Source organism: Stenella coeruleoalba (assembly GCF_951394435.1).
Source record: "Stenella coeruleoalba genome assembly, contig: scaffold_367, whole genome shotgun sequence".
Lineage (NCBI taxonomy): Eukaryota > Metazoa > Chordata > Mammalia > Artiodactyla > Delphinidae > Stenella > Stenella coeruleoalba.
The window spans coordinates 146,587-218,675 of NW_027646434.1; the positions used below are offsets into that span (position 1 = coordinate 146,587).

Consider the following 72,089-nt stretch of genomic DNA (forward strand, 5'->3'; position numbering starts at 1 on the left):
AATCCAGAAAGGCAGGACAGGCCATGGAGAACTGGGAGCCTTGTTATGCTGATGGGCGGGATGTAAATTGCCAACAGACACTCGGGAGAAGTGTATGGTGTTTCCTGAAACATCTAAAAAACAAAGCAACAGAGCCTAGGGCACTTCCACTTATGGTCCTATAGCTTAGGGAAATTAAAATCAAAAAGACACAGCCACCCCAAAATTTGGGACGCCTCTGTTTACAAGAACCTCGTTTACCGTACAAGATCAACATCACAAAAAGTGAAAAATGGATAAAGAACTTGTGGTACTTACGTACAATGCAGTATCACTCAGCAATGAAATCTATGTCATCAGGCCCGTAGCAGCATAATGAGTGGATTCAGGTATGATGATTCTAACTGAAATAAGTCACACAGAAAAAGAAACATCATAAGATATCAGTAATACACGGAATGTAAACTTGGCTACACAGGAACTGAATTACAGAACAGAACAGGGTCTCAAATTTAGAAAAGCAACTTATGCTTGCTTAAGGGGAAAGGTGAGTTGGGGTGCTGCATAAAACCAGAGATTGAAATGAGCACAGATAAAGTTCCTTAAGACAAATATGGAATAGACAAGAGCTACTCCTTGCTCAACGAAATGGACTCAACACACCATATTAAACGCCTAAGAATGTACCCGACTAGTAAGTATCTTAAAACCTATGGATTGCTATGTCTCCGAAAGAGAATCAAGCATGTGTACAGGGGCATAAACACAGCAGTGATAGGATTGGAGAGGTTCGGTGAGCAAATGAAGACCCTTTGAAGTCATATTGCATGGTACCCATTCCACGGGTTTCAACTACCCAGGTTTAAGGTATTCTTCCTTCAGCTAAAACATGCATGTGGAACCTAGAGTATGATCAACCATGTGATCGGGAGACGTGTTCAAATATGTCTCAGTTTTCGTACCCTGGTACTCGGGTGCAACATTCCAGACGCTTTACTAACACTCTCCCGACTTGGAGAGTCAGTCCCTTTAACCTCCTGTTTGGCCCAGTTTGCAATTTCTGCGGAAGATGAACAGGAATAGGGAGAACCAATGAGAGACTAGCTGGAGGTGTCTGGACGGGCAAATTTAACTCTCATTTCCCACCAGGAAGAGGAATTAACCAAAGGCTCAGCGTGCCGTGCCGGAACCAGATTAGGGCCTGAAGACATACTGCGGTGTTGTGGCCAGGTCACAAGAAAGCGAGGTGAAGAAAGGAGCTCAGGGGCACTGTAATTCACAAACCTGCAGAGTTATAAATGACAGCTATCGTCCAAAAATAGACTGAAGTAAGGCTGCCAAGAGGACTTGAAAGCGGGGCAGAATTGCAGGAAACCGATTTCAGGAGGTAGACTGGAATTGCATTGAAAGCATAGGAAAAGAGGCAGAACGTCCACAATGATGCACTTGGCCAAAAAGGGCGTATGCGTTTTTTCCTGAATATATTCAGGAAAAAACGCATACGCCCTTTTTGGCCAACCAAGCAAGCTTGCAAAGGAAATCTGCACTACAATGAAGTCTCACTTCTCCCCGGTCAAAAGGGCCATCTGAAAAAAGTGTAAACTCCAGAAAGGCAGGACAGGCCATGGAGAACTGGGAGCCTTGTTATGCTGATGGGTGGGATGTAAATTGCAAACAGACACTCAGAAGAAGTGTGTGGTGTTTCCTGAAACATCTAAAAAACAAAGCAACAGAGCCTAGGGCACTTCCACTTATGGTCCTATAGCTTAGGGAAATTAAAATCAAAAAGACACAGCCACCCCAATGTTTAGGACGGCTCTGTTTACAAGAACCTCGTTTACGGTACAAGTTCAATATCGCAGAAAGTGAAATATGGATAAAGTAGTTGTGGTACTTATGTACAATGCAATATCACTCAGCAATGAAATCTATGTCATCAGGCCTGTAGCAGCATAATGAGTGGATTCAGATATGATGATTCTAACTTAAATAAGTCACACAGAAAAAGAAACATCATAAGATATCACTAATACACAGAATGTAAACTTGGCTACACAGGAACTGAATTACAAAACAGAACGGTGTCTCAAATTTAGAAAACCAACTTATGCTTGCTTAAGGGGAAAGGTGAGTTGGGGTGCTGCATAAAACCAGAGATTGAAATGAGCACAGATAAAGTTCCTTAAGCCAAATATGGAATAGTCAAGAGCTACTCCTTGCTCAACGAAATGGACTCAACACCCCATATTAAACGTGTAAGAATGTATCTGACTAGTAAGTATCTGAAAACCTATGGATTGCTATGTCTCCGAAAGAGAATCAAGCGTGTGTACAGGGGCATAAACGCAGCAGTGATAGGATTGGAGAGGTTCGGTGAGCAAATGAAGACCCTTTGAAGTCATATTGCATGGTACCCATTCCACGGGTCTCTACTCTCCAGGTTTAAGGGATTCTTCCTTCAGCTAAAACATGCATGTGGAGCCTAGAGTATGATCAACCATGTGATCGGGAGATGTGTTCAAATATGTCTCAGTTTTCATCCCCTGGTACTCGGGTGCAACATTCCAGACGCTTTACTAACACTCTCCCCACTTGGAGAGTCAGTGCCTTTAACCTCCTGGTGGCCCAGTTTCCAATTTCTGCGGAAGATGAACAGGAATAGGGAGAACCAATGAGAGACTAGCTGGAGGTGTCTGGACGGGCAGATTGAACTCTCATTTCCCACCCGGAAGAGGAATTAACCAAAGGCTCAGCATGCCGTGCCAGTACCAGATTAGGGCCTGAAGCAATCCTGCGGTGTTGCGGCCAGCTCACAAGAAAGCGAGTTGAAGAAAGGAGCTCAGGGGCACTGTAATTCACAAACCTGCAGAGTTATAAATGACAGCTATCGTCCAAAAATATACTGAAGTAAGGCTGCCAAGGGGACTTGAAAGCGGGGCAGAATTGCAGGAAACCGATTTCAGGAGGTAGACTGGAATTGCATTTAAAGCATAGGAAAAGAGGCAGAATGTCCACAATGATGCACTTGGCCAAAAAGGGCGTATGCGTTTTTTCCTGAATATATTCAGGAAAAAACGCATACGCCCTTTTTGGCCAACCAAGCAAGCTTGCAAAGGAAATCTGCACTACAATGAAGTCTCACTTCCCCCCGGTCAAAAGGGCCATCTGAAAAAAGTGTAAAATCCAGAAAGGCAGGACAGGCCATGGAGAACTGGGAGCCTTGTTATGCTGATGGGCGGTATGTAAATTGCCAACAGCCACTGGGGAGAAGTGTATGGTGTTTCCTGAAACATCTAAAAAACAAACCAACAGAGCCTAGGGCACTTCCACTTATGGTCCATAGCTTAGGGAAATTAAAATCAAAAAGACACAGCCACCCCAAAGTTTGGGACGGCTCTGTTTACAAGAACCTCGTTTACGGTACAAGTTCAATATCGCAGAAAGTGAAAAATGGATAAAGTAGTTGTGGTACTTACGTACAATGCAATATACCTCAGTAATGAAATCTATGTCATGAGGCCCGCAGCAGCATAATGAGTGGATTCAGGTATGATGATTCTAACTGAAATAAGTCACACAGAAAAAGAAACATCATAAGATAACACTAGTACACGGAATGTAAACTTGGCTACACAGGAACTGGATTACAAAACAGAACAGGGTCTCAAATGTAGAAAACCAACTTATGCTTGCTTAAGGGGAAAGGTGAGTTGGGGTGCTGCATAAAACCAGAGATTGAAATGAGCACAGATAAAGTTCCTTAAGCCAAATATGGAATAGACAAGAGCTACTCCTTGCTCAACGAAATGGACTCAACACCCCATATTAAACGTGTAAGAATGTATCTGACTAGTAAGTATCTTAAAACCTATGGATTGCTATGTCTCTGAAAGAGAATCAAGCGTGTGTACAGGGGCAAAAACGCAGCAGTGATAGGATTGGAGAGGTTCGGTGAGCAAATGAAGACCCTTTGAAGTCGTATTGCATGGTACCCATTCCACGGATCTCAACTCTCCAGGTTTAAGGGATTCTTCCTTCAGCTAAAACATGCATGTGGAACCCAGAGTATGATCAACCGTGTGATCAGGAGACGTGTCAAATATGTCTCAGTTTTTGTTCCCTGGTACTCGGGTGCAACATTCCAGACGCTTTGCTAACACTCTCCCGTCTTGGAGAGTCAGTGCCTTTAACCTCCTGTTTGGCCCAGTTTGCAATTTCTGCGGAAGATGAACAGGAATAGTGAGGACCAATGAGAGACTAGCTGGAGGTGTCTGGATGGGCAAATTTAACTCTCATTTCCCACCAGGAAGAGGAATTAACCAAAGGCTCAACTTGCCATGCCGGAACCACACTAGGGCCTGAAGCAATCCTGCGGTGTTGCGGCCAGCTCACAAGAAAGCGTGTTGAAGAAAGGAGCTCAGGGGCACTGTCATTCACAAACCTGCAGAGTTATAAATGACAGCTATCGTCCAAAAATACATTGAAGTAAGGCTGCCAAGAGGACTTGAAAGCGGGGCAGAATAGCAGGCAACCGATTTCAGGAGGTAGACTGGAATTGCATGTAAAGCATAGGAAAAGAGGCAGAACGTCCACAATGATGCACTTGGCCAAAAAGGGCGTATGCGTTTTTTCCTGAATATATTCAGGAAAAAACGCATACGCCCTTTTTGGCCAACCAAGCAAGCTTGCAAAGGAAATCTGCACTACAATGAAGTCTCACTTCCCCCCGGTCAAAAGGGCCATCTGAAAAAAGTGTAAAATCCAGAAAGGCAGGACAGGCTATGGAGAACTGGGAGCCTTGTTATGCTGATGGGCGGGATGTAAATTGCCAACAGACACTGGGGAGAAGTGTATGGTGTTTCCTGAAACATCTAAGAAACAAAGCAACAGAGCCTAGGGCACTTCCACTTATGGTCCTATAGCTTAGGGAAATTAAAATCAAAAAGACACAGCCACCCCAAAGTTTGGGACGCCTCTGTTTACAAGAACCTCGTTTACCGTACATGTTCAATATCACAGAAAGTGAAAAATGGATAAAGAACTTGTGGTTCTTACGTACAATGCAGTATCACTCAGCAATGAAATCTATGTCATCAGGCCCATAGCAGAATAATGAGTGGATTCAGGTACGGTGATTCTAACTGAAATAAGTCACACAGAAAGAGAAACATCATAAGATATCAGTAATACACGGAATGTAAACTTGGCTACACAGGAACTGAATTCCAAAACAGAACAGGGTCTCAAATTTAGAAAACCAACTTATGCTTGCTTAAGGGGAAAGGTGAGTTGGGGTGCTGCATAAAACCAGAGATTGAAATGAGCACAGATAAACTTCCTTAAGCCAAATATGGAATAGACAAGAGCTACTCCTTGCTCAACGAAATGGACTCAAAACCCCATATTAAACGCCTAAGAATGTACCTGACTAGTAAGTATCTTAAAACCTATGGATTGCTATGTCTCCAAAAGAGAATCAAGCGTGTGTACAGGGGCATAAACGCAGCAGTGATAGGATTGGAGAGGTTCGGTGAGCAAATGAAGACCCTTTGAAGTCATATTGCATGGTACCCATTCCATGGGTTTCAACTACCGAGGTTTAAGGTATTCTTCCTTCAGCTAAAATATGCATGTGGAACCTAGAGTATGATCAACCATGTGATTGGGAGACGTGTTCAAATATGTCTCAGTTTTCCTCCCTTGGTACACGGGTGCAACATTCCAGATGCTTTACGAACACTCTCCCCACTTGGAGAGTCAGTCCCTTTAACCTCCTGTTTGGCCCAGTTTGCAATTTCTGCGGAAGATGAACAGGAATAGCGAGAACCAATGAGAGACTAGCTGGAGGTGTCTGGACGGGCAAATTTAACTCTCATTTCCCACCAGGAAGAGGAATTAACCAAAGGCTCAGCGTGCCGTGCCAGTACCAGATTAGGGCCTGAAGCAATCCTGCGGTGTTGCGGCCAGCTCACAAGAAAGCGAGTTGAAGAAAGGAGCTCAGGGGCACTGTAATTCACAAACCTGAAGAGTTATAAATGACAGCTATCGTCCAAAAATATACTGAAGTAAGGCTGCCAAGAGGACTTGAAAGCGGGGCAGAATTGCAGGAAACCGATTTCAGGAGGTAGACTGGAATTGCATTGAAAGCATAGGAAAAGAGGCAGAACGTCCACAATGATGCACTTGGCCAAAAAGGGCGTATGCGTTTTTTCCTGAATATATTCAGGAAAAAACGCATACGCCCTTTTTGGCCAACCAAGCAAGCTTGCAAAGGAAATCTGCACTACAATGAAGTCTCACTTCCCCCCGGTCAAAAGGGCCATCTGAAAAAAGTGTAAAATCTAGAAAGGCAGGACAGGCCATGGAGAACTGGGAGCCTTGTTATGCTGATGGGCGGGATGTAAATTGCAAACAGACTCTCGGGAGAAGTGTATGGTGTTTCCTGACACATCTAAAAAACAAAGCAACAGAGCCTAGGGCACTTCCACTTATGGTCCTATAGCTTAGGGAAATTAAAATCAAAAAGACACAGCCACCCCAAAGTTTGGGACGCCTCTGTTTACAAGAACCTCGTTTACCGTACAAGTTCAATATCACAAAAAGTGAAAAATGAATAAAGAACTTGTGGTACTTACGTACAATACACTATCACTCAGCAATGAAATCTATGTCATCAGGCCTGTAGCAGCATGATGAGTGGATTCAGCTACGATGATTCAAACTGAAATAAGTCACACAGAAAAAGAAACATCATAAGATATCACTAATACATGGAATGTAAACTTGTCTACACAGGATCTGAATTCCAAAACAGAACAGGGTCTCAAATTTAGAAAACCAACTTATGCTTGCTTAAGGGGAAAGGTGAGTTGGGGTGCTGCATAAAACCAGAGATTGAAATGAGCACAGATAAAGTTCCTTAACCCAAATATGGAATAGACAAGAGCTACTCCTTGCTCAACGAAATGGACTCAACACCCCATATTAAACGCCTAAGAATGTACCTGACTAGTAAGTATCTTAAAACCTATGGATAGCTATGTCTCCGAAAGAGAATCAAGCATGTGTACAGGGGCATAAACGCAGCAGTGATAGGTTTGGAGAGGTTCGGTGAGCAAATGAAGACCCTTTGAAGTCATATTGCATGGTACCCATTCCACGGGTTTCAACTACCCAGGTTTAAGGTATTCTTCCTTCAGCTAAAACATGCATGTGGAACCTAGAGTATGATCAACCATGTGATCGGGAGACGTCTTCAAATATGTCTCAGTTTTCATACCCTGTTACTCGGGTGCAACATTCCAGACGCTTTACTAACACTCTCCCGACTTGGAGAGTCAGTCCCTTTAACCTCCTGTTTGGCCCAGTTTGCAATTTCTGCGGAAGATGAACAGGAATAGCGAGAACCAATGAGAGACTAGCTGGAGGTGTCTGGACGGGCAAATTTAACTCTCATTTCCCACCAGGAAGAGGAATTAACCAAAGGCTCAGCGTGCCGTGCCAGAACCAGATTAGGGCCTGAAGCCATCCTGCGGTGTTGTGGCCACGTCACAAGAAAGCGAGTTGAAGAAAGGAGCTCAGGGGCACTGTAATGCACAAACCTGCAGAGTTATAAATGACAGCTATCGTCCAAAAATATACTGAAGTAAGGCTGCCAAAAGGACTTGAAAGCGGGGCAGAATTGCAGGAAACCGATTTCAGGAGGTAGACTGGAATTGCATTGAAAGCATAGGAAAAGAGGCAGAACGTCCACAATGATGCACTTGGCCAAAAAGGGCGTATGCGTTTTATCTTGAATATATTCAGGAAAAAAGGCATACGCCCTTTTTGGCCAACCAAGCAAGCTTGCAAAGGAAATCTGCACTAAAATGAAGTCTCACTTCCCCCCAGTCAAAAGGGCCATCTGCAAAAAGTGTAAAATCCAGAAAGGCAGGACAGGCCATGGAGAACTGGGAGCCTTGTTATGCTGATGGGCGGGATGTAAATTGCCAACAGACACTCGGGAGAAGTGTATGGTGCTTCATGAAACATCTAAAAAACAAAGCAACAGAGCCTAGGGCACTTCCACTTATGGTCCTATAGCTTAGGGAAATTAAAATCAAAAAGACACAGCCACCCCAAAGTTTGGGACGCCTCTGTTTACAAGAACCTCGTTTACGGTACAAGTTCAATATCACAGAAAGTGAAAAATGGATAAAGAACATGTGGTACTTTCATACAATGCAGTATCACTCAACAATGAAATCTATGTCATCAGGCCCGTAGCAGCATAATGAGTGGATTCAGGTACGATGATTCTAACTGAAATAAGTCACACGGAAAACGAAACATCATAAGATATCAGTAATACACGGAATGTAAACTTGGCTACACAGGAACTGAATTACAGAACAGAACAGGGTCTCAAATTTAGAAAACCAACTTATGCTTGCTTAAGGGGAAAGGTGAGTTGGGGTGCTGCATAAAACCAGAGATTGAAATGAGCACAGATAAAGTTCCTTAAGCCAAATACGGAATAGACAAGAGCTACTCCTTGCTCAACGAAATGGACTCAACACCCCATATTAAACGCCTAAGAATGTACCTGACTAGTAAGTATCTTAAAACCTATGGATTGCTATGTCTCCAAAAGAGAATCAAGCGTGTGTACAGGGGCATAAACGCAGCAGTGATAGGATTGGAGAGGTTCGGTGAGCAAATGAAGACCCTTTGAAGTCATATTGCATGGTACCCATTCCACGGGTTTCAACTACCCAGGTTTAAGGTATTCTTCCTTCAGCTAAAACATGCATGTGGAACCTAGAGTATGATCAACCATGTGATCGGGAGACGTGTTCAAATATGTCTCAGTTTTCGTACCCTGGTACTCGGATGCAACATTCCAGACGCTTTACTAACACTCTCCCGACTTGGAGAGTCAGTCCCTTTAACCTCCTGTTTGGCCCAGTTTGCAATTTCTGCGGAAGATGAACAGGAATAGCGAGAACCAATGAGAGACTAGCTGGAGGTGTCTGGACGGGCAAATTTAACTCTCATTTCCCACCAGGAAAAGGAATTAACCAAAGGCTCAGCGTGCCGTGCCGGAACCAGATTAGGGCCTGAAGCCATCCTGCGGTGTTGCGGCAAGGTCACATGAAAGCGAGTTGAAGAAAGGAGCTCAGGGGCACTGTAATTCACAAACCTGCAGAGTTATAAATGACAGCTATCGTCCAAAAATAGACTGAAGTAAGGCTGCCAAGAGGACTTCAAAGCGGGGCAGAATTGCATGAAACCGATTTCAGGAGGTAGACTGGAATTGCATTGAAAGCATAGGAAAAGAGGCAGAACGTCCACAATGATGCACTTGGCCAAAAAGGGCGTATGCGTTTTTTCCTGAATATATTCAGGAAACAACGCATACGCCCTTTTTGGCCAACCAAGCAAACTTGCAAAGGAAATCTGCACTACAATGAAGTCTCACTTCCCCCAGGTCAAAAGGGCCATCTGAAAAAAGTGTAAAATCCAGAAAGGCAGGACAGGCCATGGAGAACTGGGAGCCTTGTTATGCTGATGGGCGGGATGTAAATTGCCAACAGACACTCGGGAGAAGTGTATGGTGTTTCCTGAAACATCTAAAAAACAAAGCAACAGAGCTAAGGGCACTTCCACTTATGGTCCTATAGCTTAGGGAAATTAAAATCAAAAAGACACAGCCACCCCAAAATTTGGGACACCTCTGTTTACAAGAACCTCGTTTACCGTACAAGTTCAACATCGCAAAAAGTGAAAAATGGATAAAGAACTTGTGGTACTTACGTACAATGCAGTATCACTCAGCAATGAAATCTATGTCATCAGGCCCGTAGCAGCATAATGAGTGGATTCAGGTATGATGATTCTAACTGAAATAAGTCACACAGAAAAAGAAACATCATAAGATATCACTAATACATGGAATGTAAACTTGGCTACACAGCAACTGAATTCCAAAACAGAACAGGGTCTCAAATTTAGAAAACCAACTTATGCTTGCTTAAGGGGAAAGGTGAGTTGGGGTGCTGCATAAAACCAGAGATTGAAATGAGCACAGATAAAGTTCCTTAAGCCAAATATGGAATAGACAAGAGCTACTCCTTGCTCAACGAAATGGACTCAACACCCCATATTAAACGCCTAAGAATGTACCTGACTAGTAAGTATCTTAAAACCTATGGATTGCTATGTCTCCGAAAGAGAATCAAGCATGTGTACAGGGGCATAAACGCAGCAGTGATAGGATTGGAGAGGTTCGGTGAGCAAATGAAGACCCGTTGAAGTCATATTGCATGGTACCCATTCCACGGATTTCAACTACCCAGGTTTAAGGTATTCTTCCTTCAGCTAAAAGATGCATGTGGAACCTAGAGTATGATCAACCATGTGAACGGGAGACGTGTTCAAATATGTCTCAGTTTTCCTCCCCTGGTACTCGGGTGCAACATTCCAGACGCTTTACTAACACTCTCCCGACTTGGAGAGTCAGTCCCTTTAACCTCCTGTTTGGCCCAGTTTGCAATTTCTGTGGAAGATGAACAGGAATAGGGAGAACCAATGAGAGACTAGCTGGAGGTGTCTGGACGGGCAAATTTAACTCTCATTTCCCACCAGGAAGAGGAATTAACCAAAGGCTCAGCGTGCCGTGCCGGAACCAGATTAGGGCCTGAAGCCATCCTGCGGTGTTGCGGCCAGCTCACAAGAAAGCGAGTTGAAGAAAGGAGCTCAGGGGCACTGTAATTCACAAACCTGCAGAGTTATAAATGACAGCTATCGTCCAAAAATATACTGAAGTAAGGCTGCCAAGAGGACTTGAAAGCGGGGCAGAATTGCAGGAAACCGATTTCAGGAGGTAGACTGGAATTGCATTGAAAGCATAGGAAAAGAGGCAGAACGTCCACAATGATGCACTTGGCCAAAAAGGGCGTATGCGTTTTTTCCTGAATATATTCAGGAAAAAACGCATACGCCCTTTTTGGCCAACCAAACAAACTTGCAAAGGAAATGTGCACTACAATGAAGTCTCACTTCCCCCCGGTCAAAAGGGCCATCTGAAAAAAGTGTAAAATCCAGAAAGGCAGGACAGTCCATGGAGAACTGGGAGCCTTGTTATGCTGATGGGCGGGATGTAAATTGCCAACAGACACTCGGGAGAAGTGTATGGTGTTTCCAGAAACATCTAAAAAACAGAGCAACAGAGCCTAGGCCACTTCCACTTATGGTCCTATAGCTTAGGGAAATTAAAATCAAAAAGACACAGCCACCCCAAAATTGGGACGCCTCTGTTTACAAGAATCTCGTTTACCGTACAAGTTCAACATCGCAGAAAGTGAAAAATGGATAAAGAATTTGTGGTATTTACTTAAAAACAATATTACTCAGCAATGAAATCTATGTCATCAGGCCCGTAGCAGCACAATGAGTGGATTCAGGTATGATGATTCTAACTGAAATAAGTCACACAGAAAAAGAAACATCATAAGATATCAGTAATACACGGAATGTAAACTTGGCTACACAGGAACTGAATTACAGAACAGAACAGGGTCTCAAATTTAGAAAAGCAACTTATGCTTGCTTAAGGGTAAAGGTGAGTTGGGGTGCTGCATAAAACCAGAGATTGAAATGAGCACAGATAAAGTTCCTTAAGCCAAATATGGAATAGACAAGAGCTACTCCTTGCTCAACGAAATGGACTCAACACCGCATATTAAACGCCTAAGAATGTACCTGACTAGTAAGTATCTTAAAACCTATGGATTGCTATGTCTCCGAAAGAGAATCAAGCATGTGTACAGGGGCATAAACGCAGCAGTGATAGGATTGGAGAGGTTCGGTGAGCAAATGAAGACCCTTTGAAGTCATATTGCATGGTACCCATTCCACGGGTTTCAACTACCCAGGTTTAAGGTATTCTTCCTTCAGCTAAAACATGCATGTGGAACCTAGAGTATGATCAACCATGTGATCGGGAGACGTGTTCAAATATGTCTCAGTTTTCGTACCCTGGTACTCGGGTGCAACATTCCAGACGCTTTACTAACACTCTCCCGACTTGGAGAGTCAGTCCCTTTAACCTCCTGTTTGGCCCAGTTTGCAATTTCTGCGGAAGATGAACAGGAATAGCGAGAACCAATGAGAGACTAGCTGGAGGTGTCTGGACGGGCAAATTTAACTCTCATTTCCCACCAGGAAGAGGAATTAACCAAAGGCTCAGCGTGCCGTGCCGGAACCAGATTAGGGCCTGAAGCCACCATGCGGTGTTGCGGCCAGGTCACAAGAAAGCGAGTTGAAGAAAGGAGCTCAGGGGCACTGTAATTCACAAACCTGCAGAGTTATAAATGACAGCTATCATCCAAAAATATACTGAAGTAAGGCTGCCAAGAGGACTTGAAAGCGGGGCAGAATTGCAGGAAACCGATTTCAGGAGGTAGACTGGAATTGCATTGAAAGCATAGGAAAAGAGGCAGAGCGTCCACAATGATGCACTTGGCCAAAAAGGGCGTATGCGTTTTTTCCTCAATATATTTAGGAAAACACGCATACACACTTTTCGGCCAACCAAGCTAACTTGCAAAGGAAATCTGCACTACAACGAAGTCTCACTTCCCTCTGGTCAAAAGGGCCATCTGAAAAAAGTGTAAAATCCAGAAAGGCAGGACAGGCCATGGAGAACTGGGAGCCTTGTTATGCTGATGGGCGGGATGTAAATTGCCAACAGACACTCCGGAGAAGTGTATGGTGTTTCCTGAAACATCTAAAAAACAAAGCAACAGAGCCTAGGGCACTTCCACTTATGGTCCTATAGCTTAGGGAAATTAAAATCAAAAAGACACAGCCACCCCAAAATTTGGGACACCTCTGTTTACAAGAACCTCGTTTACCGTACAAGTTCAACATCACAAAAAGTGAAAAATGGATAAAGAACTTGTGGTACTTACGTACAATGCACTATCACTCAGCAATGAAATCTATGTCATCAGGCCCGTAGCAGCATAATGAGTGGATTCAGCTATGATGATTCTAACTGAAATAAGTCACACAGAAAAAGAAACATCATAAGATATCAGTAATACACGGAATGTAAACTTGGCTACACAGGAACTGAATTACAGAACAGAACAGGGTCTCAAATTTAGAAAAGCAACTTATGCTTGCTTAAGGGTAAAGGTGAGTTGGGGTGCTGCATAAAACCAGAGATTGAAATGAGCACAGATAAAGTTCCTTAAGCCAAATATGGAATAGACAAGAGCTACTCCTTGCTCAACGAAATGGACTCAACACCGCATATTAAACGCCTAAGAATGTACCTGACTAGTAAGTATCTTAAAACCTATGGATTGCTATGTCTCCAAAAGAGAATCAAGCATGTGTACAGGGGCATAAACGCAGCAGTGATAGGATTGGAGAGGTTCGGTGAGCAAATGAAGACCCTTTGAAGTCATATTGCATGGTACCCATTCCACGGGTTTCAACTACCCAGGTTTAAGGTATTCTTCCTTCAGCTAAAACATGCATGTGGAACCTAGAGTATGATCAACCATGTGATCGGGAGACGTGTTCAAATATGTCTCAGTTTTCATACCCTGGTACTCGGGTGCAACATTCCAGACGCTTTACTAACACTCTCCCGACTTGGAGAGTCAGTCCCTTTAACCTCCTGTTTGGCCCAGTTTGCAATTTCTGCGGAAGATGAACAGGAATAGCGAGAACCAATGAGAGACTAGCTGGAGGTGTCTGGACGGGCAAATTTAACTCTCATTTCCCACCAGGAAGAGGAATTAACCAAAGGCTCAGCGTGCCGTGCCGGAACCAGATTAGGGCCTGAAGCCACCCTGCGGTGTTGCGGCCAGGTCACAAGAAAGCAAGTTGAAGAAAGGAGCTCAGGGGCACTGTAATTCACAAACCTGCAGAGTTATAAATGACAGCTATCGTCCAAAAATATACTGAAGTAAGGCTGCCAAGAGGACTTGAAAGCGGGGCAGAATTGCAGGAAACCGATTTCAGGAGGTAGACTGGAATTGCATTGAAAGCATAGGAAAAGAGGCAGAGCGTCCACAATGATGCACTTGGCCAAAAAGGGCGTATGCGTTTTTTCCTCAATATATTTAGGAAAACACGCATACACCCTTTTCGGCCAACCAAGCTAACTTGCAAAGGAAATCTGCACTACAACGAAGTCTCACTTCCCTCCGGTCAAAAGGGCCATCTGAAAAAAGTGTAAAATCCAGAAAGGCAGGACAGGCCATGCAGAACTGGAAGCCTTGTTATGCTGATGGGCGGGATGTAAATTGCCAACAGACACTCGGGAGAAGTGTATGGTGTTTCCAGAAACATCTGAAAAACAAAGCAACAGAGCCTAGGCCACTTCCACTTATGGTCCTATAGCTTAGGGAAATTAAAATCAAAAAGACACAGCCACCCCAAAATTTGGGACGCCTCTGTTTACAAGAACCTCGTTTACCGTACAAGTTCAACATCGCAGAATGTGAAAAATGGATAAAGAATTTGTGGTATTTACTTAAAAAGCAATATTACTCAGCAATGAAATCTATTTCATCAGGCCCGTAGCAGCGCAATGAGTGGATTCAGGTATGATGATTCTAACTGAAATAAGTCACACAGAAAAAGAAACATCATAAGATATCACTAATACATGGATTGTAAACTTGGCTACACAGGAACTGAATTCCAAAACAGAAGAGGGTCTCAAATTTAGAAAAGCAACTTATGCTTGCTTAAGGGGAAAGGTGAGTTGGGGTGCTGCATAAAACCAGAGATTGAAATGAGCACAGATAAAGTTCCTTAAGCCAAATATGGAATAGACAAGAGCTACTCCTTGCTCAACGAAATGGACTCAACACCCCATATTAAACGCCTAAGAATGTACCTGACTAGTAAGTATCCTAAAACCTATGGATTGCTATGTCTCCGAAAGAGAATCAAGCGTGTGTACAGGGGCATAAACGCAGCAGTGATAGGATTGGAGAGGTTCGGTGAGCAAATGAAGACCTTTTGAAGTCATATTTCATGGTACCCATTCCACGGGTTTCAACTACCCAGGTTTAAGGTATTCTTCCTGCATCTAAAACATGCCTGTGGAACATAGAGTATGATCAACCATGTGATCGGGAGACGTGTTCAAATATGTCTCAGTTTTCGTACCGTGGTACTCGGGTGCAACGTTCCAGACGCTTTACTAACACTCTCCCGACTTGGAGAGTCAGTCCCTTTAACCTCCTGTTTGGCCCAGTTTGCAATTTCTGCGGAAGATGAACAGGAATAGCGAGAAGCAATGAGAGACTAGCTGGAGGTGTCTGGACGGGCAAATTTAACTCTTATTTCCCACCAGGAAGAGGAATTAACCAAAGGCTCAGCGTGCCGTGCCGGAACCAGATTAGGGCCTGAAGCCATCCTGCGGTGTTGCGGCCATGTCACAAGAAAGCGAGTTGAAGAAAGGAGCTCAGGGGCACTGTAATTCACAAACCTGCAGAGTTATAAATGACAGCTATCGTCCAAAAATATACTGAAGTAAGGCTGCCAGGAGGACTTCAAAGCGGGGCAGAATTGAATGAAACCGATTTCAGGAGGTAGACTGGAATTGCATTGAAAGCATAGGAAAAGAGGCAGAACGTCCACAATGATGCACTTGGCCAAAAAGGGCGTATGCGTTGTTTCCTGAATATATTCAGGAAACAACGCATACGCCCTTTTTGGCCAACTAAGCAAACTTGCAAAGGAAATCTGCACTACAATGAAGTCTCACTTCCCTCCAGTCAAAAGGGCCATCTGAAAAAAGTGTAAAATCCAGAAAGGCAGGACAGGCCATGGAGAACTGGGAGCCTTGTTATGCTGATGGGCGGGATGTAAATTGCCAACAGACACTCGGGAGAAGTGTATGGTGTTTCCTGAAACATCTAAAAAACAAAGCAACAGAGCTAAGGGCACTTCCACTTATGGTCCTATAGCTTAGGGAAATTAAAATCAAAAAGACACAGCCACCCCAAAATTTGGGACACCTCTGTTTACAAGAACCTCGTTTACCGTACAAGTTCAACATCACAAAAAGTGAAAAATGGATAAAGAACTTGTGGTACTTACGTACAATGCACTATCACTCAGCAATGAAATCTATGTCATCAGGCCCGTAGCAGCATAATGAGTGGATTCAGGTATGATGATTCTAACTGAAATAAGTCACACAGAAAAAGAAACATCATAAGATATCACTAATACATGGAATGTAAACTTGGCTACACAGGAACTGAATTCCAAAACAGAACAGGGTCTCAAATTTAGAAAAGCAACTTATGCTTGCTTAAGGGGAAAGGTGAGTTGGGGTGCTGCATAAAACCAGAGATTGAAATGAGCACAGATAAAATTCCTTAAGCCAAATATGGAATAGACAAGAGCTACTCCTTGCTCAACGAAATGGACTCAACACCCCATATTAAACGCCTAAGAATGTACCTGACTAGTAAGTATCTTAAAACCTATGGATTGCTATGTCTCCGAAAGAGAGTCAAGCATGTGTACAGGGGCATAAACGCAGCAGTGATAGGATTGGAGAGGTTCGGTGAGCAAATGAAGACCCTTTGAAGTCATATTGCATGGTACCCATTCCACGGTTTTCAACTACCCAGGTTTAAGGTATTCTTCCTTCAGCTAAAAGATGCATGTGGAACCTAGAGTATGATCAACCATGTGATCGGGAGACGTGTTCAAATATGTCTCAGTTTTCGTACCGTGGTACTCGGGTGCAACGTTCCAGACGCTTTACTAACACTCTCCCGACTTGGAGAGTCAGTCCCTTTAACCTCCTGTTTGGCCCAGTTTGCAATTTCTGCGGAAGATGAACAGGAATAGCGAGAACCAATGAGAGACTAGCTGGAGGTGTCTGGACGGGCAAATTTAACTCTCATTTCCCACCAGGAAGAGGAATTAACCAAAGGCTCAGCGTGCCGTGCCGGAACCAGATTAGGGCCTGAAGCCATCCTGTGGTGTTGCGGCCAGCTCACAAGAAAGCGAGTTGAAGAAAGGAGCTCAGGGGCACTGTAATTCACAAACCTGCAGAGTTATAAATGACAGCTATCGTCCAAAAATAGACTGAAGTAAGGCTGCCAAGAGGACTTGAAAGCGGGGCAGAATTGCAGGAAACCGATTTCAGGAGGTAGACTGGAATTGCATTGAAAGCATAGGAAAAGAGGCAGAACGTCCACAATGATGCACTTGGCCAAAAAGGGCGTATGCGTTTTTTCCTGAATATATTCAGGAAAAAACGCATACGCCCTTTTTGGCCAACCAAACAAACTTGCAAAGGAAATCTGCACTACAATGAAGTCTCACTTCCCCCCGGTCAAAAGGGCCATCTGAAAAAAGTGTAAAATCCAGAAAGGCAGGACAGGCCATGGAGAACTGGGAGCCTTGTTATGCTGATGGGCGGGATGTAAATTGCCAACAGACACTCGGGAGAAGTGTATGGTGTTTCCTGAAACATCTAAAAAACAAAGCAACAGAGCCTAGGGCACTTCCACTTATGGTCCTATACCTTAGGGAAATTAAAATCAAAAAGACACAGCCACCCCAAAGTTTGGGACGGCTCTGTTTACAAGAACCTCGTTTACGGTACAAGTTCAATATCACAGAAAGTGAAAAATGGATAAAGTAGTTGTGGTACTTACGTACAATGCAATATACCTCAGTAATGAAATCTAGGTCATGAGGCCGGCAGCAGCATAATGAGTGGATTCAGGTATGATGATTCTAACTGAAATAAGTCACACAGAAAAAGAAACATCATAAGATAACACTAGTACACGGAATGTAAACTTGGCTACACAGGAACTGGATTACAAAACAGAACAGGGTCTCAAATGTAGAAAACCAACTTATGCTTGCTTAAGGGGAAAGGTGAGTTGGGGTGCTGCATAAAACCAGAGATTGAAATGAGCACAGATAAAGTTCCTTAAGCCAAATATGGAATAGACAAGAGCTACTCCTTGCTCAACGAAATGGACTCAACACCGCATATTAAACGCCTAAGAATGTACCTGACTAGTAAGTATCTTAAAACCTATGGATTGCTATGTCTCCGAAAGAGAATCAAGCATGTGTACAGGGGCATAAACGCAGCAGTGATAGGATTGGAGAGGTTGGGTGAGCAAATGAAGACCCTTTGAAGTCATATTGCATGGTACCCATTCCATGGGTTTAAACAACCCAGGTTTAAGGTATTCTTCCTTCAGCTAAAACATGCATGTGGAACCTAGAGTATGATCAACCATGTGATCGGGAGACGTGTTCAAATATGTCTCAGTTTTCGTCCCCTGGTACTCGGGTGCAACATTGCAGACGCTTTACTCACACTCTCCCGACTTGGAGAGTCAGTCCCTTTAACCTCCTGTTTGGCCCAGTTTGCAATTTCTGCGGAAGATGAACAGGAATAGCGAGAACCAATGAGAGACTAGCTGGAGGTGTCTGGACGGGCATATTTAACTCTCATTTCCCACCAGGAAGAGGAATTAACCAAAGGCTCAGCGTGCCGTGCCGGAACCAGATTAGGGCCTGAAGCCACCATGCGGTGTTGCGGCCAGGTCACAAGAAAGCGAGTTGAAGAAAGGAGCTCAGGGACACTGTAATTCACAAACCTGCAGAGTTATAAATGACAGCTATCGTCCAAAAATATACTGAAGTAAGGCTGCCAAGAGGACTTGAAAGTGGGGCAGAATTGCAGGAAACCGATTTCAGGAGGTAGACTGGAATTGCATTGAAAGCATAGGAAAAGAGGCAGAACGTCCACAATGATGCACTTGGCCAAAAAGGGCGTATGCGTTTTTTCCTCAATATATTTAGGAAAACACGCATACACCCTTTTCGGCCAACCAAGCAAACTTGCAAAGGAAATCTGCACTACAATGAAGTCTCACTTCCCTCTGGTCAAAAGGGCCATCTGAAAAAAGTGTAAAATCCAGAAAGGCAGGACAGGCCATGGAGAACTGGGAGCCTTGTTATGCTGATGGGCGGGATGTAAATTGCCAACAGACACTCGGGAGAAGTGTATGGTGTTTCCTGAAACATCTAAAAAACAAAGCAACAGAGCCTAGGGCAGTTCCACTTATGCTCCTATAGCTTAGGGAAATTAAAATCAAAAAGACACAGCCACCCCAAAATTTGGGACACCTCTGTTTACAAGAACCTCGTTTACCGTACAAGTTCAACATCACAAAAAGTGAAAAATGGATAAAGAACTTGTGGTACTTACGTACAATGCACTATCACTCAGCAATGAAATCTATGTCATCAGGCCCGTAGCAGCATAATGAGTGGATTCAGGTATGATGATTCTAACTGAAATAAGTCACACAGAAAAAGAAACATCATAAGATATCAGTAATACACGGAATGTAAACTTGGCTACACAGGAACGGAATTACAGAACAGAACAGGGTCTCAAATTTAGAAAAGCAACTTATGCTTGCTTAAGGGGAAAGGTGAGTTGGGGTGCTGCATAAAACCAGAGATTGAAATGAGCACAGATAAAGTTCCTTAAGCCAAATATGGAATAGACAAGAGCTACTCCTTGCTCAACGAAATGGACTCAACACCGCATATTAAACGCCTAAGAATGTACCTGACTAGTAAGTATCTTAAAACCTATGGATTGCTATGTCTCCGAAAGAGAATCAAGCATGTGTACAGGGGCATAAACGCAGCAGTGATAGGATTGGAGAGGTTGGGTGAGCAAATGAAGACCCTTTGAAGTCATATTGCATGGTACCCATTCCACGGGTTTCAACTACCCAGGTTTAAGGTATTCTTCCTTCAGCTAAAACATGCATGTGGAACCTAGAGTATGATCAACCATGTGATCGGGAGACGTGTTCAAATATGTCTCAGTTTTCGTACCGTGGTACTCGGGTGCAACATTCCAGACGCTTTACTAACACTCTCCCGACTTGGAGAGTCAGTCCCTTTAACCTCCTGTTTGGCCCAGTTTGCAATTTCTGCGGAAGATGAACAGGAATAGCGAGAACCAATGAGAGACTAGCTGGAGGTGTCTGGACGGGCAAATTTAACTCTCATTTCCCACCAGGAAGAGGAATTAACCAAAGGCTCAGCGTGCCGTGCCGGAACCAGATTAGGGCCTGAAGCCACCCTGCGGTGTTGCGGCCAGGTCACAAGAAAGCGAGTTGAAGAAAGGAGCTCAGGGGCACTGTAATTCACAAACCTGCAGAGTTATAAATGACAGCTATCGTCCAAAAATATATTGAAGTAAGGCTGCCAAGAGGACTTGAAAGTGGGGCAGAATTGCAGGAAACCGATTTCAGGAGGTAGGCTGGAATTGCATTGAAAGCATAGGAAAAGAGGCAGAACGTCCACAATGATGCACTTGGCCAAAAAGGGCGTATGCGTTTTTTCCTCAATATATTTAGGAAAACACGCATACAACCTTTTCGGCCAACCAAGCAAACTTGCAAAGGAAATCTGCACTACAATGAAGTCTCACTTCCCTCCAGTCAAAAGGGCCATCTGAAAAAAGTGTAAAATCCAGAAAGGCAGGACAGGCCATGGAGAACTGGGAGCCTTGTTATGCTGATGGGCGGGATGTAAATTGCCAACAGACACTCGGGAGAAGTGTATGGTGTTTCCTGAAACATCTAAAAAACAAAGCAACAGAGCCTAGGGCAGTTCCACTTATGCTCCTATAGCTTAGGGAAATTAAAATCAAAAAGACACAGCCACCCCAATATTTGGGACACCTCTGTTTACAAGAACCTCGTTTACCGTACAAGTTCAACATCACAAAAAGTGAAAAATGGATAAAGAACTTGTGGTACTTACGTACAATGCACTATCACTCAGCAATGAAATCTATGTCATCAGGCCCGTAGCAGCATAATGAGTGGATTCAGCTATGATGATTCTAACTGAAATAAGTCACACAGAAAAAGAAACATCATAAGATATCAGTAATACACGGAATGTAAACTTGGCTACACAGGAACTGAATTACAGAACAGAACAGGGTCTCAAATTTAGAAAAGCAACTTATGCTTGCTTAAGGGGAAAGGTGAGTTGGGGTGCTGCATAAAACCAGAGATTGAAATGAGCACAGATAAAGTTCCTTAAGCCAAATATGGAATAGACAAGAGCTACTCCTTGCTCAACGAAATGGACTCAACACCGCATATTAAACGCCTAAGAATGTACCTGACTAGTAAGTATCTTAAAACCTATGGATTGCTATGTCTCCGAAAGAGAATCAAGCATGTGTACAGGGGCATAAACGCAGCAGTGATAGGATTGGAGAGGTTGGGTGAGCAAATGAAGACCCTTTGAAGTCATATTGCATGGTACCCACTCCACGGTTTTCAACAACCCAGGTTTAAGGTATTCTTCCTTCAGCTAAAACATGCATGTGGAACCTAGAGTATGATCAACCATGTGATCGGGAGACGTGTTCAAATATGTCTCAGTTTTCGTACCCTGGTACTCGGGTGCAACATTCCAGACGCTTTACTAACACTCTCCCGACTTGGAGAGTCAGTCCCTTTAACCTCCTGTTTGGCCCAGTTTGCAATTTCTGCGGAAGATGAACAGGAATAGCGAGAACCAATGAGAGACTAGCTGGAGGTGTCTGGACGGGCATATTTAACTCTCATTTCCCACCAGGAAGAGGAATTAACCAAAGGCTCAGCGTGCCGTGCCAGAACCAGATTAGGGCCTGAAGCCACCATGCGGTGTTGCGGCCAGGTCACAAGAAAGCGAGTTGAAGAAAGGAGCTCAGGGGCACTGTAATTCACAAACCTGCAGAGTTATAAATGACAGCTATCGTCCAAAAATATACTGAAGTAAGGCTGCCAAGAGGACTTGAAAGTGGGGCAGAATTGCAGGAAACCGATTTCAGGAGGTAGACTGGAATTGCATTGAAAGCATAGGAAAAGAGGCAGAACGTCCACAATGATGCACTTGGCCAAAAAGGGCGTATGCGTTTTTTCCTCAATATATTTAGGAAAACACGCATACACCCTTTTGGGCCAACCAAGCAAACTTGCAAAGGAAATCTGCACTACAATGAAGTCTCACTTCCCTCTGGTCAAAAGGGCCATCTGAAAAAAGTGTAAAATCCAGAAAGGCAGGACAGGCCATGGAGAACTGGGAGCCTTGTTATGCTGATGGGCGGGATGTAAATTGCCAACAGACACTCGGGAGAAGTGTATGGTGTTTCCTGAAACATCTAAAAAACAAAGCAACAGAGCCTAGGGCAGTTCCACTTATGCTCCTATAGCTTAGGGAAATTAAAATCAAAAAGACACAGCCACCCCAAAATTTGGGACACCTCTGTTTACAAGAACCTCGTTTACCGTACAAGTTCAACATCACAAAAAGTGAAAAATGGATAAAGAACTTGTGGTACTTACGTACAATGCAGTATCACTCAGCAATGAAATCTATGTCATCAGGCCCGTAGCAGCATAATGAGTGGATTCAGGTATGATGATTCTAACTGAAATAAGTCACACAGAAAAAGAAACATCATAAGATATCAGTAATACACGGAATGTAAACTTGGCTACACAGGAACGGAATTACAGAACAGAACAGGGTCTCAAATTTAGAAAAGCAACTTATGCTTGCTTAAGGGGAAAGGTGAGTTGGGGTGCTGCATAAAACCAGAGATTGAAATGAGCACAGATAAAGTTCCTTAAGCCAAATATGGAATAGACAAGAGCTACTCCTTGCTCAACGAAATGGACTCAACACCGCATATTAAACGCCTAAGAATGTACCTGACTAGTAAGTATCTTAAAACCTATGGATTGCTATGTCTCCGAAAGAGAATCAAGCATGTGTACAGGGGCATAAACGCAGCAGTGATAGGATTGGAGAGGTTGGGTGAGCAAATGAAGACCCTTTGAAGTCATATTGCATGGTACCCACTCCACGGTTTTCAACAACCCAGGTTTAAGGTATTCTTCCTTCAGCTAAAACATGCATGTGGAACCTAGAGTATGATCAACCATGTGATCGGGAGACGTGTTCAAATATGTCTCAGTTTTCGTACCCTGGTACTCGGGTGCAACATTCCAGACGCTTTACTAACACTCTCCCGACTTGGAGAGTCAGTCCCTTTAACCTCCTGTTTGGCCCAGTTTGCAATTTCTGCGGAAGATGAACAGGAATAGCGAGAACCAATGAGAGACTAGCTGGAGGTGTCTGGACGGGCATATTTAACTCTCATTTCCCACCAGGAAGAGGAATTAACCAAAGGCTCAGCGTGCCGTGCCAGAACCAGATTAGGGCCTGAAGCCACCATGCGGTGTTGCGGCCAGGTCACAAGAAAGCGAGTTGAAGAAAGGAGCTCAGGGGCACTGTAATTCACAAACCTGCAGAGTTATAAATGACAGCTATCGTCCAAAAATATACTGAAGTAAGGCTGCCAAGAGGACTTGAAAGTGGGGCAGAATTGCAGGAAACCGATTTCAGGAGGTAGACTGGAATTGCATTGAAAGCATAGGAAAAGAGGCAGAACGTCCACAATGATGCACTTGGCCAAAAAGGGCGTATGCGTTTTTTCCTGAATATATTCAGGAAAAAACGCATACGCCCATTTTGGCCAACCAAGCAAACTTGCAAAGGAAATCTGCACTACAATGAAGTCTCACTTCCCTCTGGTCAAAAGGGCCATCTGAAAAAAGTGTAAAATCCAGAAAGGCAGGACAGGCCATGGAGAACTGGGAGCCTTGTTATGCTGATGGGCGGGATGTAAATTGCCAACAGACACTCGGGAGAAGTGTATGGTGTTTCCTGAAACATCTAAAAAACAAAGCAACAGAGCCTAGGGCAGTTCCACTTATGCTCCTATAGCTTAGGGAAATTAAAATCAAAAAGACACAGCCACCCCAAAATTTGGGACACCTCTGTTTACAAGAACCTCGTTTACCGTACAAGTTCAACATCACAAAAAGTGAAAAATGGATAAAGAACTTGTGGTACTTACGTACAATGCAGTATCACTCAGCAATGAAATCTATGTCATCAGGCCCGTAGCAGCATAATGAGTGGATTCAGGTATGATGATTCTAACTGAAATAAGTCACACAGAAAAAGAAACATCATAAGATATCAGTAATACACGGAATGTAAACTTGGCTACACAGGAACGGAATTACAGAACAGAACAGGGTCTCAAATTTAGAAAAGCAACTTATGCTTGCTTAAGGGGAAAGGTGAGTTGGGGTGCTGCATAAAACCAGAGATTGAAATGAGCACAGATAAAGTTCCTTAAGCCAAATATGGAATAGACAAGAGCTACTCCTTGCTCAACGAAATGGACTCAACACCGCATATTAAACGCCTAAGAATGTACCTGACTAGTAAGTATCTTAAAACCTATGGATTGCTATGTCTCCGAAAGAGAATCAAGCATGTGTACAGGGGCATAAACGCAGCAGTGATAGGATTGGAGAGGTTGGGTGAGCAAATGAAGACCCTTTGAAGTCATATTGCATGGTACCCATTCCACGGGTTTCAACTACCCAGGTTTAAGGTATTCTTCCTTCAGCTAAAACATGCATGTGGAACCTAGAGTATGATCAACCATGTGATCGGGAGACGTGTTCAAATATGTCTCAGTTTTCGTACCGTGGTACTCGGGTGCAACATTCCAGACGCTTTACTAACACTCTCCCGACTTGGAGAGTCAGTCCCTTTAACCTCCTGTTTGGCCCAGTTTGCAATTTCTGCGGAAGATGAACAGGAATAGCGAGAACCAATGAGAGACTAGCTGGAGGTGTCTGGACGGGCAAATTTAACTCTCATTTCCCACCAGGAAGAGGAATTAACCAAAGGCTCAGCGTGCCGTGCCGGAACCAGATTAGGGCCTGAAGCCACCCTGCGGTGTTGCGGCCAGGTCACAAGAAAGCGAGTTGAAGAAAGGAGCTCAGGGGCACTGTAATTCACAAACCTGCAGAGTTATAAATGACAGCTATCGTACAAAAATATATTGAAGTAAGGCTGCCAAGAGGACTTGAAAGTGGGGCAGAATTGCAGGAAACCGATTTCAGGAGGTAGGCTGGAATTGCATTGAAAGCATAGGAAAAGAGGCAGAACGTCCACAATGATGCACTTGGCCAAAAAGGGCGTATGCGTTTTTTCCTCAATATATTTAGGAAAACACGCATACAACCTTTTCGGCCAACCAAGCAAACTTGCAAAGGAAATCTGCACTACAATGAAGTCTCACTTCCCTCCAGTCAAAAGGGCCATCTGAAAAAAGTGTAAAATCCAGAAAGGCAGGACAGGCCATGGAGAACTGGGAGCCTTGTTATGCTGATGGGCGGGATGTAAATTGCCAACAGACACTCGGGAGAAGTGTATGGTGTTTCCTGAAACATCTAAAAAACAAAGCAACAGAGCCTAGGGCAGTTCCACTTATGCTCCTATAGCTTAGGGAAATTAAAATCAAAAAGACACATCCACCCCAATATTTGGGACACCTCTGTTTACAAGAACCTCGTTTACCGTACAAGTTCAACATCACAAAAAGTGAAAAATGGATAAAGAACTTGTGGTACTTACGTACAATGCACTATCACTCAGCAATGAAATCTATGTCATCAGGCCCGTAGCAGCATAATGAGTGGATTCAGCTATGATGATTCTAACTGAAATAAGTCACACAGAAAAAGAAACATCATAAGATATCAGTAATACACGGAATGTAAACTTGGCTACACAGGAACTGAATTACAGAACAGAACAGGGTCTCAAATTTAGAAAAGCAACTTATGCTTGCTTAAGGGGAAAGGTGAGTTGGGGTGCTGCATAAAACCAGAGATTGAAATGAGCACAGATAAAGTTCCTTAAGCCAAATATGGAATAGACAAGAGCTACTCCTTGCTCAACGAAATGGACTCAACACCGCATATTAAACGCCTAAGAATGTACCTGACTAGTAAGTATCTTAAAACCTATGGATTGCTATGTCTCCGAAAGAGAATCAAGCATGTGTACAGGGGCATAAACGCAGCAGTGATAGGATTGGAGAGGTTGGGTGAGCAAATGAAGACCCTTTGAAGTCATATTGCATGGTACCCACTCCACGGTTTTCAACAACCCAGGTTTAAGGTATTCTTCCTTCAGCTAAAACATGCATGTGGAACCTAGAGTATGATCAACCATGTGATCGGGAGACGTGTTCAAATATGTCTCAGTTTTCGTACCCTGGTACTCGGGTGCAACATTCCAGACGCTTTACTAACACTCTCCCGACTTGGAGAGTCAGTCCCTTTAACCTCCTGTTTGGCCCAGTTTGCAATTTCTGCGGAAGATGAACAGGAATAGCGAGAACCAATGAGAGACTAGCTGGAGGTGTCTGGACGGGCATATTTAACTCTCATTTCCCACCAGGAAGAGGAATTAACCAAAGGCTCAGCGTGCCGTGCCGGAACCAGATTAGGGCCTGAAGCCACCATGCGGTGTTGCGGCCAGGTCACAAGAAAGCGAGTTGAAGAAAGGAGCTCAGGGGCACTGTAATTCACAAACCTGCAGAGTTATAAATGACAGCTATCGTCCAAAAATATACTGAAGTAAGGCTGCCAAGAGGACTTGAAAGTGGGGCAGAATTGCAGGAAACCGATTTCAGGAGGTAGACTGGAATTGCATTGAAAGCATAGGAAAAGAGGCAGAACGTCCACAATGATGCACTTGGCCAAAAAGGGCGTATGCGTTTTTTCCTCAATATATTTAGGAAAACACGCATACACCCTTTTCGGCCAACCAAGCAAACTTGCAAATGAAATCTGCACTACAATGAAGTCTCACTTCCCTCTGGTCAAAAGGGCCATCTGAAAAAAGTGTAAAATCCAGAAAGGCAGGACAGGCCATGGAGAACTGGGAGCCTTGTTATGCTGATGGGCGGGATGTAAATTGCCAACAGACACTCGGGAGAAGTGTATGGTGTTTCCTGAAACATCTAAAAAACAAAGCAACAGAGCCTAGGGCAGTTCCACTTATGGTCCTATAGCTTAGGGAAATTAAAATCAAAAAGACACAGCCACCCCAAAATTTGGGACACCTCTGTTTACAAGAACCTCGTTTACCGTACAAGTTCAACATCACAAAAAGTGAAAAATGGATAAAGAACTTGTGGTACTTACGTACAATGCAGTATCACTCAGCAATGAAATCTATGTCATCAGGCCCGTAGCAGCATAATGAGTGGATTCAGGTATGATGATTCTAACTGAAATAAGTCACACAGAAAAAGAAACATCATAAGATATCAGTAATACACGGAATGTAAACTTGGCTACACAGGAACGGAATTACAGAACAGAACAGGGTCTCAAATTTAGAAAAGCAACTTATGCTTGCTTAAGGGGAAACGTGAGTTGGGGTGCTGCATAAAACCAGAGATTGAAATGAGCACAGATAAAGTTCCTTAAGCCAAATATGGAATAGACAAGAGCTACTCCTTGCTCAACGAAATGGACTCAACACCGCATATTAAACGCCTAAGAATGTACCTGACTAGTAAGTATCTTAAAACCTATGGATTGCTATGTCTCCGAAAGAGAATCAAGCATGTGTACAGGGGCATAAACGCAGCAGTGATAGGATTGGAGAGGTTGGGTGAGCAAATGAAGACCCTTTGAAGTCATATTGCATGGTACCCATTCCACGGGTTTCAACTACCCAGGTTTAAGGTATTCTTCCTTCAGCTAAAACATGCATGTGGAACCTAGAGTATGATCAACCATGTGATCGGGAGACGTGTTCAAATATGTCTCAGTTTTCGTACCGTGGTACTCGGGTGCAACATTCCAGACGCTTTACTAACACTCTCCCGACTTGGAGAGTCAGTCCCTTTAACCTCCTGTTTGGCCCAGTTTGCAATTTCTGCGGAAGATGAACAGGAATAGCGAGAACCAATGAGAGACTAGCTGGAGGTGTCTGGACGGGCAAATTTAACTCTCATTTCCCACCAGGAAGAGGAATTAACCAAAGGCTCAGCGTGCCGTGCCGGAACCAGATTAGGGCCTGAAGCCACCCTGCGGTGTTGCGGCCAGGTCACAAGAAAGCGAGTTGAAGAAAGGAGCTCAGGGGCACTGTAATTCACAAACCTGCAGAGTTATAAATGACAGCTATCGTCCAAAAATATACTGAAGTAAGGCTGCCAAGAGGACTTGAAAGCGGGGCAGAATTGCAGGAAACCGATTTCAGGAGGTAGACTGGAATTGCATTGAAAGCATAGGAAAAGAGGCAGAACGTCCACAATGATGCACTTGGCCAAAAAGGGCGTATGCGGTTTTTCCTGAATATATTCAGGAAAAAACGCATACGCCCTTTTTGGCCAACCAAGCAAGCTTGCAAAGGAAATCTGCACTACAATGAAGTCTCACTTCCCCCTGGTCAAAAGGGCCATCTGAAAAAAGTGTAAAATCCAGAAAGGCAGGACAGGCCATGGAGAACTGGGAGCCTTGTTATGCTGATGGGCGGGATGTAAATTGCCAACAGACTCTTGGGAGAAGTGTATGGTGTTTCCTGACACATCTAAAAAACAAAGCAACAGAGCCTAGGGCACTTCCACTTATAGTCCTATAGCTTAGGGAAATTAAAATCAAAAAGACACAGCCACCCCAAAGTTTGGGACGCCTCAGTTTACAAGAACCTCGTTTACCGTACAAGTTCAATATCACAGAAAGTGAAAAATGGATAAAGAACTTGTGGTACTTACGTACAATGCAGTATCACTCAGCAATGAAATCTATGTCATCAGGCCCATAGCAGCATAATGAGTGGATTCAGGTACGATGATTCTGACTGAAATAAGTCACACAGAAAAAGAAACATCATAAGATATCACTAATACATGGAATGTAAACTTGGCTACACAGGAACTGAATTCCAAAACAGAACAGGGTCTCAAATTTAGAAAACCAACTTATGCTTGCTTAAGGGGAAAGGTGAGTTGGGGTGCTGCATAAAACCAGAGATTGAAATGAGCACAGATAAAGTTCCTTAAGCCAAATATGGAATAGACAAGAGCTACTCCTTGCTCAACGAAATGGACTCAACACCCCATATTAAACGCCTAAGAATGTACCTGACTAGTAAGTATCTTAAAACCTATGGATTGCTATGTCTCCGAAAGAGAATCAAGCATGTGTACAGGGGCATAAACGCAGCAGTGATAGGATTGGAGAGGTTTGGTGAGCAAATGAAGACCCTTTGAAGTCATATTGCATGGTAAGCATTCCACGGGTTTCAACTACCCAGGTTTAAGGTATTCTTCCTTCAGCTAAAACATGCATGTGGAACCTAGAGTATGATCAACCATGTGATCGGGAGACGTGTTCAAATATGTCTCAGTTTTCCTCCCCTGGTACGCGGGTGCAACATTCCAGACGCTTTACTAACACTCTCCCGACTTGGAGAGTCAGTCCCTTTAACCTCCTGTTTGGCCCAGTTTGCAATTTCTGTGGAAGATGAACAGGAATAGCGAGAAACAATGAGAGACTAGCTGGAGGTGTCTGGACGGGCAAATTTAACTCTCATTTCCCACCAGGAAGAGGAATTAACCAAAGGCTCAGCGTGCCGTGCCAGAACCAGATAAGGGCCTGAAGCCATCCTGCGGTGTTGCGGCCAGGTCACAAGAAAGCGAGTTGAAGAAAGGAGCTCAGGGGCACTGTAATTCACAAACCTGCAGAGTTATAAATGACAGCTATCGTCGAAAAATAGACTGAAGTAAGGCTGCCAAGAGGACTTGAAAGCGGGGCAGAATTGCAGGAAACCGATTTCAGGAGGTAGACTGGAATTGCATTTCAAACATAGGAAAAGAGGCAGAACGTCCACAATGATGCACTTGGCCAAAAAGGGCGTATGCGTTTTTTCCTGAATATATTCAGGAAAAAACGCATACGCCCTTTTTGGCCAACCAAGCAAACTTGCAAAGGAAATCTGCACTACAATGAAGTCTCACTTCCCCCCGGTCAAAAGGGCCATCTGAAAAAAGTGTAAAATCCAGAAAGGCAGGACAGGCCATGGAGAACTGGGAGCCTTGTTATGCTGATGGGCGGGATGTAAATTGCCAACAGACACTCGGGAGAAGTGTATGGTGTTTCCAGAAACATCTAAAAAACAAAGCAACAGAGCCTAGGCCACTTCCACTTATGGTCCTATAACTTAGGGAAATTAAAATCAAAAAGACACAGCCACCCCAAAATTTGGGATGCCTCTGTTTACAATAACCTCGTTTACCGTACAAGTTCAACATCGCAGAAAGTGAAAAATGGATAAAGAATTTGTGGTATTTACTTAAAAAGCAATATTACTCAGCAATGAAATCTATGTCATCAGGCCCGTAGCAGCACAATGAGTGGATTCAGGTATGATGATTCTAACTGAAATAAGTCACACAGAAAAAGAAACATCATAAGATATCACTAATACACGGAATGTAAACTTGGCTACACAGGAACTGAATTCCAAAACAGAACAGGGTCTCAAATTTAGAAAACCAACTTATGCTTCCTTAAGGGGAAAGGTGAGTTGGGGTGCTGCATAAAACCAGAGATTGAAATGAGCACAGATAAATTTCCTTAAGCCAAATATGGAATAGACAAGAGCTACTCCTTGCTCAACGAAATGGACTCAACACCCCATATTAAACGCCTAAGAATGTACCTGACTAGTAAGTATCCTAAAACCTATGGATTGCTATGTCTCCAAAAGAGAATCAAGCGTGTGTACAGGGGCATAAACGCAGCAGTGATAGGATTGGAGAGGTTCGGTGAGCAAATGAAGACCTTTTGAAGTCATATTTCATGGTACCCATTCCACGGGTTTCAACTACCCAGGTTTAAGGTATTCTTCCTGCATCTAAAACATGCATGTTTAACCTAGAGTATGATCAACCATGTGATCGGGAGACGTGTTCAAATATGTCTCAGTTTTCATACCCTGGTACTCGGGTGCAACATTCCAGACGCTTTACTATCACTCTCCCGACTTGGAGAGTCAGTCCCTTTAACCTCCTGTTTGGCCCAGTTTGCAATTTCTGCGGAAGATGAACAGGAATAGCGAGAACAAATGAGAGACTAGCTGGAGGTGTCTGGACGGGCAAATTTAACTCTGATTTCCCACCAGGAAGAGGAATTAACCAAAGGCTCAGCGTGCCGTGCCGGAACCAGATTAGGGCCTGAAGCCATCCTGCGGTGTTGCGGCCATGTCACAAGAAAGGGAGTTGAAGAAAGGAGCTCAGGGGCACTGTAATTCACAAACCTGCAGAGTTATAAATGACAGCTATCGTCCAAAAATAGACTGAAGTAAGGCTGCCAAGAGGACTTGAACGCGGGGCAGAATTGCAGGAAACCGATTTCAGGAGGTAGACTGGAATTGCATTGAAAGCATAGGAAAAGAGGCAGAACGTCCACAATGATGCACTTGGCCAAAAAGGGCGTATGCGTTTTTTCCTGAATATATTCAGGAAATAACGCATACGCCCTTTTTGGACAACCAAGCAAACTTGCAAAGGAAATCTGCACTACAATGAAGTCTCACTTCCCTCCGGTCAAAAGGGCCATCTGAAAAAAGTGTAAAATCCAGAAAGGCAGGACAGGCCATGTAGAACTGGGAGCCTTGTTATGCTGATGGGCGGGATGTAAATTGCCAACAGACACTCGGGAGAAGTGTATGGTGTTTCCTGAAACATCTAAAAAACAAAGCAACAGAGCCTAGGCCACTTCCACTTATGGTCCTATAGCTTAGGGAAATTAAAATCAAAAAGACACAGCCACCCCAAAATTTGGGACACCTCTGTTTACAAGAACCTCGTTTACAGTACAAGTTCAACATCGCAGAAAGTGAAAAATGGATAAAGAAGTTGTGGTATTTACTTACAAAGCAATATCACTCAGCAATGAAATCTATGTCATCAGGCCCTTAGCAGCACAATGAGTGGATTCAGGTATGATGATTCTAATTGAAATAAGTCACGCAGAAAAAGAAACATCATAAGATATCAGTAATACACGGAATGTAAACTTGGCTACACAGGAACTGAATTACAGAACAGAACAGGGTCTCAAATTTAGAAAACCAACTTATGCTTGCTTAAGGGGAAAGGTGAGTTGGGGTGCTGCATAAAACCAGAGATTGAAATGAGCACAGATAAAGTTCCTTAAGCCAAATATGGAATAGACAAGAGCTACTCCTTGCTCAACGAAATGGACTCAACACCGCATATTAAACGCCTAAGAATGTACCTGACTAGTAAGTATCTTAAAACCTATGGATTGCTATGTCTCCGAAAGAGAATCAAGCGTGTGTACAGGGGCATAAACGCAGCAGTGATAGGATTGGAGAGGTTCAGTGAGCAAATGAAGACCCTTTGAAGTCATATTGCATGGTACCCATTCTACGGGTCTCAACTCTCCAGGTTTAAGATATTCTTTCTTCAGCTAAAACATGCATGTGGAACCCAGAGTGTGATCAACCGTGTGAACGGGAGACGTGTTCAAATATGTCTCAGTTTTGGTCCCCTGGTACTCGGGTGCAACATTCCAGACGCTTTACTAACACTCTCCCGACTTGGAGAGTCAGTGCCTTTAACCTCCTGTTTGGCCCAGTTTGCAATTTCTGCGGAAGATGAACAGGAATAGGGAGAACCAATGAGAGACTAGCTGGAGGTGTCTGGACGGGCAAACGTAACTGTCATTTCCCACCAGGAAGAGGAATTAACCAAAGGCTCAACGTGCCGTGCCGGAACCAGATTAGGGCCTGAAGCCATCCTGCGGTGTTGAGGAAAGGAGCTCAGGGGCACTGTAATTCACAAACCTGCAGAGTTATAAATGACAGCTATCGTCCAAAAATATACTGAAGTAAGGCTGCCAAGAGGACTTGAAAGCGGGGCAGAATTGCAGGAAACCGATTTCAGGAGGTAGACTGGAATTGCATTGAAAGCATAGGAAAAGAGGCAGAACGTCCACAATGATGCACTTGGCCAAAAAGGGCGTATGCGTTTTTTCCTGAATATATTCAGGAAAAAACGCATACGCCCATTTTGGCCAACCAAGCAAACTTGCAAAGGAATTCTGCACTACAATGAAGTCTCACTTCCCCCAGGTCAAAAGGGCCATCTGAAAAAAGTGTAAAATCCAGAAAGGCAGGACAGGCCATGGAGAACTGGGAGCCTTGTTATGCTGATGGGCAGGATGTAAATTGCCAACAGACACTCGCGACAAGTGTATCTTGTTTCTTGAAACATCTAAAAAACAAAGCAACAGAGCCTAGGGCACTTCCACTTATGGTCCTATAGCTTAGGGAAATTAAAATCAAAAAGACACAGCCACCCCAAAGTTTGGGAGGCCTCTGTTTACAAGAACCTCGTTTACCGTACAAGTTCAATATCACAGAAAGTGAAAAATGGATAAAGAACTTGTGGTACTTACGTACAATGCAGTATCACTCAGCAATGAAATCTATGTCATCAGGCCCATAGCAGCATAATGAGTGGATTCAGGTACAATCATTCTAACTGAAATAAGTCACACAGAAAAAGAAACATCATAAGATATCAGTAATACACGGAATGTAAACTTGGCTACACAGGAACTGAATTACAGAACAGAACAGGGTCTCAAATTTAGAAAACCAACTTATGCTTGCTTAAGGGTAAAGGTGAATTGGGGTGCTGCATAAAACCAGAGATTGAAATGAGCACAGATAAATTTCCTTAAGCCAAATATGGAATAGACAAGAGCTACTCCTTGCTCAACGAAATGGACTCAACACCGCATATTAAACGCCTAAGAATGTACCTGACTAGTAAGTATCTTAAAAACTATGGATATGTCTCCGAAAGTGAATCAAACATGTGTACAGGGGCATAAACGCAGCAGTGATAGGATTGGAGAGGTTCGGTGAGCAAATGAAGACCCTTTGAAGTCATATTGCATGGCACACATTCCACGGTTTTCAACTACCTAGGTTTAAGGTATTCTTCCTTCAGCTAAAACATGCATGTGGAACCTAGAGTATGATCAACGATGTGATCGAGAGACGTGTTCAAATATGTCTCAGTTTTCGTACCCTGGTACTCGGGTGCAACATTCCAGATGCTTTACTAACACTCTCCCGACTTGGAGAGTCACTCCCTTTAACCTCCTGTTTGGCCCAGTTTGCAATTTCTGCGGAAGATGAACAGGAATAGCGAGAACCAATGAGAGACTAGCTGGAGGTGTCTGGACGGGCAAATTTAACTCTCATTTCCCACCAGGAAGAGGAGTTAACCAAAGGCTCAGCGTGCCGTGCCGGAACCAGATTAGGGCCTGAAGCCATCCTGTGGTGTTGCGGCCAGCTCACAAGAAAGCGAGTTGAAGAAAGGAGCTCAGGGGCACTGTAATTCACAAACCTGCAGAGTTATAAATGACAGCTATCGTCCAAACATATACTGAAGTAAGGCTGCCAAGAGGACTTGAATGCGGGACAGAATTGCAGGAAACCGATTTCAGGAGGTAGACTGGAATTGCATTGAAAGCATAGGAAAAGAGGCAGAACGTCCACAATGATGCACTTGGCCAAAAAGGGCGTATGCGTTTTTTCCTGAATATATTCAGGAAAAAACGCATACGCCCATTTTGGCCAACCAAGCAAACTTGCAAAGGAAATCTGCACTACAATGAAGTCTCACTTCCCCCAGGTCAAAAGGGCCATCTGAAAAAAGTGTAAAATCCAGAAAGGCAGGACAGGCCATGGAGAACTGGGAGCCTTGTTATGCTGATGGGCAGGATGTAAATTGCCAACAGACACTCGCGACAAGTGTATCTTGTTTCTTGAAACATCTAAAAAACAAAGCAACAGAGCCTAGGGCACTTCCACTTATGGTCCTATAGCTTAGGGAAATTAAAATCAAAAAGACACAGCCACCCCAAAGTTTGGGAGGCCTCTGTTTACAAGAACCTCGTTTACCGTACAAGTTCAATATCACAGAAAGTGAAAAATGGATAAAGAACTTGTGGTACTTACGTACAATGCAGTATCACTCAGCAATGAAATCTATGTCATCAGGCCCATAGCAGCATAATGAGTGGATTCAGGTACAATCATTCTAACTGAAATAAGTCACACAGAAAAAGAAACATCATAAGATATCAGTAATACACGGAATGTAAACTTGGCTACACAGGAACTGAATTACAGAACAGAACAGGGTCTCAAATTTAGAAAACCAACTTATGCTTGCTTAAGGGTAAAGGTGAATTGGGGTGCTGCATAAAACCAGAGATTGAAATGAGCACAGATAAATTTCCTTAAGCCAAATATGGAATAGACAAGAGCTACTCCTTGCTCAACGAAATGGACTCAACACCGCATATTAAACGCCTAAGAATGTACCTGACTAGTAAGTATCTTAAAACCTATGGATTGCTATGTCTCCAAAAGAGAATCAAGCGTGTGTACACGGGCATAAACGCAGCAGTGATAGGATTGGAGAGGTTCGGTGAGCAAATGAAGACCCTTTGAAGTCATATTGCATGGTACCCATTCCACGGGTCTCAACTCTCCAGGTTTAAGGTATTCTTCCTTCAGCTAAAACATGCATGTGGGACCTAGAGTATGATCAAGCATGTGATCGGGAGACGTGTTCAAATATGTCTCAGTTTTCCTCCCCTGGTACTCGGGTGCAACGTTCCAGACGCTTTACTAACACACTCCCGACTTGGAGAGTCAGTCCCTTTAACCTCCTGTTTGGCCCAGTTTGCAATTTCTGCGGAAGATGAACAGGAATAGCGAGAACCAATGAGAGACTAGCTGGAGGTGTCTGGACGGGCAAATTTAACTCTCATTTCCCACCAGGAAGAGGAATTAAACAAAGGCTCAGCGTGCCGTGCCGTAACCAGATTAGGGCCTGAAGCCATCCTGCGGTGTTGCGGCCAGGTCACAAGAAAGCGAGTTGAAGAAAGGAGCTCAGGGGCACTGTAATTCACAAACCTGCAGAGTTATAAATGAGAGCTATCATCCAAAAATATACTGAAGTAAGGCTGCCAAGAGGACTTGAAAGCGGGGCAGAATGGCAGGAAACCGATTTCAGGAGGTAGACTGGAATTGCATTGAAAGCATAGGAAAAGAGGCAGAACGTCCACAATGATGCACTTGGCCAAAAAGGGCGTACGCGTTTTTTCCTGAATATATTCAGGAAAAAACGCGTACGCCCTTTTTGGCCAACCAAGCAAGCTTGCAAAGGAAATCTGCACTACAATGAAGTCTCAATTCACCCCGGTCAAATGGGCCATCTGCAAAAAGTGTAAAATCCAGAAAGGCAGGACAGGCCATGGAGAACTGGGAGCCTTGTTATGCTGATGGGCGGGATGTAAATTGCCAACAGAGACTCGGGAGAAGTGTATGGTGTTTCCTGAAACATCTAAAAAACAAAGCAACAGAGCCTAGGGCACTTCCACTTATGGTCCTATAGCTTAGGGAAATTAAAATCAAAAAGACACAGCCACCCCAAAGTTTGGAACGGCTCTGTTTACAAGAACCTCGTTTACAGTACAAGTTCAACATCGCAGAAAGTGAAAAATGGATAAAGAAGTTGTGGTATTTACTTACAAAGCAATATCACTCAGCAATGAAATCTATGTCATCAGGCCCTTAGCAGCACAATGAGTGGATTCAGGTATGATGATTCTAACTGAAATAAGTCACACAGAAAAAGAAACATCATAAGATATCAGTAATACACGGAATGTAAACTTGGCTACACAGGAACTGAATTCCAAAACAGAACAGGGTCTCAAATTTAGAAAAGCAACTTATGCTTGCTTAAGGGGAAAGGTGAGTTGGGGTGCTGCATAAAACCAGAGATTGAAATGAGCACAGATAAAGTTCCTTAAGCCAAATATGGAATAGACAAGAGCTACTCCTTGCTCAACGAAATGGACTCAACACCGCATATTAAACGCCTAAGAATGTACCTGACTAGTAAGTATCTTAAAACCTATGGATTGCTATGTCTCCGAAAGAGAATCAAGCGTGTGTACAGGGGCATAAATGCAGCAGTGATAGGATTGGAGAGGTTCGGTGAGCAAATGAAGACCCTTTGAAGTCATATTGCATGGTAACCATTCCACGGGTTTCAACTACCCAGGTTTAAGGTATTCTTCCTTCAGCTAAATCATGCATGTGGAACCTAGAGTATGATCAACCATGTGATCGGGAGACGTGTTCAAATATGTCTCAGTTTTCGTCCCCTGGTACTCGGGTGCAACATTCCAGACGCTTTACTCACACTCTCCCGACTTGGAGAGTCAGTCCCTTTAACCTCCTGTTTGGCCCAGTTTGCAATTTCCGCGGAAGATGAACAGGAATAGCGAGAACCAATGAGAGACTAGCTGGAGGTGTCTGGACGGGCAAATTTAACTCTCATTTCCCACCAGGAAGAGGAATTAACCAAAGGCTCAGCGTGCCGTGCCAGAACCAGATTAGGGCCTGAAGCCATCCTGTGGTGTTGCGGCCAGCTCACAAGAAAGCGAGTTGAAGAAAGGAGCTCAGGGGCACTGTAATTCACAAACCTGCAGAGTTATAAATGACAGCTATCGTCCAAAAATATACTGAAGTAAGGCTGCCAAGAGGACTTGAAAGCGGGACAGAATTGCAGGAAACCGATTTCAGGAGGTAGACTGGAATTGCATTGAAAGCATAGGAAAAGAGGCAGAACGTCCACAATGATGCACTTGGCCAAAAAGTGCGTATGCATTTTTTCCTGAATATATTCAGGAAAAAACGCATACGCCGTTTTTGGCCAACCAAGCAAGCTTGCAAATGAAATCTGCACTACAATGAAGTCTAACTTCCCCCCGGTCAAAAGGGCCATCTGAAAAAAGTGTAAAATCCAGAAAGGCAGGACAGGCCATGGAGAACTGGGAGCCTTGTTATGCTGATGGGCGGGATGTAAATTGCCAACAGACCCTCGGGAGAAGTGTATGGTGTTTCCTGAAACATCTAAAAAACAAAGCAACAGAGCCTAGGGCACTTCCACTTATGGTCCTATAGCTTAGGGAAATTAAAATCAAAAAGACACAGCCACCCCAAAGTTTGGAACGGCTCTGTTTACAAGATCCTCGTTTACAGTACAAGTTCAACATCGCAGAAAGTGAAAAATGGATAAAGAAGTTGTGGTATTTACTTACAAAGAAATATCACTCAGCAATGAAATCTATGTCATCAGGCCCTTAGCAGCACAATGAGTGGATTCAGGTATGATGATTCTAACTGAAATAAGTCACACAGAAAAAGAAACATCATAAGATATCAGTAATACACGGAATGTAAACTTGGCTACACAGGAACTGAATTCCAAAACAGAACAGGGTCTCAAATTTAGAAAAGCAACTTATGCTTGCTTAAGGGGAAAGGTGAGTTGGGGTGCTGCATAAAACCAGAGATTGAAATGAGCACAGATAAAGTTCCTTAAGCCAAATATGGAATAGACAAGAGCTACTCCTTGCTCAACGAAATGGACTCAACACCGCATATTAAACGCCTAAGAATGTACCTGACTAGTAAGTATCTTAAAACCTATGGATTGCTATGTCTCCGAAAGAGAATCAAGCGTGTGTACAGGGGCATAAATGCAGCAGTGATAGGATTGGAGAGGTTCGGTGAGCAAATGAAGACCCTTTGAAGTCATATTTCATGGTACCCATTCCACGGGTTTCAACTACCCAGGTTTAAGGTATTCTTCCTTCAGCTAAATCATGCATGTGGAACCTAGAGTATGATCAACCATGTGATTGGGAGACGTGTTCAAATATGTCTCAGTTTTCGTCCCCTGGTTCTCGGGTGCAACATTCCAGACGCTTTACTCACACTCTCCCGACTTGGAGAGTCAGTCCCTTTAACCTCCTGTTTGGCCCAGTTTGCAATTTCCGCGGAAGATGAACAGGAATAGCGAGAACCAATGAGAGACTAGCTGGAGGTGTCTGGACGGGCAAATTTAACTCTCATTTCCCACCAGGAAGAGGAATTAACCAAAGGCTCAGCGTGCCGTGCCAGAACCAGATTAGGGCCTGAAGCCATCCTGTGGTGTTGCGGCCAGCTCACAAGAAAGCGAGTTGAAGAAAGGAGCTCAGGGGCACTGTAATTCACAAACCTGCAGAGTTATAAATGACAGCTATCGTCCAAAAATATACTGAAGTAAGGCTGCCAAGAGGACTTGAAAGCGGGACAGAATTGCAGGAAACCGATTTCAGGAGGTAGACTGGAATTGCATTGAAAGCATAGGAAAAGAGGCAGAACGTCCACAATGATGCACTTGGCCAAAAAGGGCGTATGCATTTTTTCCTGAATATATTCAGGAAAAAACGCATACGCCGTTTTTGGCCAACCAAGCAAGCTTGCAAATGAAATCTGCACTACAATGAAGTCTAACTTCCCCCCGGTCAAAAGGGCCATCTGAAAAAAGTGTAAAATCCAGAAAGGCAGGACAGGCCATGGAGAACTGGGAGCCTTGTTATGCTGATGGGCGGGATGTAAATTGCCAACAGACCCTCGGGAGAAGTGTATGGTGTTTCCTGAAACATCTAAAAAACAAAGCAACAGAGCCTAGGGCACTTCCACTTATGGTCCTATAGCTTAGGGAAATTAAAATCAAAAAGACACAGCCACCCAAAAGTTTGGAACGGCTCTGTTTACAAGAACCTCGTTTACAGTACAAGTTCAACATCGCAGAAAGTGAAAAATGGATAAAGAAGTTGTGGTATTTACTTACAAAGCAATATCACTCAGCAATGAAATCTATGTCATCAGGCCCTTAGCAGCACAATGAGTGGATTCAGGTATGATGATTCTAACTAAAATAAGTCACACAGAAAAAGAAACATCATAAGATATCACTAATACACGGAATGTAAACTTGGCTACACAGGAACTGAATTCCAAAAAAGAATAGGGTCTCAAATTTAGAAAAGCAACTTATGCTTGCTTAAGGGGAAAGGTGAGTTGGGGTGCTGCATAAAACCAGAGATTGAAATGAGCACAGATAAAGTTCCTTAAGCCAAATATGGAATAGACAAGAGCTACTCCTTGCTCAACGAAATGGACTCAACACCCCATATTAAACGCCTAAGAATGTACCTGACTAGTAAGTATCTTAAAACCTATGGATTGCTATGTCTCCGAAAGAGAATCAAGCATGTGTACAGGGGCATAAACGCAGCAGTGATAGGATTGGAGAGGTTCGGTGAGCAAATGAAGACCCTTTGAAGTCATATTGCATGGTACCCATTCCACGGGTTTCAACTACCCAGGTTTAAGGTATTCTTCCTTCAGCTAAAACATGCATGTGGGACCTAGAGTATGATCAAGCATGTGATCGGGAGACGTGTTCAAATATGTCTCAGTTTTCCTCCCCTGGTACTCGGGTGCAACGTTCCAGACGCTTTACTAACACACTCCCGACTTGGAGAGTCAGTCCCTTTAACCTCCTGTTTGGCCCAGTTTGCAATTTCTGCGGAAGATGAACAGGAATAGCGAGAACCAATGAGAGACTAGCTGGAGGTGTCTGGACGGGCAAATTTAACTCTCATTTCCCACCAGGAAGAGGAATTAACCAAAGGCTCAGCGTGCCGTGCCATAACCAGATTAGGGCCTGAAGCCATCCTGCGGTGTTGCGGCCAGGTCACAAGAAAGCGAGTTGAAGAAAGGAGCTCAGGGGCACTGTAATTCACAAACCTGCAGAGTTATAAATGACAGCTATCGTCGAAAAATAGACTGAAGTAAGGCTGCCAAGAGGACTTGAAAGCGGGGCAGAATGGCAGGAAACCGATTTCAGGAGGTAGACTGGAATTGCATTGAAAGCATAGGAAAAGAGGCAGAACGTCCACAATGATGCACTTGGCCAAAAAGGGCGTACGCGTTTTTTCCTGAATATATTCAGGAAAAAACGCATACGCCCTTTTTGGCCAACCAAGCAAGCTTGCAAAGGAAATCTGCACTACAATGAAGTCTCAATTCACCCCGGTCAAATGGGCCATCTGAAAAAAGTGTAAAATCCAGAAAGGCAGGACAGGCCATGGAGAACTGGGAGCCTTGTTATGCTGATGGGCGGGATGTAAATTGCCAACAGAGACTCGGGAGAAGTGTATGGTGTTTCCTGAAACATCTAAAAAACAAAGCAACAGAGCCTAGGGCACTTCCACTTATGGTCCTATAGCTTAGGGAAATTAAAATCAAAAAGACACAGCCACCCCAAAGTTTGGAACGGCTCTGTTTAAAAGAACCTCGTTTACAGTACAAGTTCAACATCGCAGAAAGTGAAAAATGGATAAAGAAGTTGTGGTATTTACTTACAAAGCAATATCACTCAGCAATGAAATCTATGTCATCAGGCCCTTAGCAGCACAATGAGTGGATTCAGGTATGATGATTCTAACTGAAATAAGTCACACAGAAAAAGAAACATCATAAGATATCAGTAATACACGGAATGTAAACTTGGCTACACAGGAACTGAATTCCAAAACAGAACAGGGTCTCAAATTTAGAAAAGCAACTTATGCTTGCTTAAGGGGAAAGGTGAGTTGGGGTGCTGCATAAAACCAGAGATTGAAATGAGCACAGATAAAGTTCCTTAAGCCAAATATGGAATAGACAAGAGCTACTCCTTGCTCAACGAAATGGACTCAACACCGCATATTAAACGCCTAAGAATGTACCTGACTAGTAAGTATCTTAAAACCTATGGATTGCTATGTCTCCGAAAGAGAATCAAGCGTGTGTACAGGGGCATAAATGCAGCAGTGATAGGATTGGAGAGGTTCGGTGAGCAAATGAAGACCCTTTGAAGTCATATTGCATGGTAACCATTCCACGGGTTTCAACTACCCAGGTTTAAGGTATTCTTCCTTCAGCTAAATCATGCATGTGGAACCTAGAGTATGATCAACCATGTGATCGGGAGACGTGTTCAAATATGTCTCAGTTTTCGTCCCCTGGTACTCGGGTGCAACATTCCAGACGCTTTACTCACACTCTCCCGACTTGGAGAGTCAGTCCCTTTAACCTCCTGTTTGGCCCAGTTTGCAATTTCCGCGGAAGATGAACAGGAATAGCGAGAACCAATGAGAGACTAGCTGGAGGTGTCTGGACGGGCAAATTTAACTCTCATTTCCCACCAGGAAGAGGAATTAACCAAAGGCTCAGCGTGCCGTGCCAGAACCAGATTAGGGCCTGAAGCCATCCTGTGGTGTTGCGGCCAGCTCACAAGAAAGCGAGTTGAAGAAAGGAGCTCAGGGGCACTGTAATTCACAAACCTGCAGAGTTATAAATGACAGCTATCGTCCAAAAATAGACTGAAGTAAGGCTGCCAAGAGGACTTGAAAGCGGGGCAGAATTGCAGGAAACCGATTTCAGGAGGTAGACTGGAATTGCATTGAAAGCATAGGAAAAGAGGCAGAACGTCCACAATGATGCACTTGGCCAAAAAGGGCGTATGCATTTTTTCCTGAATATATTCAGGAAAAAACGCATACGCCCTTTTTGGCCAACCAAGCAAGCTTGCAAAGGAAATCTGCACTACAATAAAGTCTCACTTCCCCCAGGTCAAAAGGGCCATCTGAAAAAAGTGTAAAATCCAGAAAGGCAGGACAGGCCATGGAGAACTGGGAGCCTTGTTATGCTGATGGGCAGGATGTAAATTGCCAACAGACACTGGAGAGAAGTGTATGGTGTTTCCTGAAACATCTAAAAAACAAAGCAACAGAGCCTAGGGCACTTCCACTTATGGTCCTATAGCTTAGGGAAATTAAAATCAAAAAGACACAGCCACCCCAAAGTTTGGGACGCCTCTGTTTACAAGAACCTCGTTTGCCGTACAAGTTCAATATCACAGAAAGTGAAAAATGGATAAAGAACTTGTGGTACTTACGTACAATGCAGTATCACTGAGCAATGAAAACTATGTCATCAGGCCCGTAGCAGCATAATGAGTGGATTCAGGTACGATGATTCTAACTGAAATAAGTCACACAGAAAAAGAAACATCATAAGATATCACTAATACACGGAATGTAAACTTGGCTACACAGGAACTGAATTCCAAAACAGAACAGGGTCTCAAATTAAGAAAACCAACTTATGCTTGCTTAAGGGGAAAGGTGAGTTGGGATGCTGCATAAAACCAGAGATTGAAATGAGCACAGATAAAGTTCCTTAAGCCAAATATGGAATAGACAAGAGCTACTCCTTGCTCAACGAAATGGACTCAACACCCTATATTAAACGCCTAAGAATGTACCTGACTAGTAAGTATCTTAAAACCGATGGATTGCTATGTCTCAGAACGAGAATCAAGCGTAAGTACTGGGGCATAAACACAGCAGTGATAGGATTGGAGAGGTTCGGTGAGCAAACGAAGACCCTTTGAAGTCATATTGCATGGTACCCATTCCATGGGTCTCAACTCTCCAGGTTTAAGGGATTCTTCCTTCAGCTAAAACATGCATGTGGAACCCAGAGTATGATCCACCGTGTGATCGAGAAACATGTTCAAATGTGTCTCACTTTTCGTTCCCTGGTACTCGGGTGCAACATTCCAGACGCTTTACTAACTCTCCTCACTTGGAGAGTGAGTGCCTTTAACCTCCTGTTTGGCCCAGTTTGCAATTTCTGCGGAAGATCAACAGGAATAGGGAGAACCAATGAGAGACTAGCTGGAGGTGTCTGGACGGGCAAATTTAACTCTCATTTCCCACAGGGAAGAGGAATAAACCAAAGGCTCAGCAGGCCGTGCCGGAACCAGATTAGGGTCTGAAGCAATCCTGCGGTGTTGTGGCCAGCTCACAAGAAAGCGAGTTGAAGAAAGGAGCTCAGGGGCACTGTAATTCACAAACCTGCAGATTTATAAATGACAGCTATCGTCCAAAAATATACTGAAGTAGGGCTGCCAAGAGGACTTGAATGCGGGGCAGAATTGCAGGAAACCGATTTCAGGAGGAATCGGAATTGGATTGCATTTAAAACACAGGAAAAGAGGCAGAACGTCGACAATGATGCACTTGGCCAAAAAGGGCGTATGCGTTTTTTCCTGAATATATTCAGGAAAAAACGCATACGCCCTTTTTGGCCAACCAAGCAAGCTTGCAAAGGAAATCTGCACTACAATGAAGTCTCACTTCCCCCCGGTCAAAAGGGCCATCTGAAATAAGTGTAAAATCCAGAAAGGCAGGACAGGCCATGGAGAACTGGGAGCCTTGTTATGCTGATGGGCGGGATGTAAATTGCCAGCAGCCGCTCTGTAGAAGTGTATGGTGTTTCCTGAAACATCTAAAAAACAAAGCAACAGAGCCTAGGGCACTTCCACTTATGGTCCTATAGCTTAGGGAAATTAAAATCAAAAAGACACAGCCACCCCAAAATTTGGGACGGCTCTTTTTACAGGAATCTCTTCTGCGGCACAAGTTAAATATCCCAGAGAGCAAATAATGGATAAAGAAGTTGCGGTACTTATGTACAACAGAATACCACTCAGCAATGAAATCTATGTCACCAGGCCTGTACCAGCATAATGAGTGGATTGAGGCACGATGATTCTAAGTGAAATAAGTCACACAGAAAAAGAAACATCATCAGGTATCACTAATACACGGAATGTGAACTTGGCTACACATGAACTGAATTACAAAACAGAACAGGGTCTCAAATTTAGAAAACCAACTTATGCTTGCTTAAGGGGGAAGGTGAATTGGGGTGCTGCATAAAAGCAGAGTTTGAAATTAGCACAGATACCGTTCCATAAGCCAAATATGGAATAGAAAAGACCTACCCCTTGCTCAACGAAATGGATTCAACAATGAGGTATCACCTCACACCTGGTAGAATAGGCATCATTGAAAATCTACAAACAAAAAATGCTGGAAAGGGTGTGGAGAAAAGGAACCCTCTTCCACTATTGTTGGGAATATAAATTGATACAGTCATTATGGATAACAATATGGAATTTCTTAAGAAACTAACAATAGAATTACCATATGATACAGCAATCCCAGTACTGGACATATACCCAGACAAAACCATAAATCAAAAAGAGTCATTCACCGCAATGTTCATTGCATCACTATTTACAATATCGAGGTAATGGAAGCAACCTAAATGCCCACAGACAGACGAATGCATAAAGCTGTGGTACATATATAAAATGGAATATTACTAAGCCATGAAAAGGAATGAAATTGGGTCATTTGTAGAGACGTCGATGGATCTAGAGACTGTCATACAGAGTGAAGTAAGTCAGAAAGAGAAAAACAAATCTTGTATATTCATGCATATATGTGGAACCTAGAAAAACTGTACAGATTAACCATTTTGCAAGGCATAAATAGAGCAACAGATGTAGACAACAAACGTATGGACAACAAGGGGGGAAAGCTGTTGGGGGGGTGGTGGTGGGAGGAGTTGAGAGACTGGGATTGGCATGTATACATTTATATGTATAAAATAGATAACCAATAAGAACCTGCTGTATAAAAATATAAACTAAAATTCAAAATTAAAAAGAAATAAAATTTTAAAAAGAAAACAGAAAAAACAATTATTCCCTGCACATACATGTATTCATATGAATAAATTATTTCCATGCTTATATCTGTAAATACAAAAAAGAGGAATAAAATCTACCTTGAACCAAAAACGAAAAAGAGAAAAAAAACACAGAACCCACCAGTTACACAGAGGAAAACCTTATCAGGGCACTTGCTCCAGGTGTAAACAATTCTGAAGTTGGTCAGTGGTGGGGAATCGTCTCCCATTCAGCCAGAAGCCCCCACGCAACAATCGTCCTCATTGCAAAGCTGGGGCACAGTGCCGAGGCATCTGTGAGTAAACGTGAGCTGAGCCCCAGGCCAGTTGCTGCTGAACTATTCCCACCCGTCCCAGGTAAAACACCTGAATATATACAAGGACTTGAAAGCCTAGAGGAAGGGCCATAGAGCCACACGAGTGACAGCATGCCGGCCGACTTGGTGCCTGCAGGCCAGCCAGGATGGTCCTGGCCCTGGGTGCTCTTCTGGAAGATTTCCATTTCCCTGCCTGAGATACCCATCCTGTCCCTGCCCCCACTGCTTTTTTCCTTCCTCACCTCTGCCCAGGGAGAAATTCCAGCAGCAGGTATGGGTGACACATCCTCTTCTTTAGCAGGTGGCAGCCTGGCAACTGCTGCAGAAAGTCCAGCAGAGCCCCACTCACACTGGGCCAGCCACAAATCCGTGGCCTCTCACTCCCTCCCACCAGCCCAGCCCCGAGACTGCTGACAGGGCAGACAAAATGGTGTCCGGCACGGCTGCAGGGGCTCTTGCTGCCTGGAGTGGTATTTATATTGATCTCAACCCAGGCACACCTGGGGAGGGCTGGCCGGCACGGTAAGGCTGCCCAGGTCAGCCAATCATCACCCCTCAGGGGCTCAAAGTTGCAGAAAATGGAACTTGCTGAACCGGCCAGGTCCAAGGAACAGGTGTGGGCTCCTGAGAGTCAGGATAGACAAGGGGCTGCAGCTTTGGCTTGTTTTCTAATCATTTTATCTGGCCCATGAGTGGGAGACAACTTCAAGAAAACCTTCTCCTAATGAGAGGAACCCAGGAGTCAGGGAGAGGAGGGGTGGGTGGTGATTGGAGACAGAGGCCTGGTGCCCCGGGTGCAGTGGAAGTCTCTGGAAGACCAGGTGGAGGGAGGCCTCACGGAGTGATGCCCAGGGTCACAGACCTGTCGCAGCTGCTGTTTGTTAGTTCAAGTCCTGCTCTGAGGTGCTCTGTGTCAGCTCTGAGCGACAGGTGAGCTGGGGGTGCTCTGCAATGAGGGCTATGTGCACGGTTCCTGTGTGCCCAGCCCTGCCACGGTACCTGCAAGGGTAGCTCTGTATCCTGGGAGGGGCCTGACCACGAGAGCCCCGTGGGCTGGGGTGGGGGTGGGGTACCTGCCCAGGTGAGCTCCATATTCTGCGATTGGTCTGACCACGAGAGCCCCATGGGCTGCTGGGGACCTGGTAAAGGATGTCAGGACAGTCAGTGAAGCCACCGAGGATATACCTCCAGTTGCTCCTAATTCCTACACCCTGCTGGTCATTCTACCAACCACCAGGACATGGTATTCTGTATTAGTCTTCAATGATGCCTTCTTTTGTATTCCATTAGTCCCAGAGTCACAAGAAATTTTGGCTTGTGAGTGGCAGGACTCCACATACAACTAAAACAATACTTCCGGGCCGTCTGGCCCCAAGGGTGCAAAAATTCCCACACCATCTTTGGGGAAAGCTTAGCTAAAGACCTAAAAGTTCTGCCTCTGGAAAAGGAAACCCTCCTTCAATATGCAGACGACATTCTGATCGCCAGCCCTACTAAGGAGGCCTCTGAACTACCAAGCCAATAAAGGATAGAAGTTGTCCAAGAAAAAGCTCAAATATCACAGACTGCGGTGACCTGCCTGGGCTTCATTCTCACAGAAGGTCAGAGAAGCCCATCCCAGGAAAGGGAAGAAACCATTTTCAGCCTTACCCCTTTCTAAAACTAGAAGACAGCTTAGGGGTTCCTGGGGAGGCCAGGGTTTGCTGCTTCTGGATCCCTAACTACAGTCTACTAGCTGGGCCTCTATATGAAACACTGAAAGGAAAAGATGATGATCCTTTTGAATAGAATCCAGAAGTGGCCTTTCAAGAATGGAAAGAGCAGTCAATTCAGACCCTTGCCCTGGAACTCCCTAATTTAGCTAAACCCTTTGACCTTTACATTCCCGGTGAAAGGTGAATCGCCATTGGAGAATTAGTGCAAAAACTGGGACCACTTGAAATGGAACAATGCAAGAATGCCATCCAGGTAGGATAAACTACAGTTACCAAGGGGCTTGGCCCACTGCCACATCTGGCCAAGATACTGGCGGTATCTAAAAACCTGGAAATCAGCAGCCCAAAAGGCCACCTCCCTCCTAAGGGAAAAGGACCCCACGTGGTGATCCTAACCACCAACCATGCCCTGAAGTTGCAGGGTTCGCTCCGTGGGCACACCGACCTCGAGTGAGGAGGCCCTCCAACTCCAACATCCAGAGAGATAACCGGGGGCAACAGGGCACCATGACGACTCGTGTGAACATCACTTGACCTGGAGTTTCTCTCATAAAACAACAAGAGTGTGTCCCAAAAGAGTAGACTACTGCTTGCAGGACTTACTGCACCCAGAGGGGAGCTAATAATCTTGGCGGGGGAACAGTATACCACACTGTCACCATAGAAAAGCCTACAGACACCGTGATGATGGTGGCCAATAAGACCGGCTGGACTCCTGTTTACTTCAAAAGGCTGTTGACTCAGTAGCCATCATGGTCCTTGATCACCACTGACCCTGGACTGTCTGGGAGTTGAGCGGGCAGGGCTCTGACACCTGGTGCTGTTTGTACGTTAATTCAGGGGCCTAATTGAAGAAAGCGCAGACTACTGGTCAGAGCATCTAGGCTGGCAGAAACGGTCAGCCTAAGGTGGCCGAACAAATGTGGGGCGGGGTGAAACCGGCCCCCACAGCGTCTCTGTACATCTCTTTCCTGGACCCTTAAAGGTCATTAGAATCTATAACACTTCCAATGCTGGTGCTCAGGTGGACGAGCAGGGAGGCAGGGGTCCTGGGGACAATCAACGTCACCGGGAGGCTGCTGGGGAGAAGCTCTGACCCTCGCCCCAGGGTATGAGGGCTCCCAACTCAGCACTCAGCAGTTACAGAAGAAGGGTCTGCACCCTCAGCACTCCAAGAATGAGGAACGGGACAAAAGGCAGAGGAGGGGTTTGTCCCCAGCAAAGCCCATTAAAAATCCCTGGGAGATAAAAATAGAATCTGGGCAATAAAGTCAAGTCTAACCTTTTTTATCCTTTGTGCTTTGTCTAATTTCACGTGCTCCTAGGGTCCCGCATGCAGAGGTTCCACACCCGGCACTTCAGACCAGATTTCCTAGTGCAGAATGGCTGGGTCGACACCTCAGCTCCTGGGGCCCAGTGCAGACTCCACGATATAGAGCCTGAGCTACAGCCAACCCGGCCCTCGAGAGCTCCGCCGCCTCCCTCCCTCCCACTGACTCTGACAGGATCTCTACACAGCAGCCCAGCCCACAGCCCACGGGGTAGTGCATGCTCTCACCTCTCCATTCTCTGATCAAAATATAAAGTTTCCTTTGCTTGTGAACCAAACTCAGTCTTGATCTGTTGGCCCCAATGACACTGGGCAGGGGGACACTTGTTGGGGTCCACTCTGGAGGATCAGTAACAGAAATTGAGACTATTGTAACCTCAATGAACAGATGTGTGAGCCAAACTGTAGTTAACATAGAACAGTGTATAAGGCTCGGGTAAAATAAGATGTTTTTAACACTTCCATTTGATATTTCCATCACTTTATTATAAGCAAGTTCAGTGAAAGGGTTTGTCTTATTTGTCAGGTCAATATTAGAGAAACGAAGTGATTTCTTTCCAAGGATGTACATCTAATAATCTTGGTTAAACCTTCAATCTTGTTTTAAATGCTTTTCCATTGAAAATGATACCTCTCTTTCAGCTCCCCCATTTCTGAGAAGTATAAAATCTTATAATTTATTATTACCAAAGGGGAAAGGTGGGAGGAGGGATAAATTAACAGTTTGGGATTAACACATACACACTGCTATGTATAAAATAGATCATCAACAAGGAACTACTGTATAGCACAGGGAACTACACTCAACATTTTGCAATAACCTATAAGGGGAAATAATCTGAAAAAGAATAGATATTTTTATTGACATCATCTATCAATGACAGTTAAAGTGTAGCCTAAGGGAAGATGGTGGTGAGTGCTTCTGACCCTGAAGACTTCAATCATCTAAAGATTGGACTCTGCCTACTTCCCAAGGCCCTTAATGAACATATGTGTAGCCGTAGCTTAAAAACGTCCCCAGTTTGGGTTTCGGGGAGACACTGATTTTGAAAAAGCCCTGGTGTTCTCCTTACATGAATGGGACTCTTCCTACTGCTAAAACATGTCTGTCACACCCAGAGGATGGTATGCCGTCTGATCGGGAAGAGTTTGGAAAAGGCATCTCATCTCCTCATCTCCTGGTGCTCGGGTTCACCCCTCCAGCGTCTTTACTAACAGTCTCCCCACTTGGAGATGTCAGCACTGTCAACATCCTGTTGCGTACAGTTTGGAATTTGTCCAGAGGATGAAGCGGAAGGATGAGGAACAATGAGAGACAAGTTCTAGGTGTTCAGACAGGCACATGTCACTCTAATTTCCAATCAGGAAGACGAATTGACCAAAGGCTAGGGTTGCCCATGGAAACAGTATAGGGCTTGAGGAAATCCCGCTGCTTTGTGGCCAGTTCCCATAAACACAAGTTGAACAATGGAACTCAGGGGCAGTAAAATTCACAAAACTGCAGAGTTGAAAATATCCATCACTGAAAAATGTCTTGAGGAAAGTCAGAGAAAAGGACTTGTAAGCAAGGGAGAATGGCAGGAAAGGGATTTGAGGAGGTAGAAAGGACTCACCATTAAGCACAAGAAAAGGAGCTGAACATTGCCAACATTGCAGTTGGCCAAAAAGGGTGTATGCGTTTTTTTCTGTATATATTCAAGAAAAGGGCATACACTTTTTTAGCCAACCAAACAGGTGGGCACTGGAAGTCAATACTACAAAAGATATCACTTCGCATCAGTCAGAAGAGCCATCCTCATAAAGCGTAAACAACAGAAATGCAGGACAGGGCAACGAGAAGAGGGAGCCCTGTGAGACTTATAGTGGAAATGTATATTGCCAACGGCCATTCTGGAGAAGTGTATTGTGTTTACTAAAGCATCTAAAAAAGGAGCTACAGAGCATAGGGCACTTGCACTCATGGGCGTATATCTTGGGAAAAACAAAAATCGAGAGGACACAGGCACCCCAATGTTTACCCCCTCTCTGTTTAAAAGATCCTCGACTAGGATATAACTTAAATGTCTCTGGAGGGAAAAAATGGATAGAGATGTGGTACTTAGGTAGAGTGGAATATTATTCAGCCTGGAAATCAATGAAATATGGCCAGTTGTAACAACTCCGGAGGAGTTACGTATGATCATTCTAAGTGACAGAATTCAAAAAGAAAAAGACACATATCATAAGATATCACTTAAAGGTGGAATCCAAAATGGTTACACATGAAATAAATTACAAAACAAAAACATAGTCAAATATGTAGAAAACACGCATAAGGCTGCTAAACGGGAAAGGTGGGGAGGGGTGAGGCATCATCCAGGAGGTGGAAATTAGCAAAGATACCATTCCAAATACCAAACTGATAATCAACAAGGCCTACACGGTAGCTAAAAGAACTGCACTCAGCACACTCAAGTCACCGGAAAAGAATATATACGACTGGTAAGAATCTGAAAAAGAATTTATTGATGTCTCTCTGTACGTGAATCAAGTGGATGTACAGCAGCAAGAAACAGAGCTTTGAAAATCAGCTGTAACCAATATAGTAATAAATTGAAAAAAATAAACGACAGAGAGACAGAGAAAACCTCTTACAACTTTTCCTCAGGGACGGTGATGCAACATGGATTGAACACATCTAGACCCACAGCAGGATGAGACATAAGGCTGGAAACTGTTTGCGCTAAGAGAAATGTGAGGTTGGGTGAGGAAATGCACACCCTTTAAAGTAATACTACCTGGTACCCATTCAATGGGTCCCAAATCTGCAGGTTCAAGGGATCTTCCTACAGCTAAAACATGCATGGAAAACCCAGAGGACTGTACACCATGTGATCGGGAGATGTGTCTAAAATGCACCTCATTTATCCTCTCCTGGTGCTCCTGTTCACCATTCCAGCCACGTTACTTAGAATCTCCCCACTTGGAGAATCAGCACATTTCAACTTCTGTTTCACACATTTTGCAAATTGTGAGGAGGATGAACGGGAAGAGGGGGAACCAATGAGAGAATAGTTGGAGGGGTTTGGACGGGCACATATCACTCTAATTTCCCATTAAGAATAAGAATTAAAGAAAGGCTCAGCCTGCCTCGCCGGAGCCAAAATAGGGCCTGAAGCAATCCTGCGGGTTTGAGGCCAGCTCACAAAAGAGCAACTTAAAAAATGGAGCTCAGGGTCACTGCAATTCACAAACCTGCAGAGTTATAAATGAAAACTAACGTCCAAAAATATGTTGAGGTAAGGCAAAGAAGAGGATCTGAATGCAAGACAGAATTGCAAGAAACAGATTTCAAGAGATAGATTGGACTCGTCTTTAACGCACATGAAAAGCGGCAGAATTTCGACAATGATGCAGTTGGCCCAAAAGGGCGTATGCGTTTTTTCCTGATTATATCCAGGAAAAAATGCATACGCACTTTATGGGCAACGAAGCAAGCAAGCAATGCAAATGTGCACAACAAAGAAGTCTCATTTCCCACCGGTCAAAAGGGCCATCCTAAAAAATTGTAAAAACCAGAAATGCAGGACAGGCCATGGAGAACAGGGAGCCTTTATACGCTGATGGGCAGTGTGTGAACTGCCGAGAGCCACTCTGGAGAAGTGTATGGTGGTTCCTAAGTCATCTAAAAAACAGAGCTACAGAGCATAGGACACTTCCAATCACGGGAGTATATCTAGGGAAGTCTAAAAATCAACAAGACACAAGCACACCACAGTTTAGGGCTACTCTGTTTACAAGAACCTCAACTTCAGTACACCTTAAATATCCCAGGAAAGAGAACAATGGATAAAGAAGATGTGGTGCTTATGTACAATGGAATATCTCTTCACCATGAAATCAATGTAATAAGGCTAGTAGAAGGATAAAGAGTGGATTTAGGTCCGATAATACTACTTAAAATAAGTCAAACAGAAAAAGAAACATATCATAAGATATCACTTATAGAGGGAGGGTAAATATGGCTGCACAAGAAATGAATTACAGAACAGAACAGTGTCTCACATTTAGAAAACACACTTATGTCAGCTTAAGGGGAAAGGAGAGGTGGGGTGATGCATAAAACCAGAGTTTGAAATTAACACAGATACCGTTCAATAAACCAAATAGGTATTAGACAAGATCTACACCTTGCTCAATGAACTGGCCTCAACACACCCTATACACCGCAGAGAAATATATCTGAGTAATAAGAATCTTAAAACCCATGTATTGATGTATCTCCATAAGGGAATCAAGTGTGTGCAGAGCGGCACAAACACAGCAGTGAAAATGAGCTAAACCCCATTATAGAAATAAATTTTAAAAACAAAATGCTGAAACAATGAAAGAGAGAAAAATTCTTACAAAATTCGCTCAGGGGCTGTGATGCAACCTGGATTGACCACATATAAACCCACAGCTGGATAAGACATAAGGCTGGACACTTGGGGCTGAGAGGATTGGTGAGCTTTGGTGAGCAACTGCCGAAAGTTTAATGCAATACTTCATGCTACTCATTCCAAGGGTCCCAACACTCCAGGTTGAAGGGAATCTTCCTACAGCTAAACCATGCTTGGGAAACCCAGCGACTGGTATACCATATGATCGGGAAAGGTTTCTAAAACACACCTCATTTTTCCTCTCCTGGGGCTCCGGATCGACATTCCAGCCACTTTACTAACAACATCCCCACATGGAGAGTCAATGCCTTTAAGTTCTGGTATCGCACAGTCTGCAGTTAGTGCGGAGGATGAATGGGAATAGGGGGAACCAGTGAGAAACTAGCTGTAGCGGTTTCAATGGGCACATGTCACTCTAATTTCACATCAGTAAGAAGAATTAACCAAAGGCACAGCAAGGTGCCCCAGAAGAAGAATAGAGCTTCAAGGAATCCTGTGGTTATGGGGCAAGATCACAAAAATAAGAGCTGAAAAATGGAGATAAGGGCCACTGCAATTCAAAAACCTGCAGAGTTATAAAGGCCAACTATTTTCAAAAAATATATTGAGGTAAGGCTATGAAGAAGCATTGAAAGCAAGGCAGAATTGCAGGAAACCGATTTCAGGAGGTACACTGGAATTGCACTGAAAACATATGAAGAGAGTCAGAACCTCGACAATGATGCACTTGGCCAAAAAGGGCGTATGTGTTTTTTCCTGAATATAGTCAGGAAAAAACGCATACACACTTTTTGGCCAACCAAGCAAGCTTGCAAAGGAAATCTGCACTACAATGAAGTCTCACTTTCCCCTGGTCAAAAGGGCCATCTGAAAAAAGTGTAAAATCCATAAAGGCACGACAGGCCATGGAGAACTGGGAGCCTTCTTATGCTGATGGGCGGGATGTAAATTGCCAACAGACACTCTGGAGAAGTGTATGGTGTTTCCTGAAACATCTAAAAAACAAAGCAACAGAGCCTAGGGCACTTCCACTTATGGTCCTATAGCTTAGGGAAATTAAAATCAAAAAGACACAGCAACCCCAAAGTTTGGGACGGCTCTGTTTACAAGAACCTCATATACGGTACAAGTTCAATATCGCAGAAAGTGAAAAATGGATAAAGAAGTTGTGGTACTTACGTACAATGCAATATCACTCAGCAATGAAATCTATGTCATCAGGCCCGGAGCAGCACAATGAGTGGATTAAGTACGATGAATCTAACTGAAATAAGTCACACAGAAAAAGAAACATCATAAGATATCACTAATACACGGAATGTAAACTTGGCTACACAGGAACTGAATTCCAAAACAGAACAGGGTCTCAAATTTAGAAAAGCAACTTATGCTTGCTTAAGGGGAAAGGTGAGTTGGGGTGCTGCATAAAACCAGAGATTGAAATGAGCACAGATAAAGTTCCTTAAGCCAAATATGGAATAGACAAGAGCTACTCCTTGCTCAACGAAATGGACTCAACACCCCATATTAAACGCCTAAGAATGTACCTGACTAGTAAGTATCTTAAAACCTATGGATTGCTATGTCTCTGATAGAGAATCAAGCGTGTGTACAGGGGCATAAACGCAGCAGTGATAGGATTGGAGAGGTTCGGTGAGCAAATGAAGACCCTTTGAAGTCATATTGCATGGTACCCATTCCACGGGTCTCAACTCTCCAGGTTTAAGGTATTCTTCCTTCAGCTAAAACATCCATGTGGAACCCAGAGTATGATCCACAATAATCCTTCCCCGAAACCTTACCCTAACCCATTCCCAAGTCCTAAACCGTACGCTAACACTAACCCATGCCCTCACACGTACGCTCACCCTAAAGCGTTTTCGTACCCGCACCTGGACCCTAAAATGTACTCAAACCCCAACCCTAATCCTAGCCCGAACCCTAACCCTAACACTTCCCCGGAGCCTTCCCCTCACCCGTCACCTAATCCTAACCCGTACGCTAAAACTAAACCGTGCACTCACACGTACGCTCCCCGTGAACCGTTATCGTACCCTCACCTGGACCCTAAACCGTCCCCATCCCCTAACCCTAACCCTAGCCCGAACCCTAAACATAAACCTTCCCCGAATCCTTCCCCTCACCCGTCCCATAATCCTAACCCGTACGCTAACACTAACCCGTGCCCTCACACGTACGCTCCCCGTGAACCGTTGTCGTACCCTCACCTGGACCATAAACCGTCCACATCCCCTAACTCTAACCCTAGCCCGAACCCTAACACTAAACCTTCCCCGAAGCCTTCCCCTCACCCGTCCCCTATTCCTAAGCCGTACGCTAACACTAACTCGTGCCCTCACATGTACGCTCCCCCTAAACCGTTGTCATACCCTCACCTGGACCCTAAACCGTCCCCATCCCCTAACCCTAACCCTAGCCGGAAACCTAACCCTAATCCTTCCCAGGAGCCTTCCACTCACCCGTCCCCTAATCCTAACCCGTACGCTAACATAAACTGTGCGCTCACACGTACGCTCCCCCTAAACAGTTGTCGTACCCTCACCTGGACCCTAAACCGTCCCCGTCCCCTACACCTAACCCTAGACCGAACCCTACCCCTAACCCTTCCCCGAAGCCTTCCCCTCACACGTCTCCTAATCCGAATCCGTACGCTAACACTAACCCGTGCCCTCACACGTACGCTCCACGTAAACCGTTGTCGTACCCTCCTCTGGACCCTAAACCGTCCCCGTCCCCTACCCCTAACCCTAGACCGAACCCTAACCCTAACCCTTCCCTAAGCCTTCCCCTCACACGTCCCCTAATCCTAACCCGTACGCTAAAACTAACCCGTACCCTCACACGTACGCTCCCCCTGAAACGTTGTCATACCCTCACCTGGACCCTAAATCGTCCCCGTCCCCTACCCCTAACTCTAGCCCGAACCCTAAACCTAAACCTTCCCCGAAGCCTTCCCCTCACACGTCCCCTAATCCTAACCCATACACTAACACTAACCTGTGCCCTCACACGTACGCTCCCCCTAAACCATTGTCGTACCCTCATCTGGACCCTAAACCGTCCCCTTCCCCTAACCCTAATTCTAGCCCGATCCCTAATCCTAACCCTTCCCTGAAGCCTTCCCCTCACCCGTCCCCTAATCCTAACCCGTATGGTAACACTAACCTGTGCCCTCACACGTATGCTCCCCCTAAACCATTGTCGTACCCTCACCTGGACCCTAAACCGTCCCCGTCCCCTAACCCTAACCCGAGCCCGAACCCTAACCCTAACCCTTCCCCGAAGCCTTCCCCTCATCCGTCCCATAATCCTAACCCTTACGCTGACAGTAACCCGTGACCTCACACGTACGCTCCCCGTGAACCGTTGTCGTACCGTCACCTGGACCCTAAACCATCCCCGTCCCCTAACTCTAACACTAGCCCGAACCCTAACACTAAACCTTCCCCAAAGTCTTCCCCTCACCCATCCCCTATTCCTAAACCGTACGCTAAAACTAACCCGTGTCCTCACACGTACGCTGCCCCTAAAACGTTGTCGTACACTCACCTAGACCCTAAACCATCCCCGTCCCCTAACCCTAACCCAAGCCCGAACCCTAACCCTAACCCTTCCCCGAAGCCTTACCCTCACCCGTCCCCTAATCCTAACCTCTACGTTAACACTAACAATTGCCCTCACATGTACGCTCCCCCTAAACCGCTGTCGTACCTTCACCTGGACCCTAAACCATCCCTGTCCCCTAACCCTAACCCTAGCCCGAACCCTAACCCTAACCCTTCCCCGAAGCCTTCCCCTCATCCGTCCCCTAATCCTAACCCGTACGCTAACACAAAGCCGTGCCCTCACATGTACGCTCCCACTAAAGCGTTGTCGTAACCTCACCTGGACCCTAAACCGTCCCCGTCCCCTAACCCTAACCCTAGCCCTAAAACTAAACCTAACCCTTCCCCGAAGCCTTCCCCTCATCCGTCCCCTAATCCTAACCCCTACGCTAACACTAACCCGTGCCCTCACACATACGCTCCCCCTAAACCGTTATCGTACACTCACCTGGACCCTAAACCGTCCCCGTCCCCTAACCCTAAACCTAGCCCGAACCCTAAACCTAACACTTCCCCGAAGACTTCCCCTCACACGTTCCCTAATCCTAACCCGTATGCTAACACTAACCCGTGCCCTCACACGTACGTTCCCCCTAAACCGTTGTCGTACCCTCACCTGGAACCTAAACCGTCCCCGTCCCCTAAACCTAACCCTAGGCCGAACCCTAACCCTAACACTTCCCTGAAACCTTCCCCTCAGCCATCCCCTAATCCTAACCCGTACACTAACACTAACCCGTGCCCATACAGGTACACTCTGTTAAACTGTTGTCGTACCCTCACCTGGACCCTAAACCGTCCCCGTCCCCTAACCCTAAACCTAGGCCGAACCCTAAACCTAACACTTCCCCGAAGACTTCCCCTCACCCGTCCCCTAATCCTAACCCGTACGCTTACACTAAAACGTGCACTCACATGTTCGCTCCCCCTAAACCGTTGTCGTACCCTCACCTGGACACTAAACCGTCCCCGTCCCCTAACCCTAACCCTAGCCCGAACCCTAACCCTAACCCTTCCCTGAAGACTTTCCCTCACCCGTCCCATGATCCTACCCCGTATGCTAACACTAACCCGTGCCCTCACACGTACGCTCCCCCTAAACTGTTGTCATACCCTCACCTGGACCCTAAACCGTCCCCGTCACCTAACCCTAACCCTAGCCCGAACCGTAACCCTAACCCTTCCCCGAAGCCTTCCCCTCACCCGTCCCCTAATCCTAACCCGTACGCTAACAGTAACCTGTGCCCTCACACGTACGCTCCCCATAAACCATTGTCGTACCCTCACCTGGACCCTAATCTGTCCCCGTCCTCGTCCCCTAACCCTAGCCCTAACCCTAATCCTAAACCTTCCCCGAAGCCTTCCCCTCACCCGTCCCATAATCCTAAGCCGTACGCTAACATTTACCCATGCCCTCACACGTACGCTCCCCCTAAACCGTTGTCGTACCCTCACCTGGACCCTAAACCATCCCCGTCCCCTAACCCTAACCCTAGCCCAAACCCTAACACTAACCCTTCCAGGAAGCCTTCCCCTCACCCGTCCCCTATTCATAAGCCGTACGCTAACACTAACCCATGCCCTCACACGTACGCTCCCCCTGAACCGTTGTCGTACTGTCACCTGGACCCTAAACCGTACTCTAACCCTAACCCTAACCCTTCCCCGGAACCTTCCCCTAACCCGTCACCTAATCCTAACCCATACGCTAACACTAAACCGTGCCCTCACACGTACGCTCCACCTAAACCGTTGTGGTACCCTCACCTGGACTCTAAACCGTCCCCGTCCCCTACCCCTAACCCTTGACCGAACCCTAACCTTAACCCTTCCTCGAAGCCTTCCCCTCACACGTCCCCTAATCCTAACCCATAAGCGAACACTAACCCATGCCCTCACACGTACGCTCCCCCTAAACCGTTGTCGTACCCTCACCTGGACCCTAAACCGTCCCCGTCCCCTAACCCTAACCCTAGCCTGAACCCTAACCCTAACACTTCCCCGAACCCTTCCCCTCACCCATCCCCTAATCCTAACCCGTACGGTAACACTAACCCGTGCCCTCACACGTACGCTCCCCCTAAATCGTTGTCGTACCCTAACCTGGACCTTAAACCATCCCCAGCCCCTAACCCTAACTCTAGCCCGATCCCTAACCCTGACTCTTCCCCGAAGCCTTCCCCTCACACTTCCCCTAATCTTAAGCCGTACGCTAACATTAAACCGGGCCCTCACAAGTACGCTCCCACTAAACTGTTGTCGTACCCTCCCCTGGACCCTATACCGTTCCCTAACCCTAACCCTAACCCTAGCCCGAACCCTAACCCTAACCCTTCCCCAAAGCCTGACCCTCACCCGTCCCCTAATCCTAACACGTACGCTAACACTATTCTGCGCCCTCACACGTACGCTCCCCCTAAAGCGTTGTCGTACCCTCACCTGGACCCTAAACCGTCCCCGTCCCCTAACCCTAACCGTAGCCCGAACCCTAACCCTAACCCTTCCCCGAAGCCTGACCATCACCCGTCTCCTAATCCTAACCCGTACGCTAACACTAGCCCGCGCACTCACACCTACGGTCCCCCTAAACCTTTGTCGTACCTTCCCCTGGACCCTGACCGTCCCTGTCCCCTAACCCTAACCCTAGCCCGATCCCTAACCCTATCCCTTCCCCGAAGCCTGACCCTCACCCGTCCCCTAATCCTAACCCGTACGCTAACACTAACCCGCGCCCTCACACGTACGCTCGCCCTAAAGCGTTGTCGTACCCTCACCTGGACCCTAAACCTTCCCCGTGCCCTAACCCTAATCCTAGCCCGAACCCTAACCCTAACACTTCCCCGAAGCCTGACCCTCACCCGTCCCCTAATCCTAACCCGTACGCTAACACTAACCTGCGCCCTCACACGTACGCTCCCACTAAAGCGTTGTCGTATCCTCCGCTGGACCCTAAACCGTCCCCGTCACCTAACACTAACCCTAGCCAGAACCCTATCCCTAACCCTTCCCCGACGCCTGACCCTCACCCTTCCCCTAATCCTAATACGTACGCTAACACTAACCCGCGCCCTCACTCGTACGCTCCCCCGAAAGCATTGTCGTACCCTTCCCTGGACCCTAAACCGTCCCCGTCCCCTAACCCTAACCCTAGCCCGAACCCTAACCCTAACCCTTCCCCGAAGCCTGACCCTCACCCGTCCCCTAATCCTAACCCGTACGCTAACACTAACCCGCGCCCTCACATGTACGCTCCCCCTAAAGCGTTGTCGTACCCTCCCCTGGACCCTAAACCGTCCCCGTCCCCTAAACCTAACCCTAGCCCGAACCCTAACCCTAACCCTTCCCCGAAGCCTGACCCTCACCCATCCCCTAATCCTAATACGTACGCTAACACTAACCGCGCCCTCACACGTACGCTCCCCCTAAAGCGTTGTCATACCCTCCCCTGGACCCTAAACCGTCCCTGTCCCCTAACCCTAACCCTAGCCGGAACCCTAACCCTAACCCTTCCCAGAAGCCTGACCCTCACCCGTCCCCTAATCCTAACCCGTACGCTAACACTAACCCGCGCCCTCACACGTATGCTCCCCCTAAAGCGTTGTCGTACCCTCCCCTGGACCCTAAACCGTCCCCGTCCCCTAACCCTAACCCTAACCCGAACCCTAACCCTAACCCTTCCCAAAAGCCTGACCCTCACCTGTCCCCTAATCCTAACACGTACGCTAACACTAACCTGCGCCCTCACACGTACGCTCCCCCTAAAGCGTTGTCATACCCTCCCCTGGACAATAATCCGTCCCCGTCCCCTAACCCTAACCCTAGCCCGAACGCTAACCCTAACACTTCCCCGAAGCCTGACCCTCACCCGTCCCCTAATCCTAACCCGTACCCTAACACTAACCCGCGCGCTCACATGTACCCTCCCCCTAAAGCGTTGTCGTACCCTCCCCTGGACCCTAAACTGTCCCCGTCCCCTAACCCTAACGCTAGCCCGAACCCTAACCCTAAGCCTTCCCCGAAGCCTGACCCTCACCCGTCCCCTAATCCTAACCCATACGCTAACACTAACCAACGCCCTCACACGTACGCTCCCCCTAAATCATTGTCATACCCTCCCCTGGACCCTAAACCGTCCCCGTCCCCTAACCCTAATCCTAACCCGAACCCTAACCCTTAGCCTTCCCCGAAGCCTGACCCTCACCCGTCCCCTAATCCTAACCCGTACGCTAACACTAACCCACGCCCTCACACGTACGCGCCCCGTAAAGCGTTGTCGTACACTCCACTGGACCCTAAACCGTCCCCGTCCCCTAATCCTAACCCTAGCCCGAACCGTAACCCTAACCCTTCCCCGAAGCCTGACCCTCACCCGTCCCCTAATCCTAACCCGTACGCTAACACTAACCCGCGCCCTCACACGTACGCTCCCCCTAAAGCGTTGTCGTACCCTCCCCTGGACCCTAAACCGTCCCCGTCCCCTAACCCTAACCCTAGACCGAACCCTAACCCTAGCCCTTTCCCGAAGCCTGACCCTCACCTGTCCCCTAATCCTAACCCGTACGCTAACACTAACCGTCCCCCTCACACGTACGCTCCCCCTAAAGCGTTGTCGTACCCTACCCTGGATCCTAAACAGTCCCCGTCCCCTAACCCTAAACCAAGCTCGAACCCTAACCCTAACCCTTCCCCGAAGCCTGACCCTCACCCGTCCCCTAATCCTAACCCGTACTCCTACACTAACGCACGCCATCACAAGTACGCTCCCCCTAAAGCGTTTCGTAACCTCCCCTGGACCCTAAACCGTCCCCGTCCCCTAACCCTAACACTAGCCCGAACCCTAACCATAGCCCTTCCCCGAAGCCTGACCTTCACCCGTCCCCTAATCCTAACCCGTACGCTAACACTAACCCGCGCCCTCACATGTACGCTCCCCCTAAAGCGTTGTCGTACCCTCCCCTGGACCCTAAACCGTCCCCGTCCCCTAAACCTAACCCTAGCCCGAACACTAACCCTAACCCTTCCCCGAAGCCTGACCCTCACCCATCCCCTAATCCTAATACGTACGCTAACACTAACCCGCGCCCTCACACGTACGCTCCCCCTAAAGCGTTGTCATACCCTCCCCTGGACCCTAAACCGTCCCCGTCCCCTAACCCTAACCCTAGCCCGAACCCTAACCCTAACCCTTCCCCGAAGCCTGACCCTCACCCGTCCCCTAATCCTAACCCGTACGCTAACACTAACCCGCGCCCTCACACATATGCTCCCCCTAAAGCGTTGTCGTACCCTCCCCTGGACCCTAAACCGTCCCCGTCCCCTAACACTAACCCTAGCCCGAACGCTAACCCTAACCCTTCCCCGAAGCCTGACCCTCACCCGTCCCCTAATCCTAACCCGTACGCTAACACTAACCCGCGCCCTCACACGTACGCTCCCCCTAAAGCGTTGTCGTACCCTCACCTGGACCCTAAACCGTCCCCGTCCCCTAACCCTAACCCTAGCCCGAACCATAACCCTAACCCTTCCCCGAAGCCTGACCCTCACCCGTCCCCTAATCCTAACCCGTACGCTAACACTAACCCGCGCCCTCACACGTACGCTCCCCCTAAAACGTTGTCGTACCCTCCCCTGGACCCTAAACCGTCCCCGTCCCCTAATCCTAACCCTAGCCCGAACCCTATCCCTAAACCTTCCCCGAAGCCTGACCCTCACCCATCCCCTAATCCTAATACGTACGCTAACACTAACCCGCGCCCTCACTCGTACGCTCCCCCGAAAGCATTGTCGTACCCTTCCCTGGACCCTAAACCGTCCCCGTCCCCTAAACCTAATCCCTAGCCAGAACCCTAACCCTAACCCTTCCCCGAAGCCTGACCCTCACACATCCCCTAATCCTAATACGTACGCTAACACTAACCCGCGCCCTCACACGTACGCTCCCCCTAAGGCGTTGTCATACCCTCCCCTGGACCCTAAACCGTCCCCGTCCCCTAACCCTAACCCTAGCCCGAACCCTAACCCTAACCCTTCCCCGAAGCCTGACCCTCACCCGTCCCCTAATCCTAACCCGTACGCTAACACTAACCCGCGCCCTCACACGTATGCTCCCCCTAAAGCGTTGTCGTACCCTCCCCTGGACCCTAAACCGTCCCCGTCCCCTAACCCTAACCCTAACCCGATCCCTAACCCTAACCCTTCCCCGAAGCCTGACCCTCACCTGTCCCCTAATCCTAACACGTACGCTAACACTAACCCGCGCCCTCACACGTACGCTCCCCCTAAAGCGTTGTCGTACCCTCCCCTGGACCCTAAACAGTCCCCGTTCCCTAACGCTAACCCTAGCCCGAACCCTAACCCTAACACTTCCCCGAAGCCTGACCCTCACCCGTCCCTTAATCCTAACCCGTACCCTAACACTAACCCGCGCGCTCACATGTACCCTCCCCCTAAAGTGTTGTCGTACCCTCCCCTGGACCCTAAACTGTCCCCGTCCCCTAACACTAACCCTAGCCCGAACCCTAACCCTAAGCCTTCCCCGAAGCCTGACCCTCACCCGTCCCCTAATCCTAACCCATACGCTAACACTAACCAACGCCCTCACACGTACGCTCCCCCTAAATCATTGTCATACCCTCCCCTGGACCCTAAACCGTCCCCGTCCCCTAACCCTAATCCTAACCCGAACCCTAACCCTTAGCCTTCCCCGAAGCCTGACCCTCACCCGTCCCCTAATCCTAACCCGTACGCTAACACTAACCCACGCCCTCACACGTAAGATCCCCCTAAAGCGTTGTCGTACCCTCCCCTGGACCCTAAACCGTCCCCGTCCCCTAAACCTAACCCTAGCCCGAACACTAACCCTAACCCTTCCCCGAAGCCTGACCCTCACCCATCCCCTAATCCTAATACGTACGCTAACACTAACCCGCGCCCTCACACGTACGCTCCCCCTAAAGCGTTGTCATACCCTCCCCTGGACCCTAAACCGTCCCCGTCCCCTAACCCTAACCCTAGCCCGAACCCTAACCCTAACCCTTCCCCGAAGCCTGACCCTCACCCGTCCCCTAATCCTAACCCGTACGCTAACACTAACCCGCGCCCTCACACGTATGCTCCCCCTAAAGCGTTGTCGTACCCTCCCCTGGACCCTAAACCGTCCCCGTCCCCTAACCCTAACCCTAACCCGATCCCTAACCCTAACCCTTCCCCGAAGCCTGACCCTCACCTGTCCCCTAATCCTAACACGTACGCTAACACTAACCCGCGCCCTCACACGTACGCTCCCCCTAAAGCGTTGTCGTACCCTCCCCTGGACCCTAAACAGTCCCCGTCCCCTAACGCTAACCCTAGCCCGAACCCTAACCCTAACACTTCCCCGAAGCCTGACCCTCACCCGTCCCCTAATCCTAACCCGTACCCTAACACTAACCCGCGCGCTCACATGTACCCTCCCCCTAAAGTGTTGTCGTACCCTCCCCTGGACCCTAAACTGTCCCCGTCCCCTAACCCTAACCCTAGCCCGAACCCTAACCCTAAGCCTTCCCCGAAGCCTGACCCTCACCCGTCCCCTAATCCTAACCCATACGCTAACACTAACCAACGCCCTCACACGTACGCTCCCCCTAAATCATTGTCATACCCTCCCCTGGACCCTAAACCGTCCCCGTCCCCTAACCCTAATCCTAACCCGAACCCTAACCCTTAGCCTTCCCCGAAGCCTGACCCTCACCCGTCCCCTAATCCTAACCCGTACGCTAACACTAACCCACGCCCTCACACGTAAGATCCCCCTAAAGCGTTGTCGTACCCTCCCCTGGACCCTAAACCGTCCCCGTCCCCTAACCCTAACCCTAGCCCGAACCCTAACCCTAACCCTTCCCCGAAGCCTGACCCTCACCCGTCCCCGAATCCTAACCTGTACGCTAACACTAACCCGCGCCCTCACACGTACGCGCCCCGTAAAGCGTTGTCGTACACTCCACTGGACCCTAAACCGTCCCCGTCCCCTAACCCTAACCCTAGCCCGAACCCTAACCCTAACCCTTCCCAGAAGCCTTCCCCTCACACGTCCCCTAATCCTAACCCTTACGCTAACACTAACCCGCGCCCTCACACGTAAGATCCCCCTAAAGCGTTGTCGTACCCTCCCCTGGACCCTAAACCGTCCCCGTCCCCTAACCCTAACCCTAGCCCGAACCCTAACCCTAACCCTTCCCCGAAGCCTGACCCTCACCCGTTCCCTAATCCTAACCCGTACGCTAACACTAACCTGCGCCCTCACACGTACGCTCCCCCTAAAGCGTTGTCGTACCCTCCCCTAGACCCTAAACCGTCCCCGTCCCCTAACCCTAAGCCTAGCCCGAACCCTAACCCTAAGCCTTCCCAGAAGCCTGACTCTCACCCGTCCCCTAATCCTAACCCTTATGCTAACACTAAACCGCGCCCTCACACGTACGCTCCCCCTAAAGCGTTGTCGTACCCTCCCCTGGACCCTAAACCGTCCCCGTCCCCTAACCCTAAACCTAGCCCGAACCCTAACACTAAGCCTTCCCTGAAGCCTGACCCTCATCCGTCCCCTAATCCTAACCCGTACGCTAACACTAACCCGCGCCCTCACACGTACGCTCTTCCTAAAGCGTTGTCGTACACTCCCCTGGACCCTAAACCGTCCCCGTCCCCTAACCCTAACGCTAGCCCGAACCCTAAACCTAAGCCTTCACCGAAGCCTGACCCTCACCCGTCCCCTAATCCTAAACCGTAAGCTAACACTAACCCGCACCCTCACACCTACGCTCCCCCTGAGGCGTTGTCGTACCCTCCCCTGGACCCTAAACCGTCCCCGTCCCCTAAATCTAACCCTAGCCCGAACCCTAACCCTAACACTTCCCCGAAGCCTGACCCTCACCCGGCCCCTAATCCTAACCCGTACGCTAACACTAACCTGCGCCCTCACACGTACGCTCCCCCTAAAGCGTTGTCGTACCCTCCCCTGGACCCTAAACCGTTCCCGTCCCCTAACGCTAACCCTAGCCCGAACCCTAACCCTAACCCTTCCCCGAAGCCTAACCATCACCCGTCCCCTAATCCTAACCCGTACGCTAACACTAACCCGCGCCCTCACACGTACACTCCCACTAAAGTGTTGTCGTACTCTCACCTGGACCCTAAACCGTCCCCGTCCCCTAACCCTAACCCTAGCCCGAACCCTAACCCTAACCCTTCCCCGAATCCTGACCCTCACCCGTTCCGTAATCCTAATCCGTACGCTAGCACTAACCCATACCCTCACACGTACGCTCCCCCTAAAGCGTTGTCGTACCCTCACCTGGACCCTAAGCCGTCCCCATCCCCTAACCCTAACCCTAGCCCGAACCCTAACCCTAAGCCTTCCCCGAAGCCTGACCCTCACCCGTCCCGTAATCCTAACCCGTACGCTCACACTAACCCGCGCCCTCACATGTACGTTCCCCCTAAAGCGTTGTCGTACCCTCACCTGTACCCTAAACCATCCCCATCCCCTAACTCTAACCCTAGCCCGAACCCTAACCCTAACCCTTCCCCGAAGCCTGACCCTCACCCGTCCCCTAATCCTAACCTGTACGCTAACACTAACCCACGCTCTCACACCTAAGCTCCCCCTAAAGCGTTGTCGTACCCTCCCCTGGACCCTAAACCGTCCCCGTCCCCTAACCCTAACCCTAGCCCGAACCCTAACCTAACCCTTCCCCGAAGCCTGATGTTCACCCGTCCCCTAATCCTAACCCGTACGCTAACACTAACCCGCGCCCTCACACCTACGCTCCCCCTAAAGCGTTGTCGTACCCTCCCCTGGACCCTAAAATGTCCCCGTCCCCTAACCCTAACCCTAGCCCGAACCCTAACCCTAACCCTTCCCCGAAGCCTGACCCTCACCCGTCCCCTAATCCTAACCCGTACGCTAACAGTAACCCGCACCCTCACTCCTACGCTCCCCCTAAAGCGTTGTCGTACCCTCTCCTGGACCCTAAACCGTCCCCGTCCCCTAACCCTAACCATAGCCCGAACCCTAACCCTAACCATTCCCCGAAGCCTGAACCTCACCCGTCCCCTAATCCTAACCCGTACGCTAACACTAACCTGCGCCCTCACACGTACGCTCACCCTAAAGCGTTGTCGTACCATCCCCTGGACCCTAAACAGTCCCCGTCCCCTAACGCTAACCCTAGCCCGAACCCTAACCCTAACCCTTCCCCGAAGCCTGACCATCACCTGTCCCCTAATCCTAACCCGTACGCTAACACTAACCCGCGTCCTCACACGTACGCTCCCTCTAAAGCGCTGTCGTACCCTCACCTGGACCCTAAACCATCCCCGTCCCCTAACCCTAACCCTAGCCCGAACCCTAACCCTAACCCTTCCCCGAAGCCTGACCCTCACCCGTCCCCTAATCCTAACCCGTACGCTAACACTAACCCGTGCCCTCACACCTACGCTCCCCCTAAAGCGTTGTCGTACCCTCACCTGGACCCTAAACCGTCCCTGTCCCCTAACCCTAACCCTAGCCCGAACCCTAACCCTAACTCTTCCCCGAAGCCTGACCCTCACCCGTCCCCTAATCCTAAGCCGTACGTTAACGCTAACCCGCGCCCTCACACGTACGCTCCTCCTAAAGCGTTGTCGTACCCTCCCCTGGACCCTAAACCGGCCCCGTCCCCTAACCCCAACCCTAGCCCGAACCCTAACGCTAACCCTTCCCCGAAGCCTGACCCTCACCCGTCCCCTAATCCTAACCCGTACGCTAACACTAACCCGCGCCCTCACACGTACGCTCCCCCTAAAGTGTTGTTGTACCCTCACCTGGACCCTAAACCGTCCCCATCCCCTAACCCTAACCCTAGCCCGAACCCTAACCCTAACCCTTCCCCGAAGCCTGACCCTCACCCGTCCCCTAATCCTAACCCGTACGCTAACATTAACCCGCGTCCTCACACGTACGCTCCCCCGAAAGCGTTGTCGTACCCTCCCCTGGACCCTAAATTGTCCCCGTCCCCTAACCCTAACCCTAGCCCGAACCCTAACCCTAACCCTTCCCCGAAGCCTGACCCTCACCCGTCCCCTAATCCTAACCCGTACGCTAACACTAACCCGCGCCCTCACACGTACGCTCCCCCTAAAGCGTTGTCGTACCCTCCCCTGGACCCTAAACCGTCCCCGTCCCCTAACCCTAACCCTAGCCCGAACCCTAACCCTAACCCTTCCCAGAAGCCTGACCCTCACCCGTCCCCTAATCCTAACCCGTACGCTAACACTAACCCGCGCCCTCACACCTACGCTCCACCTAAAGAGTTGTCGTACCCTCCCCTGGACCCTAAACCGTCCCCGTCCCCTAACCCTAACCCTAGCCCGAACCCTAACCCTAACACTTCCCCGAAGCCTGACACTCACCCGTCCCCTAATCCTAACCCGTACGCTAACACTAACCCACGCCCTCACACCTACGCTCCCCCTAAAGCGTTGTCATACCCTCACCTGGACCCTAAACCGTCCCTGTCCCCTAACCCTAACCCTAGCCCGAACCCTAACCCTAACCCAATACCGAAGCCTGACACTCACCCGTCCCCTAATCCTAACCCGTACGCTAACACTAACCCGCGCCCTCAAATGTACACTCCCCCTAAAGCGTTGTCGTACCCTCACCTGGACCCTAAACCGTCCCCGTCCCCTAACCCTAACCCTAGCCCGAACCCTAACCCTAACACTTTCCCGAAGCCTGACCCTCACCCGTCCCCTAATCCTAACTCGTACGCTAACACTAACCCGTGCCCTGACACGTACGCTCCCCCTAAAGCGTTGTCGTACCCTCACCTGGACCCTAAACCGTCCCCGTCCCCTAACCCTAAACCTAGCCCGAACCCTAACCCTAACCCTTCCCCGAAGCCTGACCCTCACCCGTCCCCTAATCCTAACCCGTACGCTAACACTAACCCGCGCCCTCACACCTACGCTCCCCCTAAAGCGTTGTCGTACCCTCACCTGGACCCTAAACCGTCCCTGTCCCCTAACCCTAACCCTAGCCCGAACCCTAACCCTAACTCTTCCCCGAAGCCTGACCCTCACCCGTCCCCTAATCCTAAGCCGTACGTTAACGCTAACCCGCGCCCTCACACGTACGCTCCTCCTAAAGCGTTGTCGTACCCTCCCCTGGACCCTAAACCGGCCCCGTCCCCTAACCCCAACCCTAGCCCGAACCCTAACGCTAACCCTTCCCCGAAGCCTGACCCTCACCCGTCCCCTAATCCTAACCCGTACGCTAACACTAACCCGCGCCCTCACACGTACGGTCCCCTTAAAGTGTTGTTGTACCCTCACCTGGACCCTAAATTGTCCCCGTCCCCTAACCCTAACCCTAGCCCGAACCCTAACCCTAACCCTTCCCCGAAGCCTGACCCTCACCCGTCCCCTAATCCTAACCCGTACGCTAACACTAACCCGCGCCCTCACACGTACGCTCCCCCTAAAGCGTTGTCGTACCCTCCCCTGGACCCTAAACCGTCCCCGTCCCCTAACCCTAACCCTAGCCCGAACCCTAACCCTAACCCTTCCCAGAAGCCTGACCCTCACCCGTCCCCTAATCCTAACCCGTACGCTAACACTAACCCGCGCCCTCACACCTACGCTCCACCTAAAGAGTTGTCGTACCCTCCCCTGGACCCTAAACCGTCCCCGTCCCTTAACCCTAACCCTAGCCCGAACCCTAACCCTAACACTTCCCCGAAGCCTGACCCTCACCCGTCCCCTAATCCTAACCCGTACGCTAACACTAACCCACGCCCTCACACCTACGCTCCCCCTAAAGCGTTGTCATACCCTCACCTGGATCCTAAACCGTCCCTGTCCCCTAACCCTAACCCTAGCCCGAACCCTAACCCTAACCCAATACCGAAGCCTGACACTCACCCGTCCCCTAATCCTAACCCGTACGCTAACACTAACCCGCGCCCTCAAATGTACACTCCCCCTAAAGCGTTGTCGTACCCTCACCTGGACCCTAAACCGTCCCCGTCCCCTAACCCTATCCCTAGCCCGAACCCTAACTCTAACCCTTTCCCGAAGCCTGACCCTCACCCGTCCCCTAATCCTAACTCGTACGCTAACACTAACCCGTGCCCTGACACGTACGCTCCCCCTAAAGCGTTGTCGTACCCTCACCTGGACCCTAAACCGTCCCCGTCCCCTAACCCTAAACCTAGCCCGAACCCTAACCCTAACCCTTCCCCGAAGCCTGACCCTCACCCGTCCCCTAATCCTAACCCGTACGCTAACACTAACCCACGCCCTCACACCTACGCTCCCCCTAAAGTGTTGTGGTACACTCCCCTGGACCCTAAACCGTCCCCATCCCCTAACCCTAACCCTAGCCCGAACCCTAACCCTAACCCTTCCCCGAAGCCTGACCCTCACCCGTCCCCTAATCCTAACCCGTATGCTAACGCTAATCCACGCCCTCACACGTACGCTCCCCCTAAAACGTTGTCACACCCTCCGCTGGACCCTAAACCGTCCCCGTCCCCTAACCCTAAACCTAGCCCGAACCCTAACCCTAAGCCTTCCCTGAAGCCTGACTCTCACCCGTCCCCTAATCCTAACCCGTACGCTAACACTAACCCGCGCCCTCACACGTACGCTCCCCCTAAAGCGTTGTCGTACCCTCCCCTGGACCCTAAACCGTCCCCGTCCCCTAACCCTAAACCTAGCCCGAACCCTAACCCTAAGCCTTCTCCGAAGCCTGACCCTCATCCGTCCCCTAATCCTAACCCATACGCTAAAACTAACCCGCGCCCTCACACCTACGCTCCCCCTAAAGCGTTGTCGTACCCTCCCCTGGACCCTAAACCGTCCCCGTCCCCTAACCCTAACCCTAGCCCGAACCCTAACCCTAACCCTTCCCCGAAGCCTGACCCTCACCCTTCCCCTAATCCTAACCCGTACGCTAACACTAACCCGCGCCCTGAGACGTACGCTCCCCCGAAAGCGTTGTCGTACCCTCCCCTGAACCCTAAACCGTCCCCGTCCCCTAACCCTAACCCTAGCCCGAACCCTAACCCTAACCCTTCCCCGAAGCCTGTCCCTTACCCGTACCCTAATCCTAACCCGTATGCTAACACTAACCCACGCCCTCACATGTACGCTCCCCCTAAAGCGTTGTCGTACCCTCACCTGGACCCTAAACCGTCCCCGTCCCCTAACCCTAACCCTAGCCCGAACCCTACACCTAAGGCTTACCCGAAGCCTGACCCTCACCCGTCCCCTAATTCTAACCCGTACGCTAAAACTAACCCATGCCCTCACATGTATGCTCCCCCTAAAGCGTTGTCGTACCCTCCCCTGGACCCTAAACCGCCCCATCCCCTAACACTAACCCTAGCCCGAACCCTAACCCTAACCCTTCCCCGAAGCCTGACCCTCACCCGTCCCCTAATCCTAACCCGTACACTAACACTAACCCGCGCACTCACACGTACGCTCCCCCTAAAGCGTTGTCGTACCCTCCCCTGGACCCTAAACCGTCCCCGTCCCCTAACCCTAACCCTAGCCCGAACCCTAACCCTAACCCTTCCCCGAAGCCTGACCCTACCCGTTCCGTAATCCTAATCCGTACGCTAACACTAACCCGTGCCTTCACACGTACGCTCCCCCTAAAGCGTTGTCGTACCCTCACCTGGACCCTAAACCGTCCCCGTCCCCTAACCCTAAACCTAGCCCGAACCCTAACCCTAACACTTCCCCGAAGCCTGACCCTCACCCGTCCCCTAATCCTAACCCGTACGCTAACACTAACCCGCGCCCTCACACGTACGCTCCCCCTAAAGCGTTGTCGTACCCTCACCTGAACCCTAAACCGTCCCCGTCCCCTAAACCTAACCCTAGCCCGAATCCTAACCCTAACACTTCCCCGAAGCCTTACACTCACCCGTCCCCTAATCCTAACCCGTACGCTAACACTAACACTAACCCGCGCCCTCACATGTACGCTCCCCCTAAAGTGTTGTCGTACCCTCACCTGGACCCTAAACCGTCCCCGTCCCCTAAGCCTAAGCCTAGCCCGAACCCTAACCCTAACCCTTCCCCGA

General features: G+C 47.2%; 1 long non-coding RNA gene across 1 annotated transcript; it reads right to left on the bottom strand.

Moving 5' to 3' along the window:
• Positions 1-318: 318 nt before the first annotated feature.
• On the bottom strand, positions 319-54,603 carry LOC307181115. Its single transcript, XR_013825910.1, has 3 exons — positions 54,537-54,603; positions 4,316-4,420; positions 319-383 (listed from the first exon to the last, which is right to left on the bottom strand). It is a non-coding gene; the product is annotated as an uncharacterized lncRNA (long non-coding RNA).
• Positions 54,604-72,089: the final 17,486 nt, after the last annotated feature.